General features: G+C 52.1%; 7 protein-coding genes across 17 annotated transcripts in view; 4 read left to right on the forward strand and 3 right to left on the reverse strand.

Annotated features, from left to right (window-relative positions):
* The first annotated feature begins 4,443 nt into the window (after positions 1-4,443).
* On the forward strand, positions 4,444-21,849 carry TMEM219 (transmembrane protein 219). Of its 5 annotated transcripts, none has more exons than XM_057695923.1 (6): positions 4,444-4,576; positions 5,614-5,812; positions 5,906-6,095; positions 14,195-14,424; positions 15,865-16,034; positions 17,078-17,179. In XM_057695923.1, exons 2-5 carry the CDS (start codon positions 5,648-5,650, stop codon positions 16,000-16,002), a joined length of 723 nt encoding a protein of 240 aa, XP_057551906.1. In that variant the 5' UTR covers positions 4,444-4,576; positions 5,614-5,647; the 3' UTR covers positions 16,003-16,034; positions 17,078-17,179. The 5 variants fall into 5 exon arrangements, with proteins under 5 accessions (XP_057551906.1, XP_057551908.1, XP_057551907.1 ...); XM_057695925.1 differs by having other exon boundaries at positions 4,449-4,576; positions 5,611-5,812; XM_057695924.1 differs by having other exon boundaries at positions 4,471-4,576; positions 5,593-5,812.
* TAOK2 (TAO kinase 2) lies at positions 21,751-36,113 on the forward strand. Of its 3 annotated transcripts, none has more exons than XM_057695916.1 (18): positions 21,751-21,882; positions 22,029-22,100; positions 22,191-22,292; positions 22,788-22,833; positions 22,966-23,062; positions 23,214-23,327; positions 23,434-23,525; positions 25,602-25,695; positions 25,792-25,873; positions 26,687-26,854; positions 27,012-27,290; positions 27,506-27,667; positions 29,104-29,469; positions 29,556-29,759; positions 30,084-30,323; positions 33,440-33,652; positions 34,603-34,785; positions 34,868-36,113. In XM_057695916.1, exons 1-18 carry the CDS (start codon positions 21,751-21,753, stop codon positions 35,387-35,389), a joined length of 3,168 nt encoding a protein of 1,055 aa, XP_057551899.1. In that variant the 3' UTR covers positions 35,390-36,113. The 3 variants fall into 3 exon arrangements, with proteins under 3 accessions (XP_057551899.1, XP_057551900.1, XP_057551898.1); XM_057695917.1 differs by having other exon boundaries at positions 27,030-27,290; XM_057695915.1 differs by lacking the exons at positions 33,440-33,652; positions 34,603-34,785; positions 34,868-36,113 and having other exon boundaries at positions 27,030-27,290; positions 30,084-32,183.
* Positions 36,114-37,014: 901 nt separating this feature from the next.
* On the reverse strand, positions 37,015-39,718 carry HIRIP3 (HIRA interacting protein 3). The gene is made up of 7 exons (XM_057695918.1): positions 39,591-39,718; positions 39,393-39,513; positions 39,160-39,274; positions 37,927-38,939; positions 37,657-37,825; positions 37,475-37,573; positions 37,015-37,388 (listed from the first exon to the last, which is right to left on the reverse strand). Exons 1-7 carry the CDS (start codon positions 39,653-39,655, stop codon positions 37,225-37,227), a joined length of 1,746 nt encoding a protein of 581 aa, XP_057551901.1. The 5' UTR covers positions 39,656-39,718; the 3' UTR covers positions 37,015-37,224.
* Positions 39,719-40,125: 407 nt separating this feature from the next.
* Positions 40,126-48,646, forward strand: INO80E (INO80 complex subunit E). Of its 5 annotated transcripts, none has more exons than XM_057695930.1 (8): positions 40,126-40,445; positions 40,592-40,662; positions 40,876-40,928; positions 43,609-43,687; positions 43,789-43,900; positions 44,274-44,390; positions 47,371-47,463; positions 48,196-48,646. In XM_057695930.1, exons 1-7 carry the CDS (start codon positions 40,365-40,367, stop codon positions 47,440-47,442), a joined length of 585 nt encoding a protein of 194 aa, XP_057551913.1. In that variant the 5' UTR covers positions 40,126-40,364; the 3' UTR covers positions 47,443-47,463; positions 48,196-48,646. The 5 variants fall into 5 exon arrangements, with proteins under 5 accessions (XP_057551913.1, XP_057551912.1, XP_057551909.1 ...); XM_057695929.1 differs by lacking the exon at positions 48,196-48,646 and adding an exon at positions 48,049-48,187; XM_057695926.1 differs by lacking the exon at positions 47,371-47,463 and having other exon boundaries at positions 48,049-48,646.
* A 413-nt stretch (positions 48,647-49,059) lies between these two features.
* On the reverse strand, positions 49,060-53,415 carry DOC2A (double C2 domain alpha). Its single transcript, XM_057695919.1, has 11 exons — positions 53,327-53,415; positions 52,348-52,621; positions 51,910-51,989; positions 51,619-51,693; positions 51,378-51,487; positions 50,060-50,186; positions 49,919-49,978; positions 49,682-49,845; positions 49,473-49,554; positions 49,294-49,390; positions 49,060-49,205 (listed from the first exon to the last, which is right to left on the reverse strand). The coding sequence occupies exons 2-11, from the start codon at positions 52,610-52,612 to the stop codon at positions 49,060-49,062; spliced, it is 1,206 nt and encodes a 401-aa protein (XP_057551902.1). The 5' UTR covers positions 52,613-52,621; positions 53,327-53,415.
* Positions 53,416-59,906: 6,491 nt separating this feature from the next.
* C9H16orf92 (chromosome 9 C16orf92 homolog) lies at positions 59,907-60,785 on the forward strand. Its single transcript, XM_057750197.1, has 4 exons — positions 59,907-59,970; positions 60,282-60,440; positions 60,558-60,645; positions 60,764-60,785. The coding sequence occupies exons 1-4, from the start codon at positions 59,907-59,909 to the stop codon at positions 60,783-60,785; spliced, it is 333 nt and encodes a 110-aa protein (XP_057606180.1).
* A 216-nt stretch (positions 60,786-61,001) lies between these two features.
* Positions 61,002-65,496, reverse strand: part of TLCD3B (TLC domain containing 3B) — a 6,151-nt gene continuing 1,656 nt past the window's right edge. The window contains exons 3-5 of the mRNA XM_057750195.1: positions 62,856-63,090; positions 62,335-62,430; positions 61,002-62,103 (exon numbers count right to left, since the gene is read on the reverse strand). Coding sequence (XP_057606178.1) covers positions 61,816-62,103; positions 62,335-62,430; positions 62,856-63,090 — 619 coding nt within the window. The 3' untranslated portion in view covers positions 61,002-61,815. The remainder of the gene's footprint in view (positions 62,104-62,334; positions 62,431-62,855; positions 63,091-65,496) is intronic.

The raw sequence follows: 65,496 nt of genomic DNA on the forward strand, positions 1-65,496 counted from the left end.
AAAAAGACAAATATTATGATTCTACTTATATGAAATATCTTAGAATGGGCAAATTCATAAAGATAGAAAGTAGATAAGAGGTTATTAGGGTCTGAGTCTAGGGGGTTATTATTGCTTAATGGTTACCGAATTTCTGTTTGGGGTGATAACAAAAAGTTTTGGAAATAAATTGTGGTGATGGTTGGACAACATTGTGACTGTAACTAATTCCACTGAATTGTATACTTCAAAATGGTTAAAATGGCAAATTTTATGTTATATATATTTTCACACACACACACACACACACACACACACACACACACACACACGCACCCTTAAGGGAGAAAAAGAATCAGGCAGGTCCTCCTTTAAGGAAACTTACAATCTAGCTCACAGGACAGAGCCTGGCAGCTCATAGATGTTTATTGAATGAATATCTGGCTAACTGATTAAATGAAAAGCTTTTATCAGATTCTCAAAAGGGTCTTTAGTCCCCCTAAATTTTAAGACAATAATTTGGAAGGAAAAAAAATCAAGCAGATCCCTGAGAGAGCTCTGAGAGGAATTTATCACCGTGGAGTGACTGAGGAATCCCTCCTGAGATTCCTTTCAAGGGACTGGTTGATTCCCTTTTCCAACGGCTTTCTGATTCTCACATGATAGGCTGTAGTCAAGTTTGAATCATAAGCCAACTTCCGCCACCTACTATCTGTGTGACCGTGGTTAAGTTAAACATGTCTAGGACCAGCTTTCCACAGTAACATCCTTTGAGGGCCTGATGAGTGGATTAAGTCAGAATGTTGGTGTAATGCTGGAGCATTATAGTGCACAACCAATTCTGTGTCTTCACGTGCTCTCCAACTTTTTTTTTTAAATATATAAGACATTTGTTCATATCCATTTACCCTGATTCTCAGACCTCGAGGCAGTTTCTTGCTCTAACCAGTTTGCCTCTACTGGTCCGTAGGATTTGCTTGGTTTGGCAAGTAAATATCAATTATTGTCACTTATAGAAACTGCTGTTCAAATATGCCTAATTACTCTGTAGCACAAGAATAATGGGGGAAAATCGTTTGTTGACTTCCTATTATATACCAGCACTACTGGGCACTTTCATGTCTTATCTTACCCTACAAATTAGACTTATCATTAAGTAGAAGCATTAACAAAATTTTTGCTATTTGGATATTTTGTACCTGGACCAGAGCAGGCACTAAAAAAATAATTGTTGACCAAATAAATTTTCTTTTACATTTCATCCTAAACTTCATGAACATTCAAGCATGAGCAGACATGCTCCCGACCATAAAATGAGACTGAAAGTGGGTGAGTTCTCAGGGAAACTGGCTTGTATGAAGCTGTTTTTAGTAAATTAATCGACAAATATTTACTGAGTGAATACTGTGTGCTCAAACTATGAAAAGACCTCGGGCTTGTGAGAACATAGTACTCCAGGAGCTGAGGTGCAGGTGGGGAGACTAGATCAAGACTAGGGAAAGTTTCTCTAGTTGGCCCAGAGTGGGCTGGACATGACTGAGAGTGAATAGGCAGAGGCCTTTGTAGTTTTTCAGGAGAGATCTCTTGGCAGGACTGAGGAAGGAGAATTTAGTGGGAAAGGACTGGATTCAGTGTTGGGACACTTGGCCTCTAGTTCTGGCTGAGGCTTAACTGGCTGGGAGACTTGGGGCAAGTCTCTTAACTTCTCCAGACATCAGTTTAGCATCTGGAAAATAAAGGAGGGTGGCAGTATTGTTAAACTTGTTCAGTTATTAAGTGCCTTCCAATTCCTAGATTCTAAACTTCTGACAGCCACACTTATTTTTCCTTTGAGAAGAAAATACTTCCTACACTTGGAATTGCAACAATCAACCTACTATACTCTAGGAGATTGTGCCATAAATCCCGCCCCCCCCCCCCCAGGCTTTTTAATCATTATTTTTAATTGTGGCAACATACACATAAAGTTTACCGTCTTAATCATTTTTAAGTGTATAGTTCAGTAGTGTTAAGTACATTCACCTTGTTGTGCAACCATCCATCTCCAGAATGCTTTTCATCTTGCAAAACTCGAACTCTGGACACATCAAACAATAATTCCTCATTCCCCTCTCCCCCCACCACTCTATTTTCTGTCTCTATGAATTTAGCTACTTTTTGTATCTCATGTAAGTGGAATCATACAATATTCGTCTTTTTATGACTTGCTTATTTCACTTAGCATAATGTCCTCAAGGTTCATCCATGTTGTAGCATGTGTCAGAATGCCCTTCCTTTTTTAACGCTGAATAATATTCCATTGTATGTATATATCATATATTTTTAGTCATTCATATGTCGAGGGACACATGGGTTGCTTCCATCTTTTATCTCTTTTGAATAATGCTGCTATGAACATGGTGTATAAATATCTCTTGGAAACCTTACTTTCAGTTTTGGGGGGGTATATGCCCCAAAGTGAAATTGGTTGATAATATGGTAATTCTGTGTAAAAATTTTCAAAGATACACTGGTCTGTTTTCCATAGTAGCTGTACCATTTTACATTCCCACCCACAGTGCATAAGGGTTCCACTTTCTCCACAGCCTTGTCAATATGTTTCTTTTTTTTCTTCCTTCCTTTCTCTTTTTCTTTCTTTTTCTTTCTTTCTTTCTCTTTTTCTTTCTTCCTCCCTTCCTTTTTCTTTCTTTCTTTCTTTCTTTCTTTCTTTCTTTCTTTCTTTCTTTCTTTCTTTCTTTCTTTCTTTCTTTCTTTCCTTCCTTCCTTCCTTCTTTTTCTTTCTTTCTTTCTCTCTCTCTCTCTCTCTCTTTCTATAGTAGCCATCCTAATAGCTATGAAGTGGTATCTAATTGTGGTTTTGATTTGCATTTTCCTAATGATTAGTGATGTTGAGCATCTTCTCATGTGTTGTTGTCATTTGTATATCTTCTTTGGAGAAATGTCTATTCAATTCCTTTGCCCATTTTTTAATCAGATTGGTTTTGCTATTGTTGTTGTGTTATAGGAGTTCTTTATATATTCTAAATATTAACTCCTTAGTATATTCATGATTTGCAAATATTTCCTCCCATTCCATGGAGTGCTTTTTCACACTGTTGATTGTGTCTTTTCATGCACAGAAGTTTTAAACTTTGATGTAGTCCAATTTATCTATTTTTTTCTTTTGGTGTCTGTGCTTTTGGTCTCATATTCAAGAAATCAGTGCCAAATCCAGTATCATGACGCTTACCCATGTTTCTTTCTAACAGTTGTATAGTTTCAGCTCTTACATTTAGTTCTTCCACGCAATTGGGGTTTTTGTTTTTTGTTTTTTGGCTGTGTGGCATGCAGGATCTTGATCAGGGATCTCTAACCAGGGATGGACTGCCACCCCCTGCAGTGGAAGTGTGGAGTCTTACCCATTGGACTACCAGGGAAGTCCTCTTCCACGCATTTTGAATTAACTTTTGCATAGGGTGTAAAGTAAGAGTTTAATTTCATTCTTTTGCACATGGATATCCAGTTTTCCTAACACCATTTGTTGGAAAGACAAGCTTTTCTTCACTGAATGGTCTTGGCACCCTTGTTGAATATCATTTGACTATATATGAGAGGATTTTGAGCTATAAACTTTTGGGGGTGGTGGTACAGAAAGGACATGGTATCTGCTTCAAGGAAGCCTCGGAAGTGTTGAATACTCAGATTCTGTTTCAAACAGCATTTGTCCAGTGCTGGTTGTGTGCTCACTGGCTTCATGTTTTCTCACACTTTACCTCTTAATCTTCCCATCCAACCAGTCAGAGAGATAAGATGATTCCCTTTAACAGAGGAGTGAACTCAGTCCCCAAAAGAGCACGGTTATGTCTTATGTAGGGACAGGGACACCTCAGGATCTGAACCCAAAGTTCTTGGCTCCATGTGTCCTGCTATTTCAGGTTAAGATGGATCTCGTGTTCTCACCTCTAAAATGGGGGCAGAAGTGAAAAGAGAGGTCTCTGTTGAGCAGCCTTGCAGCTGTAGGATCTGTGCAGCTCTATGCAGATGTATGTAGGATCCTTGCAGCTATGCATTGAGTCGCTAAAAGCTAGGGACCAAGCGTGAAGTGTAGACGTTAAACACTGTCAGGCTGCAGAGAAGAATCGAGCCCCAACTCCAGGGACCGCCCGGAAGGCCAGAGTCCTAGCACCGGAGCCCCGCCCCCGGGCGGACCCCAAGTCTTTACCCGGAACCAGGGCGCGGCTGGGCTGTGCTATTGGTGCGGGTGGGAATCGAGCAAAAGAAAATGGCCTGCATCGAGATTCTCGTTGAAATGCCCCCATGGCCTCTCCAGGTGGAGAGTTTCCAGTTTCACAACGTTTCTAGGATTAGCTCCCCTGCCTCTCTCCCTCTTACTCACCTCCCGCGGTGTTATTTCTTCCCCTTTGCCCCTGCATTGGATGTCCTCTTGGTACGCCCCCACCCTGACTAGGAGAGGCGAGGCGGCCGCCCGCGTGGGCACTGCGCATGCGAATCCCGCCGGGGGTGGGGTGGGGTGGGTGAGTGGGAGCACGGACCCCGCCCCTTCGCGACTCCACGCGTGACGTCGCGGGGGGCGCTGGCCTCCGCCCGACTGCGAGCGGTGAGAGCGAGCGGCGGGCGGACCCGACGCTGCTAGAGCGGGAAGGGATGCGGGTGTTGAGTTTCTGCAGGAGGGGCTTTGCGGGGGAGGGGAGGCCTAGGAGCACCACCAGCCGCCGACCTTCAGGCTCTGCCCTCCCCCTTCCTGCCTTTTCCCCCTTTCCAGATGTTCAGGGACGGGAGTCAGGGCCGAGACTGAGCATTTGTGACACCTGCCTTTCCCTGGAGCCCTCCTTCTCCCCCTATGCCATATGTTTATCTCGCCTTCCAGATGTTGCTTTTCATCAGGCTGTTGCTTCTCGCCAGGGAGAGAGCACTCCACTTGGAGCAGGAGACGGGTTTCAGACCTTGGCCCTACCACTCCTTTGTTAAAGTGCCCGAGCCTCAGTTTTCTCCACAGTATTTTTGCCTTGCCTCACCTGTTTTGAAGATCAGTATGACCCAGAGAAATAGAAAGGAAATGGACATTTGTTCAGTTCCTGCAAGGCCAAGTACTATGCAGAGTGTTTTATCTGCCCCATTTAGTCCTCACTACTTGATGTTCTTAGAACTCCCATTTCACAGATTCTTAAGCTCACAGAGGTTCGCTGATTATTCTCACATAGCCAGTGAGTGGCAGAGGAGGACTCAAATTGAGTTTAGCTCCAAAGTGAAGTTCTTTTCATCAGACACTTCCCTTGTCTGGGCTATCAGCTGGAACTGTTCTTCAGCCAAACCCTAGCCCCAGAACAGCTGCTTCCTGAATTTCTCCCGCTGAGTATTCTCCTTTTCGAGTTCCTTTTTCCAGTACAGCGTGCTCTGCTCTGTTTCTGCCTTGATTACTTCAGAAATGAAATGCAGCAAACATTTATTGAGTGGTGCATGGAGATGAACATTTGAAGTCAAGAGCCTTGGGCTCTTGTCCTGGATCTGCCACTAAGTGGCTGTGTGGCCTTGGGCAAGTCCCTTGTCTTGGTGCTTTAGCTTCCCTTTACATAAAATGGGTAAGTGCCTTCTTACTGGCAGGCTCTTGTCCAGGTCTCCCTTCCTGTCCAGCAGGCTCTCCCTGGAGGCCCAGACCCCTCTGCTCCCCATGGGCAGCTGCCAGGCAGGGCACAACCTGCATCTCTGCCTGGCCCACCACCCGCCTCTGGTCTGTGCCACTTTGATCCTGCTGCTTCTTGGCCTTTCTGGCCTGGGCCTTGGTGGCTTCTTCCTCACCCATGAGACTGGCCTGCGCAGCCCTGACATCCCTCAGGTGAGTACTCACCCTCCTGCTCATCCTTCCCCTGCGGGCCAGCTCTTGCTGCTGATCTCCTCTCACCTCTCCCCACCTTCCTTTTGCACACAGGACTGGGTCTCCTTCTTGAGATCTTTTGGCCAGCTGACCCTGTGCCCTGTGAATGAGACAGTCACAGGGAAGTGGCATGGGTCTCACGTCGTGGGCTTACTGACCACCTTGAACTTCGGAGATGGTCCAGACAGGAACAAGACCCAGACATTCCAAGCCCAGGTCCAGGGTAGTCGATTGGGATTGAAAGGTGAGACCAAGGAGGACTGTGGGGTTGGATATCAGAACACTCAGGGGTGGGCCCTGCCTCTGACCTCACCATCCTGGTGACCTTGGGCACATCTCTGGGCCTTAGTCACTTCTGCTGTAATAGGACTAGATACTTTCACTGAACACAGTGCCCACTGTGTATGTTCTCTATAAATGTTTTCTCTTTCCCCTTTCAGCTTTTTTGTTGTTGTTGTTGTTTGTTTGACCATGTTGGTGTGCATGGGCTTTCTCTAGTTGCACTGAACGGGGGCTGCTCTTCATTGTGGTGCACAGGCTTCTTATTGCGGTGGCTTCTCTTGTTGCAGAGCATGGGCTCTCAGTGTGCGGGCTTCAGTAGTCGCAGCACACAGGCTCAGTAGTTGCGGCACACAGGTTCTAGAGCGCACAGGCTTCAGTAGTTGTGATGTGCAAGCCTCAGTAGTTGTGGCACTCGGTCTCAGTAGTTGTGGCTCATGGGCTCTAGAGCCCAGGCTCAGTAGTTGTGGCACACAGGCTTAGTTGTTCTGCGGCGTGTGGGATCTTCTCCTGCATTGGCACGCAGATTCTTAACCATTGCACTGCCAGGGACGTCCTGAGGTTCTTTGAATCTATCCTTGACGGTATGATGAGATGGGCAAGATTTGACCTATAGTTCTTTCTCAACTGTCTTCATCCCTTGGGCCTTCTGTTAAAGGCACCTTCCTTTTCCTCAGCAATATCAGAGAAACGTGTTCTGTTTATTTAAACTGGTGTCTTTAGTGCCTGTTATGTGCTTAGCATAGCTCTCTGTGCTATGAACGGTAGAGAAAAATCAGACATCATCCATTCCCAAACTACTTAGAGTCCCCTGGGAAGATGATGAGTGAGAGTGAGTCAGGGGGTGCCATTAATTCCTGTATGAGATTTGGCCTCAAGTTCCTTACCTAAAAAATGTGGAAATGAAGAAGGAGGAGAGAAAGGTGGAATTCTTAGACTTTGGAGGTCCTTTCCAACACTGTCGTTCTAAGATTCTCCTATGAATTAATATGTGTATGTGTGTGGAGGCACACATATTGCCAGGTGAGAGTAGGGCTCTGTATTGCCAAGTGTACATGCGTGTGATCAGAGGGCAAGAGTAATGGAATATGTCTGATATATATAGACTCAGGACAGTTTCTCCTGTTCTTTTTTTTTTTTTTAATTATTCCTTTTATTTTTATTGGCTGCATTGGGTCTTTGTGCTGCAGGCTTTCTCTAGTTGTGGCGAACAGGGGCTACTCTTCATTGTGGTGCACGGGCTTCTCATTGCAGTGGCTTCTCTTGTTGCGGAGCACGGGCTCTCGGCACGCGGGCTTCAGTAGTTGTGGTACACGGACTTGGTTGCTCCTCGGCATGTGGGATCCTCCTGGAGCAGGAGTCGAACCCGTGTCCCTTTGCATTGGCAGGTGGATTGATAACCACTGTGCCACTAGGGAAGTCCCTCTCCTTTTCTTTTCATGTAAAAAACATTATATATATATATGTGTATATATATATATATATATATATATATATATATAGTAGCTTTATTGAGATAAGAGTCACATGCCATAAAATACAGCTATTTAAAATGAACAAGTGAATGGCTTTTTTATATTCACAAAAGTGTGCAACCGTCACTACTATCAATTCTAGAACATTTTCATTACCTGCTAAAGAAATCCTGTTCCCATTAGCATGCACTTGCCTTTTTCTCCTAACCTCCCAGCCCTAGGCAACCAGTAACTACTTTCTGTCTCTGCAGATTTGCCTCTTCTGGACATTTCATATAATATGTTGGTCTTTTGTGACCGGCTTCTTTCACTTAGCATAATGTTTTCAGGTTCATCCATGTTGTATAATATGTTAGTACTTCATTTCTGTTTATTGCTGAAGAGCATTCACTATATGCATACTCCACATTTTATTTCTCCATTCATCAGTTGATTGACATTTGGATTGTTTCTGCTTCTTGTCTCTTATGAATGGTGCTGCTGTGAACACGCATGCACAGGTTATTGCATTATCATATGCTTTCATTTCTTTTGGGTCTATACCTAGGAGTGGAATTTCTGGGTCATATGGTAACTCTATATTTAATCTTTTGATGAACTGCCAGACTGTTTTCTAAAGTGGCTGTACCACTTTATATTTCTGCCAGCAATGTATGAGAGTTCTAATTTCTTCACATCCTTACCAACACTGGTTATTACCTGGTTTTTTGACTATAGCTGTCCTAGTCAGTGTGAAGTGATATCTAACTATGGTTCTGATTTGCATTTTCTTTTTTTAAATTTTATTCAAGTGTAGTTGATTTACGAAGTTGTGTTAATTTCTGCTGTACAGCAAAGTGATTCCGTTATACACATACATTCTTTTTCTTTTCCATTATGGTTTATCACAGAATATTAAATATAGTGCCCTGTGCTATACAGCAGGATCTCATTGTTTAGCCATCCTGTATATAATATTGTAGTTTGCATCTGCTGATCCCAAACTCCCAATCTTTCCCTCTCCCACCCCATTCCCCTTGTCAACCACAGGTCTGTTCTCTATATTTGTGAGTCTGTTTCTGTTTCATAGATATGTTTGTGTCGTATTTTAGATTCCACATATAAGTGATATCATATGATATTTGTCTTCCTCTTTCTGACTTATTGCACTTGCTGTGATCATCTCTAGGTCCATCCACATTGCTGCAAATGGCATTATTTCATTCTTTTTTATGGCTGAGTAGTATTTAGGTTGTTTCCATGTCTTCGCTATTGTGAATAGTGCTGCTATGAACATAGGGGTGAATATATCTTTTTGAGTTATGGTTTTGGCTGGATATATGCCCAGGAGTGGGATTGCTGGATCATTTGGCAACTCTATTTTAATTTTTTTAAGGACCTTACATACTGTTTTCCATAGTGGCTGCACCAATTTACATTCCCACCAACAGTGTAGGAGGGTTCCCTTTTCTCCACATCTCCTCCAGCATTTGTTATTTGTAGACTTTTCAATGATGGGCACTCTGATCGGTGTGAGGTGCTATCTCATTGTAGTTTCTTTTTTCCTTTTACAAAGAATTTTATTGAGATATAATTGACATACAATAAAATGCATATATTTAAAGTGTACAATTTGATTTTTTTCTTATTAGTCATCTATTTTTTTTTAATTTTTTTTTAAATTTATTTTTTTGGGGGGTACACCAAGTTCAATCATCTGTTTTTTTTTTTTTTATACAATCATCTGTTTTTAAACACATATCTCCATATTCCCTCCCTCCCTCAACTCCCCCCCACCCTCCCCCGAGTCCCCCCCACCCTCCCCGTCCCAGTCCTCTAAAGCATCTTCCATCCTCGAGTTGGACTCCCTTTGTTATACAACAACTTCCCACTGGCTATCTATTTAACAGTTGGTACTATATATATGTCTGTGCTACTCTCGCTTCGTCTCAGCTTCCCCTTCACCCCCCGCCCCCAGTCATCTATTTTATACATATTAATATATATATGGCAATCCCAATCTCAATTCATCCCCCCCCCACTGCTTTCCCTCCTTGGTGTCTATATGTTTGTTCTCCACATCTGTGTCTCTATTTCTGCCTTGCAAAGTGGTTGATCTGTACCATTTTTCTAGATTCCACATATATGCATTAATGAACGATATTTGTTTTTCTCTTTCTGACTTACTTCACTTTGTATGACAATCTCTAGGTCCGTCCATGTCTCCACAAATGATCCAATTTCTTTCCTTTTTATGGCTGAGTAATATTCCATTGTATATATGTACCATGTCTTCTTTATCCATTCATCTGTTGATGGACACTTAGGTTGCTTCCATGACCTGGCTATTGTAAATAGTGCTGCAGTGAACATTGGGGTGCATGTGTCTCTTCGAATTATGGTTTCCTCTGGGTATATGCCCAGTAGTGGGATTGCTGGGTCATATGGTATTTCTATTTTTAGTTTTTAAGGAACCTCCATATCGTTCTCCATAGTGGCTGTATCAATTTACATTCCCACAAACAGTGCAAGAGGGTTCCCTTTTCTCCACACCCTCTGCAACATTTACTGTTTGTAGATTTTCTGATTGTGCCTGTTCTGACCGGTGTGAGGTGATGCCTCATTGTAGTTTTGATTTGCATTTCTCTAATATTTAGTGATGATGAGCAGCTTTTCATGTGCATATTGGCCATCTCTAAGTCTTCTTTGGAGAAATGCCTATTTAGGTCTTCTGCCCATTTTTCGATTATGTTGTTTTTTTGTTTGAGTTGTATGAGCTGTTTGTATATTTTGGGAATTAAGCCTTATTGGTTGCATCATTTGATTTATACTTTCTTGATGACTAATGATATTGAACATTTTTTCATGTGATTATTGGCTATTTGTATAGCTTCTTCAGAGAAATATATATTCAGAGTCTTTGCCCATTTTAAAAATTGAATAATTTTTCTTTTAATTACTGAGTTGTAGGTGTTTTTTTATGTTTTCTAGATATAAGCCTCTAATCAGATATATGATTTACAAATTTTCTGTCTCATTCTCTGAGTTGTCTTTTCACTTTGTTGATGGTGTGCTTTGAAGCACAAAAGTTTTTAATTTAGATGAAGTCCAGTTTATTTTTTTGTTATTGTGATTTTAGTATTATACCTAAGAATACTGCCTAACCCAAGGTATAGGTTACTTCTGTATTTTCTTCTAAGAATTTGTAGTTTTAGCTCTCACATTTAGGTCTGTGACCCATTCTGAGTTAATTTTTTTGTGTATGGTGTGAGCATGGGGTCCAACTTTATCCATTTGCAGGTACTGTTCAGTTGTCCCAGCACATTTTGTTGAGAAGACTATTCTTTCCTCATTGAATAGCCTTGGCACGCTTACTGAAAAGCAATTGATCATAGACATATGGGTTTGTTTCTGGACTCTCAGTTCTATTCCACTGATCTATGTCTATGCTTATGCTAGTACCACACCGTTTTGATCACTGTAGCTTTGTAGTAAGTTTTAAAATCAGAAAGTGAATTCTCCAGCTTTGTTCTTTTTTTTTTTTTAAGATTGTTTTGGCTGTTCCAGATCCCTTGCATTTCCATATTAATTTTAGGATCGGCTTGTCTATTTCTGCTTCTGCATGGTTAGAAACAAAGTTATAGCATCATAGATTATTTCGGACCAAGTAAAAAAGTAATTACATATGATTGTATCATCTAAGCAATGATTGAGCACCTACTATGTACCAAGCATGGGGAATACAGAGATTTGTAAGATATGGATCCTCACCTCATATCACTCACAGTCTAGCAAGGATACAGATGTGAACAGAAGTAAATACCTTTCAGTGTGTGCAATAGAACACAAGGTACAGTGAGAGTACTCATAAGTTCATCAAGCAGGGATGTGAAGACAGGCTTTTCCAAGGATACAAGGCTTGAGCTGAGGCTTGAGGGAGGTTTAGGAATGTGCCTTTCCAGCCAGAGGGAAGAGCATATGCAAAGGCATGCAGAGGGAGATTATGGTGGCACATCTAAGAACTTCCAGGAGTTCAGTTTGACTGGTGGGGGGGGGAAGGAGTGTTGAATGAGTGGCAGAAGATGGGTCTCAAGAAGCAGGCAGAATCCCATGGAGAGTTCTTTGTGCCAAGCCAAGTTAGTTGGACTTTATCCAGTATATTCGGCTAGCTCAAGAGTTTAATCAGGAAAATAGTAGAATTTTGTTATTATTGTTCTTTTTTAAAAGGTCATACTCTGTTGGCTGACTGCCTGGAAGGAATATGTCCAGATGCACAAAGACCAGTTAGGAGGTGGTTGTGATAAAAAGATGATAAGAAAAACTGAGCTAAGACAGTGGTGTGAGGAAGGGGACCGATTTGAGAGAGTCGATAGAAGTGTGGGATGGATAGGATTTGGTGACAGCTAGGGAATGTAGAAGAAAGGGGGATTCTTTTACAGAATTTCACATGTGTGTTTCTCACTTGCAATTATGATGTATATACTGGTTTGTATTTCTTTTTTCACTTTATGACATCATGTTTTTTGTATTACTGAATGGCCATAGCTATTATTTTAATGGATGTAAATTGATCTGTTAATTGGTTAGGCCGTCATTTGCTAATCCTTTCTCTACTGATAAACATTTATTTATTTATTTATTTATTTAGGCCTTCGTTGCTGCACCTGGGCTTTCTCTAGTTGTGGCAAGTGAGGGCTACTCTTCATTGCGGTTCATGGGCTTCTCATTGCGATGGCTTCTCTTGTATACTCTAGGCACGTGGCCTCAGTAGTTGTGGCTCTCAGGCTCTTCAGTGTAGGCTCAGTAGTTGTGGCGCATAGGCTTAGTTGCTCCGTGGCATGTGGGATCTTCCCAGACCAGGGATCGAACCCGTGTCCCTTGCATTGGCAGGCAGATCTTAACCACTGTACCACCAGGGAAGTCCCTATTGATAAACATTTTTATTGTTTTCTATTTTGGGGTATTTTTTATGAAATCAGAATGAACATTTGGTATACTTTGCATTTTTCTTTTGAATCCTTTTCTTTGGATTAGTTTCTACAAGAGGTATTATTGAGTCAGAGTATGGGCACTTTTTTTAATATACAAATTCATTTTACTGTGGATTTAGACTACACAGAAGTATAGAAAACAAATGTAAAAGTCCTCCCTACCTCCCCTGCAGAGTCCACAGTTTGATGGGCATCCTCTCAGTCCCTCCCTTTCTCCATTTAAAATTGCAACAGAAACAGCCAAATTGTCTTCTTCTAAATGTGTTACCAGTGGAGAGTGTGCATTTCTCCACATTCAGCAACTCTTATTATCACTCTTTAATTTTTATCAATTTAATGGTCTAAGGAATTACCTGATTTTTTTAAAAATTAATTTATTTTTGGCTGAGTTGGGTCTTCATTGCTGCTCTCGGGCTTTCTCTAATCGTGGCAAGTGGGGCTACTCTTCATTGTGGTGCATGGGCATATCAGTGTGGTGGCTTCTCTTGTTGGGGAGCACAGACTCTAGGCACGTGGGCTTCAGTAGTTGTGGCTCATGGGCTTCAGTAGTTGTGGCTTGTGGGCTCTAGAGCACAGGCTTAGTAGTTGTGGCTCAGGGGCTTAGTTGCTCCATGGCATGCGGGATCTTCCCAGACCAGGGATTGAACCTGTGTCCCCTGCATTGGCAGGCGGATTCTTAACCACTGCACCACTAGGGAAGTCCTGCCTGATTGTTTTAATTTGCTTTCCTCTGATTGCTAGTGAAGTTGAGCATCTATTTATAGGGTTATTGGCCATTTTCATGTATTCTCTGAATTTCCTGTTCATATCCTTTACTTACTTTCCTTTTAAGTTATTTTTCTTTATCTTCTGAATTCTTTTTAGAAGATCTTCATACATTCTGGATAGTAAACCCTTTTGCCAAGTAAATATGTTATAGGTATTTTCAACCATTCTGCCATTCTGTTACTTGTTTTTTTTTTGTTTTGTTTGTTTTTTTTTAACTTATCTTTCATTGTATACAAACCTTTAATTTTTATGGAATTTATTGCTCTTGTCCTCTGCTCAGACTTTTAAGTGTTGTGTCTTTTTTTGGAAGGCCTTTCTTCCCCACTTTAAAATTAAAAAATATTCTTCTGTATTTTCTTTTAATACTTGCTTTGGTTTTTGTTTTGTTTTCGTTTATTTGAATGTCAGGTGACAGTCTAACTTTTTTTCCCAAATGGAAATTTTCCCAAGGCCATTGACTGAGTAAGCCATCCTTTTCCCACTAATTTGAAATGAGATGTGACCCTTTTAATGGATTTGGGTACCTAGTGGAAAACTGCTTTCTTCAGAAGAACAAACTAGTTTATACACATTGACATCAGCAACGTGTATCAGTTTTGCTGCAGCTTTCTGAGAATTGGTATGATTGTTTTATTGATTGTGAGCTAATTTAAATTAATTTTTGTATATATTAGTACACAGTTATTTTCATTTCTCAATGATGTAAATGACGGTATTAAAGGATTTTATAGAATAGAATCAATGCCAAAATAGGAAGTAGGTACAGTAGGAAGCCTACAGAAATGAATAGATGTCTAAAGATGAATGGCTCCCTGCATTTTCTTACATCTCCTCCCCTGTGCCTCTCATAGGATCTTCTGCATCAGATCTGGTCCTCATTACAGCCAGGGTGACCACAGAAAGGACCCCAGGAACCTGCCTGTATTTTAGTGCTGCTCCAGGAATCCTGCCCTCCAGCCAGCCACCCATGTCCTGCTCGGAGGAGGGAGCAGGAAATGCCACCCTGAGCCCTAGGATGGCTGAGGAGTGTGTCAGTGTCTGGAGCCACGAAGGTCTTGTGCTCACCAAGTTGCTCACCTCGGTAAGAGCCTCAGATTGTTGGGCTTTCATAAACTGCCATGCTGAATGCTGTGTCTTGAAGGCTTCTGGAGGCAGTTCTACCTAGTAGAAAAATCACAGGCTTTATTATCCTGCCTCAGAGGCTGTGTGACCTTGAGCAAGCGTGTGGGTCTCTCTGAGTGTCAGCTTCCTCATCTGTAAAATAGAAAACACGATACCATCTCTAATACCAACAAATAAGGATAAGTGAGAATGAATGTGAAGTGCCTAGTACAATGCTTGGTACACAATAGAGAGTGGCTAAATGACAGCTATTACTATTAACAATTGTCTTTAGATACAATAAAACATGATCTTCACGTCAAAGGAATTCAGAAACTGTAATAAGAGGCAGAATGGGCTAATTGCTATCATAAGGATGTGAGCAAAGTGTTATTCAAACAGAGTAAGGACCAATTAACTCTAACTTGAACATTTATGGAGAGTGCTTCACCAAGAAGGTGGCATTTAAGAAAGGGAATTATTTATGGTAGTTTATAATGTACAAAGTGCTTTCAGGTTCATTATCTCATTTGATCTTAAAATAACCTTTTGAGGTAGCTGTTATTATCCCATTTTACAGATGAGGAAACAGACTTAGAGGTAGTGAATTGCCCCAGGCCACACAACTGGTTAAGTGGCAGAGCCACGATCGCATCCTACAGTCTTCTGACTTCTACGTCCCAGGCTTATTCTGCCCTGTCAGGATGATCCTTGAAGAATGAGGAAGACTTGGGCAGGAATGCAGTAGAGGGGGTTCAGGAGAGGGGAGATACATTCCAGGCAAAGGGACCAGCATGAGCACACAGGCCTAGGGATTGAAAAGTGTTCAGTCTTCAGGGGCATGCCACAACGAGGGCTTAGGAATGACTTAGGGGAAGAGGCAAAAGAGTTGCAGGGGCCAGGTCGTGAGGCACCGCGATGTCTAGCTGAGATGCTATGACTTGATACTGCAGGCCATGGAAGTCACTGGTGCTGGGTGACAAGACTGGCTAAGTGCAGGAACAAGACCAGTTAGCAGGCTGCTGCATACTCTTCTTTCACATTTGCCAAGACCCTGGTGAGGAACATGACCTGGGAGCTTGGAATCAGAGATCTTGGTTTCCAGTCCTGGCACCGCTTGCACGTTCCAAAATGTAGACAATAGTGAACTTTCCTATCTCCTGGAGTCATTATGGGGGTTCAGTTTAATGTTTGGGTAAGAAAGCAGTTCACAGACCATTGAGACAAGTGCTAGCTTGTATGAAAATAAAGATAGAATTTTCCCTTTAGTTGCTCCCTGGCTGTGGAGAGCCCTCCCGCCATGGAGGTTTCTCTCCATAGCCCTTGGGCCGGGGGTATCTAAGATGCCTTCCCAAGGGAAGAGTCTCCACAGTCCCTCTCTCTCCATCATTCCTCCTCCCCTTCCTGTCCCCACCCCTAGGAGGAGCTGGCTCTGTGTGGCTCTAGGCTGCTGGTTTTGGGCTCCTTCCTGCTTCTCTTCTGTGGCCTTCTCTGCTGTCTCACTGCTGTGTGCTTCCACCCGCGCCGGGAGTCCCACTGGTCTAGAACACGGTTCTGAGGGCACTGGCCTAGTTCCTGTCTCGTTCTCAGGTAAGGTTCTCTGACTCAGTCCTCTGGGAATAGTGGATGGGGTGGGGGTGGCAATTGTAACTGAGAGCTATTCCTAAACAATATGGTTTGGCTTTACTTATTTTTGTACTTTATATATGTAGAATCATATTCTTTTGCAACTGACTTCTTTTGGTTAACATTCTGATTTTAAGATTCATCCATAGCTGTAGTTCACCTCCAAGTTCTTTGGCAGCAGTGGTGAATTAAGGGGGTTCACATTTGATGATGTGTCCTGGATATGAATCATGTTTGTCTTGCTTTTTGTCCTGAAATTCTACCCAGTTTTATGATGCAAATTTTGTAAAGTTCATCTTGTTCTGCTCAAAAGGATTGATGATGCCCTTTTACTGGACAAATACTCTGTGCCCAAGCACTTCACACGCACCCTCTCTTTTACATTAGCCATCATTGCATTTAGAAAAAGTTGATTCTGCTAACATTTCATTTAGAAAAAGTTGATTCTGATCTTTGGAGGGACACAGCCTCCAAGTGTAGGTGGGACATATTGGCTAACTAGTCTGTCAGCCCATTAAGGTAAAAAAAAAATTCTATAAAAAAGTCTCACCCTTTCAGGTGAGTCTCATATAACTTGAGAGTCATATATTGTGTACCCAGCTCTTAAACTGGGCTCAGCTTCAGCTGGCTGCTGTGCCCTAGCAAATAACTGTGGGATAAGAGGAAACAGTTCAGGCCCAGGGAAGGGCACTAACCAGAGAACTGGACCCTCAAGATCAACTTTGCTTATTTTGCTTAGGGCTAGGCCTGACTGCTCCAACCACCTATTTGGGATGGGAAAAGGTAGAACCCTCTCAGCCTTTCTTAGATCTGAGCAAACTGGGAAAGGAAGGTTTTCTGACTCCTGGCAGATCCTGGGGTCCTGAGGCCATCTCAGTTGGATTAAGTGCCTGTACCTATCTCTAGTTGTCACTTCCTCTGCTCCTTCCTCAATTTCTGCAGCCATCCCAGAGCTTCCTCCAAGGGCCCTCTGACCAGCCCTGTTTTTTTATTTTGTTTCTCTCCAGGTATGAATCAACTTCTTGGGCCTTGATTCTGAGTTGGAAGAGATGTTACAAAAAGTGGAGAGCTGGAATGTGGGGGGAAATAAAAGGTTTTTTTGCCCAGTGTTTCCCAGGGTATTTATTGGGGATTGGATTGAGGTGGGAATTTGAAGGTAGAGAGGCTTGGGAGGTTTGGGGGATTTTTCCTTGCTGACTCTTTAGTTTGGCTACAGGTTGGTATAGGGCATAAGGTTACTGCAGCTCTTGGGTATGGTCATGGAAATGCTTTGACATAAATGCAGTGTGACCTTGTGCAGGTCATGCTGCTGTGAAGGGCCTCAGTCTCCTGAAGGGATATGACATATTGAGTTTTCTCAGCAAAGATTCCTTGCACTTGGGAGCCCACCTTCAGGCCGGACAGTTACTAACCAGGACGGTCCGTTTTCCCGCCTTTTCCGCGCCCAGCAGCATTCTTCCCTTAACGCCTCCCAGCTTCTACCCTGCACGCAGGCGCGTATCACGGCTTCTTTTTTCTTCCACCCGCGCCCCCTCAAAGCTTCCCCTAGCAACAAGCTCGAGCTCCGCGCTAAGGCGGGGCGAGCGCATGCGCCGCAGCCCTTTCCACCACCAGTTGTCGGACAGTGCGTTGGGCTCCTCCCCCTCCAAGACTAGCCCTTCTCCCCGCCTCCTCCCATCCAGGGTCCGCGTGGCGGGGCGCGCGCGCACTCTGGCTGGGTTGCTGCCCAGCCCTCTGGCCGTAGCAGCAAGGAGAGAGGGGCGGTGCTATTTCCTTTGGGGCCCCGCCCCCCTGGCCCGGCGTCCCTACCGCGCCTGCGCGCTCCCGCCCGGTCTCCATCTTGGAATTGGGAGGAAGAGGGAGAGGGAGACCGGGACGAGACCGGGGCTGTGGTGCGGAGAGAGGCTAAGACTGAGAAGAGGAGGGGGAGAGAGGGCACGGGGACCGCCCTTAGCTACAATCTTTCAGCTGTCCTCGGGAGAGAGAAGGGGAGAGGGAGGGGGCCGGGGCGGGAGTGGGGGCTGTCACCCTCGGACCCCGGCGTGAGAGGGGCCGTGCGGTCGGACGTCCTCGGGGTAGGCCCCCTGTCGGTGGCCGAAGACCTGGGGCTCAGTCCTCTCGGTCCCGAATTTCCGGGCTTGACCCCACGCTTCTCAAATATCCGGGTATCAGCCCCCGAGGTTCCAGATATCCGGGACTCGGGTCCCAACGTCTCTAAACCTGGGGCTCTGTTTCATAGGATTTCAAGTATCTGGGGTTCAGGACCCTGCGTGCACCAGTATCCGGGGTTCATTCCCCACGAGTTCAAATATCAGATTTGGCCTCACCCCGTTCAAATATCTGGGGTTCAGACCCCACAATCAGAAATCCGGGATTCAGCAACTGTCACCCTCGAGGAGGAGGAGGACTGGACCGCGAGGTCAGATCAGGTTGTCACCCCCTCCCCTCCAGGGGAGGCTTCCCGGGCCCGCCCCTCAGGAAGGGCGAAAGCCGAGGAAGAGGTGGCAAGGGGAAAGGTCTCCTTGCCCCTCTCCCTGCTTGGCAGAGCCGCTGGAGGACCCCAGGAGGAGGCGGAGGCGCTGGGGCATCATAGTGACCCCTACCAGGTGAGACACTGGATGCAGGGGCGCGGGTCCCTGTGTCTGGCTTGAGAAGAAAGGGTGCTTCTTTCTGGGAAGCCTGGGCCTGGGTAGGCTCTCACCTCAGGATGGGGAAGCCCAGCTGGGCCAGTGGTCAGCTTCTGTCTAGCCTTGCCTTCTGCTGCCACCCTCTTCCCCTTCCTCGTCCCTTCATTATGTCTGGTTGATGGGGGACCTCAGGTGACAGGGTCTCTGATGTCTCAGAGGTCACGCCCTGCGGTGCTTGAGCTAATCAGATGGGTTTGCACCCTTCTGGTCTAATCCCTGTTCACTTTGCCCCTCACAGCTATCCCTTTCTTATTGTAACTCTCTCTCCGCTGGGGTGTTAATTCCTATGCCTCTGGTCCCCATGGTGGGTTTGCTTATCTGTTTTTTAGGCATGGTCTGGTTGGGTTTCTTGTCCTTTCAAGGAAGTGTATGTGTACATTTGTGTTTCGGGGTGCTTGGCAATATTTCCCCTCACCTATGTTACCTTCAGCCTCTAGCTGTGATGGTATAAGTAATCTTATTTGCCAAGTGATTTATCATTTACAAAGTGCTTTACATCTATTCTCTCCTGTGACCTCTCCCCCTCCCATTCATCTGATGGGGGGGTGGTCTTTTATTGCATTCTTCCCATTTTACAGTTGAAAACATTGAGGCCCAGAGAGGTTGCCCAAGGTCACACAGTGGCCGAATCAGGATTTGAACCCAGGTCCTTGATCAAGTCCCGCCCATGCTCCATTCCTGTCTGTTGTCATCTATTCTGTGCTTAGGTTTAGCCAGGGGTCCAGAGTAGAATGCGTTGGGGTGAGATTTAAGAATGGGAGGGAAAAGAGCTTCCTTTTTAAGAGGGCTATACTCAGAAGCTTTTGCTGTTGGGAGGTTGTGGCTCCTGCTTCTACCTCGTGGGTTTTTCTCTCTACTGTGACCTTCATCTTTGCTCTGATCCCAGTCTTTGGCCTGGGTTCCTGAGAGGACTGTCTCTTCTGACAAATGATAGTGGTGTCTCTTAACAGTTAAAGCCAAGCTGCCCGGAGGGGTAGGATGATCCCCAAAGTATTAAAGCCTTGGTGTGGCGACTCTGGAGGCAGGAAAGGAAAAATCCATATGCTGAGTGTCTGCTTAGTGTTCCTAAGTATGAGATCTCATTAAAAATTTCACAACAGTTCCACACTGTAATCCATTTTACTGAGGAGAAGACCAAGTGTAAGGAACTTACTCAAAGCCCTGTTGCTGTACATTGCAGATGAAATGCACTGGTGGTGTAGCTTAGGGCAGACAGGCTTGGGTTTCCTCGTCTGTAAAATGGAGATAACGTTGTCCGTTTTAAAAGGTGGTTATGATTTAGCACAGACCTTGGCAATCACTCAAATGTTTGTTATTTGAGGAGGAGGCCCCTTGTGATGTTTTTCTGGCATCTCTTATATGTGACCTGGGGTCCTCGGTTGGCATTCTTGGTTGAGTGCTGGTAAGGAGGTCAAGAAGATTCCTTTGGCAAGTTGTGAGCACCTGCTTCTGTGTGTGGGTGTGTGGTGGGGGTGAGGGGTGCTTGGCAGGGTTGCTGGCAGGAGACTGGAGAAAGGGGCCTGCTTGGAGCAGCCTGGGAGCTGCTTGGGGCTGGGCTGAGGGCAATCAATCAATCTCCCAGGCTATTCTGAGCCCTCTGCACCCTGGGGGCCCACCAGAGAGCCTGGCTTACTCCTTGCCCTCCAGCTTCCAGTTGGGCTGAGGAGACAAAATTAACAACACAACAGGAAACAATGCAGGACAGAATATAATTACATGCTAAATTGTTAGGTGCTTTTAAGGAGCTAGAACTCTGCCCTGGGAGTCCAGCTCTGCTGAAAACTCCTTTGTGCCTAAATTCCAACAAGTCCTTATCCAGGAGCTTGGCCTGGAATCCCCTCAGGGGGTCTTGGCTCTGAAGTACTGCTAGAGTTTTCAGTACATTTCTGGCTGGGTGCTCTAGTTCTCCCCAAGGGCTTGGGGTAGTCAAGGGAGGCTTCCTGGAGGAGGGGAAGTGGTTGAGAGAGTCATGAGTACGCAGGTCTGACTGGAGAGAAGATCCTGTTCTCTTACCCTTGGAGAAGTCCTTCCTTTCTGTGCCTCAGCGATCTCATCCGGGAAATGGTGCTCACGATCCAGCCCAGCTTGCTTCATAGGACTGTTCTGAAAACAGTGGCAGAGGACCAGCTTGGGGCAAGTCACTTAACCCCTCTGAGTCCCTTTCCTTGTCTGTAAAATAGGGGTAATAGTAACACCTCATTCGGTTGTGGTGAGGATTGAATGAGAGATAATACATATAAGGTGCTTATATATATGCTCAGTAAATGTTTTTTGTACCGCAAATGCCCTGTATCTGTGTGATGCATATGCCATTGGACCAGACAAGTAAGGCAGCCCAAATCGCAGGCCCCCAGAGCCAGGCGCCATTTCTGTCCCTGTCCTTCCCATTCTAGATCTCCTGCCTGCCACGGTGTCCTTAGCCCTTTTTGAGAGCGAGTCTCCTGGCCCCTGTGGGCCAGTACCCACTTGTAACAATGGCCGGATTTCCACTGCCTCCGGCCTTGGCTGTTTCCTGCTCTCTTCCAGAGTGTGAGAGGTTGAGGGAGGAGGGGGCCTTAACGCCAAGGGGAACAAGAAATATTTGGGGCATGGGACTTGTAGGACAGGACACTTAGGGACCTTGGGTTCTGGCTGGGAGGCAGAATCTTTTATTTTTTAGGGGAGATTTAGGGGTTGTAGGGAAATGGAACTTGTTGAGGGCTGAAGGGGTTGGTGAGGATGCTGAGTTCCCAGTCTTCCTGCAGTTTTAGGGACTCCAGGGACCCAGCCCCCGTGCTCTGGTTGCTAGGGCAACTTCTTTTTTTTTTGAGCTTTGATGTAGTTCCTAATCTCCCCCTGCCCTTCCTTAGTAGTGCCTCCCCCTCATCGAACTAAGGGAGGAGAAGGCAGAAACTTGAGGGGCCCCTTTCTCTCTCTGAGGGCCTCATCTTTGTTCTAAGAGTCCCATCTTTTTGCCAGGTCAAGCCCCACTCTCAGGGCCCCCAGGGGCCACCATGCCAGCTGGGGGCCGGGCCGGGAGCCTGAAGGACCCCGATGTGGCTGAGCTCTTCTTCAAGGATGACCCGGAAAAGCTCTTCTCTGACCTCCGGGAAATTGGCCATGGCAGCTTTGGAGCCGTGTACTTTGTGAGTTGAGGCTTGGGATGGTGGGGCAGGGACTGTCTCCCCACTGTCACACCAGGCTTCCCTGCCCTCTCTTACTGGGCCAGCAAGTCTTCCTGCTACCCAGAGCTCACTGGGGGACTTCACTACCTTCTGGTCTGGTCCTCTAGGCCCGGGATGTCCGGAATAGTGAGGTGGTGGCCATCAAGAAGATGTCCTACAGTGGGAAGCAGTCAAATGAGGTAGGTCAGGCTTGACAGACTGGGTAGGAGGCAAGGGACCCCAGTCTCAAGATGCAGGCTAAGTAAACCTCTCCTCCCCTGACCTCTCAGAAATGGCAGGACATCATCAAGGAGGTGCGGTTCCTACAGAAGCTCCGGCATCCCAATACCATTCAGTACCGGGGCTGTTACCTGAGGGAGCACACGGCTTGGGTGAGCTGGCCCCCTGACTCTGCCCTGATCTTTGTTCTCAGTACTTAGGCCCATCCATATCCTGGTCTAGTCTGTTAAGTGGGCCCTGTTCAGGTGTCGTTGTGCAGATCTTGGGAAGGAGGAAATCTCTCCCAATCTCTTTAGTCCTCAGAGAAACTCGTAAGTAGCATTGTACGTCCAGAAGGAGAGGCTGCAAAGTGACATAGACTATTAGCAGTTGAAAGGGGGCATGTGGACTGGAGGAGCTGGAGATTGAATGATGGGATTCAGATGGAGGTGGTAGTGATGTCTTGGCTCTTTCTAAGGGAGGTCCTGACTCCAGGGACTTCCCCCACCCTCTCATTTTCTCAGTTGTTGTTTCTCCCTATTATCATCCTGGGGGCATTGCTTGAGTAGAGGCCAGGCAAGGAAGCCCTCTGTTTTGGATTTCTCCCTGAGGGAGATAGGCCAGGGGTGGCCAGATCTGCTGATCTCTGACCCTTGATCCTTCCATAGCTGGTGATGGAGTATTGCCTGGGCTCAGCTTCTGACCTTCTAGAAGGTAAGTGATTCTTTGGGCAACAAGTGGGAGAATGGAGAAGAACAGAGAAGCTGTAGGGGAAGGGTTAAGGGGGGGTGGATCCAGTCCCACCCTTGGGCTCCCTCAGTTTGATGTTTTTCCCTTACTCCCCAGTGCACAAGAAGCCCCTTCAGGAGGTGGAGATTGCAGCTGTGACCCACGGGGCCCTTCAGGGCCTGGCTTATCTGCACTCTCACAACATGATCCATAGGTACAAGCAGCACTGTCGATGGCTGGGAGGCGGTGCTCTCTGTATCACTTCTCATTCTGCTGGGCTATAGTCTTCTTGGATACTTGGTGCAAAAGGCCCTCCCCAGCCTTCCTGAGATGCACATCTTATCCCTGGGCTTTGCCTTTGGCAGGGATGTGAAGGCTGGCAACATCCTGTTGTCAGAGCCAGGCTTGGTGAAACTGGGGGACTTCGGCTCTGCATCCATCATGGCACCTGCCAACTCCTTCGTGGGCACCCCGTACTGGTGAGTGGGAGTGGTGGTGCATGGAGAGAGCTCCCAGGATGTTGGGAGCAGGAGTGGGCAGGGTCTGGGCGGATGATGAGCCTCTCTCTCCTGACCATTCTCCCAGGATGGCTCCAGAAGTAATCCTGGCAATGGATGAGGGGCAGTACGATGGCAAGGTGGATGTCTGGTCCTTGGGCATAACCTGCATCGAGCTGGGTAAGGACATTCTCCTCTTGGCTCCCTTATCCTCTTTTCTCACCACTCCTTTCTCTTTTTCTTGCTATCCCCACACCATCCCATCCTTTGAGACCTCCAGGCATCTGTCCATTTTGAGTCTACCCTTGATCCCCAGTACAGGCAGCTGTCAAATCCGCCATTTCTTAGACCTGAAGATTTGAAAGCATTCATCTTTTCCTGTCTACTACTCTAGTTCTAAATCTTTTTTGAGTGCCCACTGTGTGCCACACACTGTGCTAGGAGGTCCTGGGGGTATAGCAGTGAATGAGGTTCCTGCCCTCCTGGAACTTACATTTAAGTTGGAGAAATAGGCATGTTTTCTCTCAATGTAGTAAAAGCTGAATGGAGCAGATACAGGAGCAGTACAACCAAAAAACAAGGGACTTGACCTAGTTAGGGGCTGAGGAAGGTCTCCTTGTAGCAAAGATGTCTAAACAGAACCACGAGACAAATAATACGTAGTTGTTGAAAGACTGTAGGGAAAAGCATTCCAGATAAGAGAGAGAAGAGCATAGCTGGGGAACTGAGGCTAGCTTCAGTTGTTTGGAATATAGCATGTATTGATTGTAAAGAGCAGTGAGTGATAAGGCCAGAAAGTTAGGCTCATTGAGTTCACGAGGTCTTGCGTTGAGGTTCTCATCTCTGCCAGCCAGTGGTACTGAAACAGCTGTTTTAGTGAGATGTTTGCAAGGCCCCCAACATAGTACCAGGCACAAAATAGTTGCCCAGGAAAGAAATGCTATTAATTACTCTTACCAGCAACTTCTGCAGTCACCTTTTCCACTGCCAGTCTCTTCTTCCTTCCAGTCTCTTTTATGTCAGAGACGTGCTGTTGTTTTCTCTCCTCCTCAGAGCCATCAGTGGCTCCCTGTTGCGTTCAAGACCAAGGCCATCCCCTTCTTTAATTATACCAAGCTAAAGGCTCTGCTTCCTAAAGGCTGGCTTTCCGCTTCACAGGTTCTGAATTTTTCCTCTTAATTATTTTTGTTTGTATTGTGTCCTCTGTCCGAGGTTGGAGATTTGGACTTGCCTTTCACTCCATCTGCACGTGCCCACATTTACCATTTAAGGGCATGACCAGACAGGCAATAGAAATATGTGAAGCAGGCCAGATGTAAGAAAAACCTAGAGCTGTCCATTTTATTCCTAGTTTTTGGTAGAGACATGGGTACAGGAAACTATTTCTCTAACTATTGAAAAAACCCGTCCGTCTGTATTATAAATGGGAACTGATGCTCAGTATCAGAGAAGCAGTATGGAGGCGACTGTGGCACACTGGAGGTTGCTGTGCCCACATGAAGAGGGCAGCTGTTGCTTAGCTCCAGCCCACTGTTACGCAGGAACGTGGGCTCCATTTCAGCAGATCTAATTTTTTAAGAGAACCTGGAAATTTGGGTTATTATTATTGTCAGAATTTAAAAATCACTGTTTAGGGCAAAACCAAAAACAACACAGAGCATTTGTCTGGGCCACAAGGGGCTTCTGGCTTGCAACTTTTGATCTAGGGCCTGCCTCCAGTATCCCTTTTTCCCAAAGCCCTTCCCTGTATCCCCTGAGAATATACCAGGTTGAAGGCCCACCACATACCCAGCTTCCCAGCCGTTTACCTCTTTCCCTCTTGTGCCAGTTAGCACTTTGAACTTGATGTTATTTGTTCAATCCCATTTAATTTTCCCTGTTAGACTGGAAGTTCCTTGAGGTTAGGGCCTGTCTATTGTTTTTCTTTTTCTCATAATACCTAAGCGAGTTTTTTGCTCTCGTTTGGCACCTAATAAATATTAGTTGGGCCGGCAACTGAATGTGCTGCCTTCTGCCTTCATTTGTGCTTTTACATATGTTGTTTTCTTTGATCTCGGTTCCACCTGTTTTCCGTGGAGAAGATGGGTGTTGCATCTTATAGGGGAAGGAGTTAATTGAGATTATGGGAATTGCTCGGGGTCATGGAGCGAGGAAGTCAGGGAGCTGGGGTGTGAACCCAAGTCTTCTGATTTCCATTTCAGTCTTCTCTGCCCACCTGCCACTGCTCACCTTCTCCCCCTTGACCTTTCTCTATAGCGGAACGGAAACCACCGCTGTTTAACATGAATGCGATGAGTGCCTTATACCACATTGCACAGAACGAGTCCCCCGTGCTCCAGTCAGGACACTGGTGAGGACTGGGATTCCTGGGCCCAGGGGTTAGGCCATAGGGGGTAAGGCTGCCTGACTAATGCCCTCCCCACCCTTACCCTCCTGTGACTTCTAGGTCTGAGTACTTCCGGAATTTTGTCGACTCCTGCCTTCAGAAAATTCCTCAAGACAGACCAACCTCAGAGGTTCTTCTGAAGGTGAGGGCTCACTGGCCTAGCATTCTCCTAGAACTGTTGCTTGTTGGAGCCACAGAAACTCCTTAATGAAATTAGCGGTTCCTGATTCTTCCTCCACCGAGAACTTCATTCGTGAATTCCCATCCACAGTGCCCAGTGGACTCTTGTGTTTTGCAAGATTTTGGATATCAGACTGCCTTTATTTATTAAGTAATAATTTGTTTTCCCATCTTTTGTTAATCAAAGATATATATAATTGCCAGCCAGAATTTCTGGTCAGCGTGCGATAACCAGGGTTACCACACTGATCTGATGTAATTCAAGCCAAAAGCCTGTGTAGCCTTGTCGTGGGTAAATGTATGACTTCTCTTAGGTGTTTTGTGAGTTATCAAAAGTAGAGAGGCCCCCATTCCCTTCAGAGAGCCATAGGAGCCTAAGGACCCCTAATAGGGAACTGACTTAGATGGTCTACTCTGACCTGCTTGTTTTGTAATTGTGGGATGCCTTATGAGGCCCAGAGAGGCCTCGTGACATGCCCAGGGGCACAGAGCACTTTGATGGAAGACCTGGACTAGAATCCAGATCTGGCTGTTCTTGCCTGTCAGCCATGCCTGGAGGAACAAGAGACTGCCTGGAGGAACAAGAGACTGTCTGGAGAGCAGAAACGGGGTGGTAAAAATTAATGTGGGAGGAGGGGTTGGGACAAGGCCAGCATCAACCTGTGGTGGGCATGGGCCCAAAGGAGTGCCTCAGGCCAGAGGGGATGCCAAGCTCCATGGGATATTGGCATGCGGAGGGTGCTCGGCGGCAGGCCTCAGTGTTCTCTTTCCCCAGCACCGCTTTGTGCTCCGGGAGCGGCCACCCACAGTCATCATGGACTTAATCCAGAGGACCAAGGATGCTGTTCGGGAGCTGGACAACCTACAGTACCGCAAGATGAAGAAGATACTGTTCCAAGAGGCACCCAATGGCCCTGGCGCTGAGGCCCCAGAGGAGGAGGAGGTGACCCAGCCTGCCCTGCCACCCTTCTTCACCACCATGTTGTGCTTGCCTCCTAGCAGCTGTTCGGCCCCTCTTCCCCACCCCTCCTCATAACCCCTGTCTCCTTGTGCTACCTCCATATGCACATCCCTTGTCCTTCCCTTTTCCTGCCCAACAGCTTGTGTCCTGTCCACAGGAGGCAGAGCCTTACATGCACCGGGCGGGGACACTGACCAGTCTAGAGAGTAGCCATTCAGTGCCCAGCATGTCCATCAGCGCCTCCAGCCAGAGCAGCTCAGTCAACAGCCTAGCAGATGCCTCTGACAATGAAGAGGAGGAGGAGGAGGAGGAAGAGGAGGAGGAGGAGGAGGAAGGCCCTGAAGCCCGGGAGATGGCCATGATGCAGGAGGGCGAGCACACAGTCACCTCCCACAGCTCCATCATCCACCGGCTGCCGGTATGCAGCTCATCCTGAGTAGATGTGACAGCCTCAGGGCTGAGCCCCAGCTCTCCTGCTCAGGAATCACCCTGGTTCCCTGCTCTCCCTCCCAAGTGTGACTGTTCCTTCTCTAAGTCTGACTGGGTCTCCAGGGAACCCCCTCTGGGCCCATCGACCTCTGGGCCCATTGACCTCTGAGCCTTGGGCATTCCTTCCACCTTCCCTGCCTCTAGGGCTCTGACAACCTCTATGATGACCCTTACCAGCCAGAGATGACCCCAGGCCCTCTCCAGCCACCTGCAGCCCCGGCTCCCACCTCTACCACCTCTTCTGCCCGCCGACGGGCCTACTGCCGCAACCGGGACCACTTTGCCACCATCCGTACTGCCTCCCTGGTAAGTGCAGCCATCCTGCATGCCCCAAACTAAGTCCAGAACCTTCTCCCTGTGGCACATGATCAAGTCCAGATTCTACCCTCACTCTCTGTTGCTGTCGGTTGCCTTCTCACCTCAACCGTCTCACCTAAGCCCTCCCCTCTCCCCTTCCTTCTCCCAGTAGACTGTTTTGGTCACATTGTCCAACTGTTACTCCATTTTTGGGGCTGGACTTAAATAGCATCTCCTGGCATGCCTTCCCAGGCTCCTGGCCAGCCAAGTGCTTCATATCCTGTGCTGTGGTACTCCTGAACAGCATTACGACAGGTTTGCTGGATTCTGTGCCCCTAGAGGGCAGACATGGTGTACAGGTATATGCCTGTACCAGTAATTGGCCTTTAGGCCCACACACATGCCTGTATTTAATCCTTCCAGCTCTTCTGGGAAGTTGAGGGTATGACCCCATTTGTGAGATGAAACAGCTGTGTGGTTCTCAAATTCTGTAACCAGGACCTTGGTCCTCACCTAAAATAAAGTGATGATGATGTTTTTCTCAGTTCATAGAAAAAGGGATATACTTTTCCTAAAACATAGTGTTTGGTCCATACTTTTAGTAAACTTTTAGGTTACATTCCTGTTTAGCTGTCAGCTTCAGTGGTTCCCTTGGAGGCCACTGGTTGGTCTCGTATGCTCTCGTAACCTCTGCTTGGGGCTGGTGGTTCTTCTGGGACGCCTCTTCAGACCCTGTGGTGCTTGGTGCTTCGTGCTGCTGTGCAGAGATGGTCTGTGACTTCCAGGGGTTTGGACTCCTGGACTTGTTGCTGGTCCATTGACGTAGCCCCTTGACAATGGGATCTGAGCTCAAACTTCAGATGAGGACATCCAAGCCCAGTGTTCTTGTTATTCCAGTGTCCCATGGTCCATATTCTGGCTCCGTATCTGGGCTGGAAAAGCTCTTCAGTGTTTGCTGAAGGGGAAGGAACCATCACATACTGTTTCAGAGTGTTCTAGACACTATCACATAGGCATCAGACTTCATCTCCCCAGCCCCCTACGAGGAGGTGTTCTTATCCCATTGAACAGAACTGAGGCTTAGCAACATTAACTTGCTCGAGGTCACATGGTTAGTAAGTGGCAGAGCTGGGAGCTGGGCCCAGGTCTGTCTGCTTCTTTTACTCTTGAATTAATCTGAATTGTTCCTGCGTTCATGCAAGACCCTGTGTTCAGTACCTTTTCTTGTCTCATTCAGTCACACCAGCCTGGGAAGGAGATGATACCTCCATGATCTAGTTGAGGTGGCAGGCTCAGAGAGGTTAAGTGTGAGGAAGGGACCAAATGAGAATTAAGCCCAAGAGTCTGAAACTCATGTTCTTTCCCAATAGAGCATGAAGACTGTGTGTGTTAATAAAATGGGGGCCAGCGCTGCGCCCCACTTCTCGCCCCTTCTCCCCGCCCAGGTCAGCCGTCAGATCCAGGAGCATGAGCAGGACTCAGCCCTGCGGGAGCAGCTGAGCGGCTATAAGCGGATGCGACGGCAGCACCAGAAGCAGCTGCTGGCGCTGGAGTCGCGGCTGAGGGGTGAGCGCGAGGAGCACAGTGCGCGGCTACAGCGGGAGCTCGAGGCACAGCGGGCTGGCTTTGGGGCTGAGGCCGAAAAGCTGTCACGGCGGCACCAGGCTATTGGTGAGAAGGAGGCGCGAGCTGCCCAGGCTGAGGAGCGTAAGTTCCAGCAGCACATCCTTGGGCAGCAGAAGAAGGAGCTGGCCGCCCTGCTGGAGGCGCAGAAGCGAACCTACAAACTTCGGAAGGAGCAGCTGAAGGAGGTGGGATGGGGCTGTGGCAGTGGGTGGGGCTGATGGTGGGTGAAGCAGGCCCTGACCCCCTTGCTCTCCCAACTGCCCTTTCCTAGGAGCTCCAGGAGAACCCCAGCACACCCAAGCGGGAGAAGGCTGAGTGGCTTTTGCGGCAAAAGGAGCAACTACAGCAGTGCCAGGCGGAGGAGGAGGCTGGGCTGCTGCGGCGGCAGCGCCAGTACTTTGAGCTGCAGTGTCGCCAGTACAAGCGCAAGATGCTGCTGGCTCGTCACAGCCTGGACCAGGACCTGCTGCGAGAGGTAGGCCACCCCCTTCCCTGTTCCCCTCCCAGATCCCAGGCACCTACCCTTTTCCATTTGCCTCACTTGGGGTTGTCTTTCCCCTCTGCCCTCATTCGCGGTGTGGCTCGGCTTCTCTTCAATACCTCCTTCACTTCTCCTGCCCACCAGACCCTGCTAGAGTTCCCAGGCCAGCCAGGAGCTTGGTTCCCTTACACCTCTCATCTACACCCCTCAGCTCTCCACCCTCAGCTCCCTCTGCCAAGGAGTCCTAGGGCTCTCACTTCCTTGACACCAACAACGCTTTCTGACCAGTTTCTGGGCCCTGCCTCCCTTTTGCCTCAGGACTTGAACAAGAAACAGACACAGAAGGACTTGGAGTGTGCACTGCTGCTCCGGCAGCATGAGGCCACACGGGAGCTGGAGCTACGGCAGCTCCAGGCCGTACAGCGCACACGGGCTGAGCTCACCCGCCTGCAGCACCAGACGGAGCTGGGCAACCAGCTGGAGTACAATAAGCGGCGTGAGCAAGAGTTGCGGCAGAAGCACGCGGCCCAGGTTCGCCAGCAGCCCAAGAGCCTCAAAGTACGTGCAGGCCAGCGTCCCCCGGGCCTCCCGCTCCCCATTCCTGGGGCTCTGGGACCACCTAACACAGGCACCCCTAGAGAAGAGCAGCCCTGCTCATCTGGCCAGGAGGCAGACCAAAGAATTCTGGGAGAGGAGGAAGCCGTTCCAGAGAGAAGGATTCTGGGGAAGGAAGGGGCTGACTTGGAGCCAGAGGAGCAGAGGATATTGGAGGAAGAGTCAGGAACCCCTAGTCCCAATTCACAAAAACATAGGAGCTTGGTTGATGAGGAGGTTTGGGGGCTTCTTGAGGAGGAGATAGAGGAGCTTAGAGTTCCATCCCTGGCACCCCAGGAGAGGAGCATTGTGGGCCAGGAGGCATCCGGGGAATGGAGGTTGTGGGGAAAGGAGGATGGTAGCCTCTTGGATGAGGAGTTTGAGCTTGGCTGGGCCCAGGGTCCAGCACTGACCCCAGTCCCTGAGGAGGAGGAGGAAGAGGAGGAGGGGGCTCCATTTAGGACCCCGAGGGATCCTGGCGATGGCTGTCCCTCACCAGACATCCCCCCTGAACCCCCTCCAACACATCTGAGGCCCAGCCCTACTAGCCAGCTCCCTGGACTCCTGTCCCATGGCCTCTTGGCTGGACTCTCCTTTGCAGTGGGGTCCTCCTCTGGCCTCTTGCCCCTGCTACTTCTGCTGCTGCTCCCACTGCTGGCGGCCCAGGGTGGGGGTGGCCTGCAGGCAGCCCTGCTGGCCCTTGAGGTGGGGCTGGTGGGCCTCGGGGCCTCCTACCTACTTCTTTGTACAGCTCTGCACCTGCCCCCCAGTCTCTTCCTACTCCTGGCTCAGGGCACTGCACTAGGGGCTGTCCTCAGTCTGAGCTGGCGCCGTGGCCTTGTGGGTGTCCCTCTGGGCCTTGGGGCTGCCTGGCTTCTAGCCTGGCCGGGCCTGGCTCTACCTCTGGCAGCTGTGGCAGCTGGGGGCAAATGGGTGCAGCAGCAGGGCCCCCGGATGCGCCGGGGCATCTCTCGACTCTGGTTGCGCGCTCTGCTGCGTCTGTCGCCCATGGCCTTCCGGGCCCTACAGGGCTGTGGGGCCGTCGGGGACCGGGGCCTATTTGCACTCTACCCCAAGACCAACAAGGATGGCTTCCGCAGCCGTCTGCCTGTCCCTGGACCCCGGCGGGGTAATCCTCGCACTGCCCGACACCCATTAGCCCTGTTGGCATGGTTTTGGGCCCTGTGCAAGGGCTGGAACTGGCGCCTGGCACGGGCCAGCCAGGGTTTAGCCACCCGCTTGCCCCCCTGGGCCATCCACACACTGGCCAGTTGGGGCCTGCTTCGGGGTGAGCGGCCCAGCCGTATCCCCCGGCTGCTACCACGCAGCCGGCGCCGGCTAGGCCCCCCTGCCTCCCACCAGCCACCACCAGGGGCCCTAGCTGGGCGGAGATCCCGAAGCCGCCAGGCCCGGGCCCTGCCTCCCTGGAGGTGACGAACTCTAGCTCCTCCGCGACCCAGATCTAGAGCATTGAGCACTTTATCTCCCACTACTCAGTGAAGTTTTTCCAGTCCCAGTCCTCTCCTCCCTTTCACCCCTGGCTCCTCGGTATGCTTCCCCCTTCACCTCCTAGCCCTGTGGGCCGCTGGTCAGGCAGCCTCCTCCACCGTGGAGTGTGGAGATTATATTTTGTGCTCTCCTGAGGCTCCCCGCCCCCCCCCCCCTAAGTTATTGCTGTTCTCCCGCTGTGTGTGCTCATCCTCACCCTCATCAGCTCAGGCCAGGGGCCAGGGGTGGCAGTGGGTGGGAAGAGTCATGTTTTTTTTTTCTCTCTTTGATTTTGTTTTTCTGTCTCCCTTCCAACCTGTCCCCTCCCCCCACCAAAAAAAGACAAAGACAAACACAAATAAAATATCTGAGCGGAACTGCGCCTCTGGCCCAGGCTGCCTCTGTCTGCTTTGTCCTGCCGCCTAGCCTCCCCGGTGTGCCCCCAATCTGGACCCTTGGCCCCCAGTTCCATGACCTTTTCACCCCACCTACGTTATCTCGACCCCTTTCACTCCTCAGCCTCATCCTCTCTACCTTCATAGCTTCGTTGCACCATGACCACTACCAGCTCAGGGCTCTGGGCCCCTGTGGAGCTTCCACAGAACTTCTTGGTCCCACGGTTCCCCTATTTGTGGATTCCTTCCAGAGAGTCCTCAGGTTCCGGGTCCTTTGGTCCTCATGCACTGCCTTTTCTCCCAGCCCACTCCCTGTGTGGTTCCCTTCTGTCTGGGAGCTGAGTTTCTCTCCTGGCATCAGGCATTACCCTAGAGGGCTGGGGGATGGGACTGCAAACCCTCCACAGTAGGGGGTGGTGAGTTTGGGGGCCCAGACAGAGTGGGGGGGCCGTGGAAATGGGGTTGGTTGTGGGCTTGGAGTGGGCGCTGAGTGCACAAGGGGCCGGGCTGGATTGTGGAGATCTGGTCAGGGTGGCAGCTGCTGGCCTGTTGAACTTGTCAGGCCTTTCCGGCCACCTCCTTTGCCCCTTTCCCTTGTGGGGCCCGAGATGGGGCCCCCCCTTCTTATCCATTTCTTAGCTTGGTGCTTATCCTTCTTCCCTCCCTCCCACCCTGAGGTGATGAACCTGGGACTTCCTCCTTCTTTCCTCAGCTGTGTTGCTGTCTTCCACGGGTGTGTTGAGTGACTTGGTTTTCTCACTTGTACATATTCTGTATCTGCTCACAGGCGTCTATCTCTAGGTTAAGTTTTCTCCCTCTTTGCATGGTCAAAGCTTCTTGTGTGCACTCAGTACTCTAAAGATTCTCAGTTCCCTGTCCATGAACTCTCCTGCTGTTTCTTGTGAGTTTTCCACCCAACTCTGTGAACATGTTCTTGGAAGCTATCTTATTTTCTTTGCATCTCTTGCACATTGAGAATCTTTCTGATCTCTCTCAACACAACCCCATCTCTCCATGTCTGTCTGTATACAGCTCCCCCCGCCCCCTCTGTCTAACATGTTTTCTGTTTCTCTCCCTCTCCCTGTCTCTGCTTCTGTCTCCTCTCCTCCTCTCTTTCTTCTCCCCCTCTCCCCTGGTTTTTCCTCCTCCTCCTCCTTTCCCCTGCCCCCATCTCCCCTTGGTCCATCCACTGCATAGTCTAAGGAGCTGCAGATCAAGAAGCAGTTCCAGGAGACGTGTAAGATCCAGACTCGGCAGTACAAGGCTCTGCGGGCGCACTTGCTGGAGACCACGCCCAAAGCTCAGCACAAGAGCCTCCTTAAGCGGCTCAAGGAAGAACAGACCCGCAAGCTGGCGATCCTAGCCGAGCAGTATGACCAGTCCATCTCAGAGATGCTCAGCTCACAGGCGGTGAGGCCTGGGGTCTAGGGAGGGAGCATGGTGGAGGTTGGCCTTTGTGTTTCCAGCTTAGCTGTGGGCACTGGAAGTGGGGGATGTAGACAGAGATAGGGCTTTTTGTTCTTGGGAAACTCAGATATTCTTCCACTGTTGGTATTTTCTGCGATGGTTTTATGATTTCTCTTAAGTATTTTCTTAAGGTCTTTACAAAGCCAGCCTGCCTACTCCACCAAGAACCACCAAGGAAAGAGTGGCTATAATTTTTTCCTGGGCCTAAGTTAGTTTAATCTGTGAACAGGGAGCACATCAAAATGATTGTGGCCCTCAGGCCAATTTGGAGGATTTTGAAGGTTGCTGTTCTAAAGTGATCACACATCACACTGGAATGGGCCACTTACAATAACAGTGTAAAAAGTAAAAGTGTCCTTATTCATTGCCATTCCCTCACCTAATTCCACCTCTCAGAGGTAACCGTTGTTAATAATTAATTGTATTTTAGATTCTTTTTTCCTATGCATATTTGTAAAATTATATAAAGATTTTAAACAAAAATGGAATCCTGCTTTACATATTGGCCTCTAACTTCTTTTTCCACCTAATATTTCTTGGACATCTTTCCATGTCAGTACTGTATCTTATTTTTTTAAGAGCATAGAATTTTCCATGGTATGGATGTACCATAATTTATTTAACCCATCCCTTATTGGTGGACATTTAGGTTGTTTCCAGTATTTTGCTATTACAACGCTTCAGTGAACACCTTCGAGCACATGTGCAAGTATACCTGGGGGATAAATTCCTGGAAGTGTAATTGCTGTGTCGCAGGGTATGATGACCTTTCATTTTGATAGATGTTGAGACTGGCTGCTTCTTGAAACCTTAGGGCCAAGGCCTACTGGGGTAGGGGAGGATTGTGGGGGTAGGGGAGGAGGCCCCTAAAACTTGTTCTTCCTAATCTCTAGCTGCGGCTTGATGAGACCCAGGAGGCAGAGTTCCAGGCCCTTCGGCAGCAGCTTCAACAGGAGCTGGAGCTGCTCAATGCTTACCAGAGCAAGATCAAGATCCGCACAGAGAGTCAGCACGAGAGGGAGTTACGGGAGCTGGAGCAGAGAGTAGCTCTGAGGCGGGCACTGCTGGAGCAGCGGGTAGGAGGGCTGGCTTCCAGGATGGGGTGGGGAGGGAAGCCCCCCCCCTCAGGCCCTCTAACCTCTATTCTGGGTACCCCAGGTGGAAGAGGAGCTGCTGGCCCTGCAGACAGGGCGCTCCGAGCGAATCCGGAGTTTGCTCGAGCGGCAGGCCCGTGAGATCGAGGCTTTCGATGCTGAGAGCATGAGGCTGGGCTTCTCCAGTATGGCTCTGGGGGGCATCCCAGCTGAGGCTGCTGCCCAGGGCTATCCCGCTCCACCCCCCGCCCCCGCCTGGCCCTCCCGTCCTGTTCCCCGTTCAGGGGCACACTGGAGCCATGGTCCTCCTCCGCCAGGCATGCCCCCCCCAGCCTGGCGTCAGCCCTCTCTCCTGGCTCCCCCGGGGCCCCCAAACTGGCTGGGGCCCCCAACACAGAGTGGGACACCCCGTGGTGGAGCCCTGCTGCTGCTAAGAAACAGCCCCCAGCCCCTGCGACGAGCAGCCTCGGGGGGCAGTGGCAGTGACAGTGTGGGCCCACCTGCTGCTGCAGTGCCCGGGCCTCTGAGCCGCAGCACCAGTGTCGCTTCCCACATCCTCAATGGTTCCTCCCACTTCTATTCCTGAAGTACAAGGTGGATGAGCCGATGAATGAGGCAGGGGTGGGTGGAGCCTATTCCTGGAGGGCTGTAAGCCTGAGGTCCACCCAAGGGTGGGGGACAGGATGTGGCTTCAGCTCCCCTCAGACCTCATCTCATGAGCTTCTTGGGCTGGCCAGTGGCCCAAGGCCAGCTTAGGCATAGGTGCCTCAAGGCTGACCAGGAGCCCCTGCCTCCCACCATGGTGCCAGGGTTTCTCTCCATCGCGGCCTCGGGAAAGGAGGGAGATATGCGTGTCAAATATTCATCTAGTCCCCTGGGGGAGGGGAAGGGTGGGTCTAGATATATTATATAAAGAGAACTATACTACCCCTGGAATGGGGCCATGGACTGGGGACGCCAGGCCCCCCCAGACCTGGGATGTGACAGAGCAGGTCTGGGACCTGGGGTGGGGAGAACGGGAGGAGGAAAAGGCCTTCGTGAAAGAAGGATCAGGATGGGGTCTTGGGGTCAGGATGCCTGGGTCTCTCCATTCCCCCATTGCTGTCTGACGTCCTGTGCCGTCTTGTCCTTTATTTTTTTATTTTTATTTTATTTTTTCTGAGATCAGAGCTGGGGCAGGGGAACAAGATAAGAACCTTGGAAGGGGCTGCTCCCAGGCCTGGGGGCAGTCATGAGCGCCCCTCCCAGCTGCGGGGCTGGCACAGAGCCCCACGGCAAGCTTTTAATAAACTGTTGGTTATTCTAACAGATCCCAGGACTCACCTTTTCTGTCTAAGGTGTGTATTAAGGAATGTTCAGTGGCAGGTGATAGTGTTACTTGTATTTAAAAGGAGAACTCACTGGACTGTGTAACTAAAAATTTCAGTGACTTTACTGACTTTGGACATGATTAAATCCAGAGCTTCAAAGGAAGTCATCAGTCTCTGGACCAAATCTGCTTCCCTTTGCTTTGGCTTCAGGTTTTCAGAAGGTTCACCTCACCCACAGGCCCCTGGCAGCTCCAAGCTTACAACTTACCAATAACCTCAACAGCAAGAATTCCAGCAGTCCTGAAGTGACTTCATTGGTTTGATCTGTAGCCAGAGGCCTGGGATGCTCTGATTGGTCGGGTTTAGATCCTGTACCCACCCCTTTAAGGCTGAAAGAGTCTGCCTGTGGACTAAGTGGCTGTTTGCAGAAGGGGGAAGAAACATAAACAACAGCTGTTCCCAAGACCTTTCATTTTGTGCTTCTCATTCTTCTTAAGGCCAGTTGTTCAGATCCTCCCAACTAGGCGTTAGGTTATCAGACAGCTAAAAGCAGGGTGGTCAGGGACTTCCCTGGTGGTCCAGTGGTTAAGACTCTGCACTTCCACTGCAGGGGGCACAGGTTCCATCCCTGGTTGGGGAGCTAAGATCCTGCATGCCATGCAGTATGGCCTAAATAAATAAATAAAAGCAGGGTGGTCAGAGGGGCCCGCTGGTTGGACTGGAGGAAGGAGCCACACTCTTCTTGAGTCAAGCCTGGTGGCAGACTGGTTGGAAGGGTCTGGAGGCTGGGACTTCTTTGGAGAATCGGGGAAATTAAAGGCAACCAGGCCGGGGGACAGTGGCTACTCCTTAGCTTCCTGGATCAAAGTACAGGGGTTGAGAGTGGGGGACCAGTTTTGATGAGGTGATTCAGACACTCCTTTATTAAGTCTTTAAAAATAAACCCCTGTAAACATCTTAAACTGAGAATGTGAAGGTGAGAAATAGAATCCCAACAACTTGTGTCCCTGGGCGCTGCGAGTCTTCTCTGAAGAAAGCTGCTTCTGCTCTGCGGGCAGAGTTGGGGGTGGGTTTTCTACAAGGGGGAAGTCCCTCCTGGGGACGGGGGAGCTCAGTTGCTCTCGCCGTCGCTGCTGATGATGCCGCGCATATGTGACCAGTCTGGGGGTGGGGGGCGGGGTCGCTCTTCCTCTGAGTCCAGGGTCCTACGGTATAGCTCTCCTGGTGGGGCTGCTTCTCCTGAAGGGTTCCAGGCTGTGCGTCTGCGTGGCCGGCCTAGAAGGGAGGAGAAAGTGGGAGATGAGTTGTCTGGGAAAGTCCATACCGCATCTGCTCCTGGGGAGTGGAAGGAAGCCCCTCACCTGAACTGCTGATGATATTGGTAATGTCCAGGGAGGCTACCTCAGCTGCCTCTTCCCGCTGCTCCTTCAGGGCCCGACACTTCTCTAAGGAAGGGTTACCTGGGACAGAAGAAGCTCGTGATCCTCTCCTCCCCAGCAGCCAAGGCCCTCTCCTGTAGCCCCCAAGGCACGACCAGCCTCACCCTTCATGCCCAGGGCTTCCAACTCTGCCCGGAGAACACTCAGGCGTTCCTTGTGTGAGCGGCAGGAGCCCAGCAGCTTCTTGTAGTTTCGATGGGCACCACAGGCCCGAATGTAGCGCTTTAGTCTCATCACAGCCGGGTGGTCCTCACCAGGGCGACCAGAGCCACCCTGGCAAGGGAAGACAGCAGCTGAAGGCCAAACCTTCGGGGCTTGAGTCGGGGTCTCCCCCTTCCCTGATGGTGGCCTCCCACCCCATCTTCAGCCCTCACCTTCCTGTCTTTATGTTCTGGACTGCCATCTGTGGAAGAGGAGGAGGAGCTTCGTGTCCTGCTTTTCTTGGAGCTCTTCTTGGAAGAGCGGTTCTTCCTCTCCTTGGGGATCTCCTCTGCCTCGCTGTCACTCACCTCCTTCTCCGAGTCACTTGCCTCACCATTGATATTGCCCTCTTTGGCTGTCTTTCCAGTAGTTGGTGTCACCTTCCTCCAGCTGTCTTCCCCATCCTCCTCACTGCTTCCACTCTGCCTTTTCCCACCCTTCCACTGGGTCCTGTCTGTGCTCTTCCTCTGCACTAGGGGCTCTTCATCTTCCCCACTGCTATCCCCACTGCCTGCTGCTGCTCTTTCCTTCTGTTCCTCTGTGTCCGCCTGGTCTCCCAACAGTCTTGCTGCCCTGCTTTTCTGCTTACAGCTCCTCTCCTCCCTCTTCTCTCCATTGCTCTGGGCTGTGGGTTTCCAATCCTCTTCTTCCTCTCTGTTCTCCTTGGGCAAGGTCTCCTCCTCCTCCTCACTCTCCTTTTCACTTTCCTGTTGGCTTTTAGCTCCTTTCTTTCTCTCTGCCTTCCTTCCTGGCCCCTGGGCAGGTTCCTCCTCACTGTCTTCACTCTCCTCCCTGGCCTGCTTCCTACTGGCTGAGGCCTTGTCTGGTGCTTGCTTGTCCTTTGTCCCAGGCTTCTTCCTAGTCCTGCCTTTGGACTCCTTCTCCTCTTTGTCCTCCTTCTCCTCCTTTTCCTCATCTTCCTCTTCCTCACTGCTTCCTTCTTTCTGGACCTTACTCTTTCTGGGACTGCCTGCTTCCTCCTCACTGCTCTCCTTTGCCAGCTCCTTCTCTAATGCCATCTTTGCAGTCAGGTCCCTCTGCTGTTCTTCCTCATCACTGCTCTTCTCAATTGCTTTCTTTGAGGCTCGCTGTGGACTCTCATCCTCGGCCGGACTGACTTCTGCTGCCATCCCATTCTTTGCTGGGGGGCTGAAGCAGTCTGGACTGGAGGCTGCAGAGCTGGGCTCTGGAAGGTGGAGAGAAGAGAAGGTTGGGACAGATTCCTCCTGTCCTTTGTCCTTCCACTTGGGATAGATTGCCTCGAATCCTGCTCTGATGGAGGGAAGGGCAGTAGGAACAGTTCTCAGTCCACCCTGTTCCTGATGCACCGTCATCTAAGGCCTTGGAACATAACACATGCACAATAAGTACCTTTAGAATGAACCAACTATGCAGAATGCACTAACCTGACTCTGAGTTGAAACGGAACCTTTTTCTCGCTGGGTCACGGCAGGGGGTGGGAGACCTCTTCGCCTTCTTGGCAATGTCGAGCCTCTTTTCCCTGGCACCCGCTTCATCCCCCTGTGTGTGCATGGAGAGAGCTACACGTGTGCCAAGGTTGCGTTCTGCCCCACCCCTCTCAGGCTCCTCCTCCTTGGCCACAACCCCCGCCTGCGGTGGCCCAGGCTCCCGCCCACACCTGCATCTTCAGCAGCTCCTCCTCCACTAGCCGCTTCAGCGCCTGCTTCTCCTCAGGTTCCAGGTGGTCGCGGCCCGCATGAGCCAAGAACCTCCGCCGCACGATGGAGTGCGTAAGCGTGCTGCGGAAACACGTGTCACGACGGAGTCCCCGCCCCGCCCCTGCCCTTTCCAACCCCAACTCCAACCTCCGGGGCACCTGAGGTCCGGGCGGCCTTGGAAGAAGCTACGGGTGAACTCCTGCATCTCATTCTCCCGCGCCATTTTGCTCCACCTGATAGTGGCGGCTCCCGCCTTTTTTCTTCTCGGCCTCCGTCCACGCGTTTGACAGGAGCTTGCGCACGCGCAGCAGCGTGGCGCCGTGAGGCGAGGGACCGTTGAGTGTCCGTCACGGGCCGCTGGGACGGAGAACCTTGCCAGACAAAACGTGCTTTCCCCAGGCAGTTGGAGAGTCTCGCGGTTCCTTCCTTTTCTTAGAATGAATCTCTTTTGAAGTTCTCGTTGGAAACCGATTGGGAGCCGGCTACAACGTTGGATGTAACGTAATCAATCCGCGACACTACCTCCGTTCGTGGTCACGGGGAACAACTAGGCAAATGTGATTTTGAAAGACAGAAGGAAAAAGGCGTCCTCGCCTGGACACTAGGAATCCCAGGAGGAATGTCTTCTCGTGGCTTCAAATCGCTAAGCACATTTCTAATCAGTAAGGGCGCCCTCCAGCGTCCGCCATCTTTGTGACATCATCGCGTCTCCTTCAGCCTTTCCCCCGGAAGCAACGTTCCTTTCCCGGTATTCCTCAGAAGGGTAGTCGGTGTGGTTACGATCCCTGGGCGCGGGGCACGCCGGGAGTTGTAGTCCCAGCGGACACAGCCCCTCCGAGTCTCCGGAAGTGGAGGCGGGAGAGGCCGGGCTGAGCAGGCTCGGGGTAGCGAGACTCGCGGCTGGTGCTGGGGCGCTTCTCCCGGGGCGGGTCATGAACGGGCCGGCGGACGGCGAAGTGGACTACAAGAAGAAATACCGGAACCTGAAGCGGAAGCTCAAATTCCTCATCTACGTGAGTGCTGGGGTGGGGGATAAGGCCTGGCGCGGTAGGACATCAATTTACCTGTTGTGTAAAGGGAGTAGGGTAAGCCGTGGCCGGCTTCCGGGCCCCATTTACCGACGGCCGTTGGCTCAGCGCCCACCTTGCCCGTGATACAGGAACACGAGTGCTTCCAGGAGGAACTGAGGAAGGCGCAGAGGAAATTGCTGAAGGTGTCCCGGGACAAGAGGTGAGACACGTTGAAGGGAGGAGGAAGGACAGAGGGTGATGTGTCTCCTGTGGATCTGCATTCGGACCCCATCCTGGAATAGGCCACAAATGCAAGATGCCTGCTTCGGGGCTGTTGTGAGGATCCAGTAGGCTAGCTAGAAGGGATGAGGGCCCAGGAGAACATCGCAGAGATGGGAATAAACACTCTTATTCTCCCCGCCTTTTCCCTCAGTTTCCTCCTAGACCGACTTCTGCAGTACGAGAACGTGGATGAAGACTCTTCTGGTGAGCAAGGTCATGAAAAATTGGTGGAGGACATGCTCCTGGCAATCCCACAAGCTTCCTGGGCCCTCCCTTTAGGCCACAGAGGCCGGTACGGCCTCCAGTGGTTCTTAAGCCTAGTTGCTTGTCCTCCTCTACTATTCCTTCTGAGGACCTGCTGTGTTTCAGGCACTAAGCTTTGCACAGGGGATGCAGTGCTAACCAAGATGGACAGAGCCTCTTGGAGTTTGTATTCCAGTTGGGGGTAATAAGTAAGCAAAGAAATAGAGTTTTAGATTTGAAAGGAATCAGGGTTGTGTGGTAATGACTGGAGAAAAGCGGGGATTGATAATCTTTTCCTGTAAAAGGCTAAGTAATAAGTATTTTAGGCTTTGCAGAACATACAATTTTTGTTCCACCTATTCAGCTCTGCCTTTGTAGTGCAGAAACAGCAATAGGTGATGTGTAAATAAGTTAGCATGGCTGTGTTTCAATAAAACTTTATTTATGAACACTGAAATTTGAATTTCATAAAACTTTCACAGCATTAAATTTTCTTTTTGGATATTTTTCCCCCAACCATTTAAAAATATAAAAGCCGTTCTTAGTTTACAGACCATACAAAAGCAGATGGCAGGCAACATCTCCATAAGGGGTTCAAAAAAGGCTTTTTTCAGGAAGTAATGTTTGAGCTGGGACCTAGATAAGAAGAAGAAACCTATTTTGTGAAGATGAGTGAGGGATTTCCCAGCAGAGGGAGTCACAAATGCAGATTCCCTGAGGTAAAAACGTACCAGGTTTTTTGAGGAACAGAAGGGCTGAAGCATATAAAGCAGTGTTTACAAACTGTTTTTTGAGCACTGTTTACAATCAATAATATATTTTACATCATGACCAACCCCCACATACTTACTTGTAAAACAAAATTTAGGGACTTCCCTGGTGGCACAGTGGTTAAGACTCTCTGCTCCCAATGCAGGGGGCCCGGGTTCGATCACTGGTCAGGGAGCTAAGATCCCACATGCATGCCACAACTAATGAGCCTACATGCCGCAACTGAGGAGCCTGCCTGCCAGAACTTAGACCCAGTTCAACCAGATAAATACTAAAAAAAAAAAAGTTTAGTAAAGCAATGTTAAGATCATTATATGCAGTTCGTTCTGATACTTTTTAGACTGCTTTTATTCCCCCTATTTAATGCTGGTTGCAAACCAATAAGTTGAATTTGTGACCCACTATTGGGTTGATACCCACAATTTGAAAAAGCCCTATGGTGGGCCTTTGTGGCCCTGTTTTTCTCATAAGCCATGTCACATGCAATCACCTCTCTCCGTGGTGTCTAGAGCAAGGGTCGGCAGCCAGCCAGATGGCTTGTTTTTGCAAATAGTGTTTTATTAGAACATGCAACACCCACTCGTTTATATATTATAGGAGGACAGTAGATGAGCGTCAGAAAAGTAGGTAGGGTCAACTCATGTAGGTCATGGCAGAACATTTGGCTTTAAAAACAAAGTTTGGGGCTTTTATTCTAGCTTCTCATTGCCTTCCTGTTCCTTCCTGGAGGTCTTTCAGTTAACTTCGTGTTTGAGGGGGACTTCAGGATAGGAGGCGTGAGGGAACCCAGCCTGTTCACGATCAGAGTGGGATATATCTGAGAAACGAGTCAGAGACGTAAGCCACCGCTTCTATCCCGGAGAAGCCCGCAGTGTGGTTAGGGAGACATCCACAAATGACACGTGCTAGCACAGTGAGGTGAGCCGTGACCAGTGAGAAGAGAGTGTTCTGGAAGAGTCAGCCATCAGCCAGGCCTGAGGGATTGTGGGACACTTCTCAGGTGGCATTTAATCGGCTTCTTAAATGATCTATTCGAGCAGAGAATTGGGACTAGCATGTTTCAGGTGTAAGTGGTTATTTGTTAAGTGAATAATGGGACTTCTAGGTAGAGGCACAAATCTGGGGAATGAATTTTGGTTTAGAGAAAGTAGTTTGGTGTGATGTGAAGAATACAGTTCGGTTGGGAGACCAGAAAGGTAGCTTGAGGCCATATGAAGAAGCACTTCAAATGCTTGCAGGTATTGGAAAGGATGTGATCAGTTTTACATTTTAGGTCGTTCTGGGGTTGGGGGGCACTGGGTAGCAGGAGAGGTGAGATTGCTTAGCAGGTGCTTTTGACATGGTGGTGACCTGACCTCGGGGCAGTTGAAATGGGGAGCAGTAGGTGAAGGTGGGAGAGATTTGAGGGGCAAATTACCAGGACCCTGCATATGGGGAGTGGAGCAGAGGTAAGCACTGGACAGCTTAGAGGCGAATGAGGAGAGAATAGCATAAAATGATCAAGAGCTGGAGGCCTGGGTTCAAGTCCCAGTCCCACACGTTCCTTTCTGAGCCTCAGGGACTGCGTCTGGAAAGCAGAGGTGACATCCTCCCCTTCCTCGTTGGGTAGTTCTGAAGACAAGGAGAGGCAGTGAATGTCAAGCACCTGACAAGCAGAACATGCTTGACGAATGTGTCATGGTGGAGGAGCCCAGGCAGGAATTAGGTTGGAAAGGACATTTTAAGAAGCTGGGGAATCTGTGGGCCTCCCCAGGATAGCACCTGTCTGCCCTTCAGATTCCCCAGAGCCCTTCCGTAGACCTGAGATTACGCCCCTCTGGGGTAGACAAGGACCCCCTCCCCCCTCCTGACCAGCCCTCCCCCCTCACAGACTCAGATGCCACTGCATCTTCAGATAACAGTGAGACAGAGGGGACACCCAAGTTGTCGGACACACCAGCCCCTAAGAGGTAAGCAGAAGCCATCCTTCTTCTCTGGAGGGGGTGGGGGGTTGGAGAGGGTACCTGGGTCATCGCTCTGCCTCTGACCCCCTCCCCTGTCCTTTCTCCAGGAAGAGAAGCCCTCCACTTGGGGGTGCCCCCTCCCCCACCAGCCTCTCCCTGCCTCCTTCAACAGGGTTTCCCCTTCAGGCCTCAGGGGCCCCCTCCCCATACCTGAGCTCGGTGAGTTGGGGTCAAGGGTGGGAAATGGTCAGATGCCGGGGGATACGGCGGGCATCATTTGGGCAGAGGGTCCAGGCCTCAGGGTGAAGCCAGCCCAGCACCAAGGACATCTGTCTGGGTGTGGCCAGCAAGCGTCCCTCGGAGGGGTGTGAGTCGGGGCTGCCCACTTCTCTCTGGCATAGGAATGGGGGACAGACGTGACTGAGCAGACCCCAGGACACAGCCCTGCTGCTGTCCCCTCCCGTCTGTTCTCAGGAACCGCACTCATCACCATCTCTTGTTTTTCCATTCTTCCTCCTGTTTGCATTTCTTCCCTCCACCCCCACCCCATCCACTCCGTTTCCCATCTCCATCCCCTCACTCCCGCCTGCAGCTGGCTTCCCCCCCCTACCCCCCATTCCCTTCTGAGTACCTGGCCCTGCAGCTGCCCGAGCCCAGCCCCCTGAGGCCCAAGCGGGAGAAACGGCCCCGCCTGCCCCGGAAACTCAAGGTACCCTGTTTTGGGGGATGTTAGGGAGGGGCCAGAACGGCAGGAAGGCCATCCGAGGGAGGCTCAGGACAGCTGGGGGCCTGTTGGAGAACTTTGAAGGAGCGATTTGGGGCTGCTGCTGACGGCCCGGCCCAGCGCTAGGCACTGAGGGCTGGGTCCCAGACGTCCTGGCTCCCAGGCTCCATGTGAGACCAGTCAGGGCAGGCTCATCTTCACAGGTGTTCTGTGAGGCCAGGCAGCCCCCACGGAGGGGCGGAGCTGTGGGGTCTGGAATCAAGTCAAGGTTGCACCACTTAAAACCTCGTGACCTTGACCCTCTAGGGCTAAGACTGTGTGTTTGTAAAGTGAGTGATCAAACTGCTATGTACCAGGCACTGTTCTAGGTGCTGCAGATAAAATAGCGATCAGAACAAAACTCCCTGCCTTCATGGAGCCCACGTTCTTGAAGGTGAGGCAGAAAATAAGCAAGATAAGTAGGTCAGTGCAGAAAGATGGATTCAGGTAGACAGCATGGGAAACACCATGGTACATGGGGCTGATATTTACAGTCAGGTGGTCAGAGACTTAAAGGAAATGAGCAGAAGCCTCTGGCTCTCTGGCAAGTGTTTTATTCAGGAAGAAGAACTAGCACAGGGGCCATGGGGGTGGGTACATGTTCACTTATTCAAGGACCAGGAACGAGGCCAGTGTGGTCAGAGGAAAGTGGGAGGGAGAGTGACCCAGGAGCAGGTCAGAGCAGCAGGGGTTGTGGAGGACCTCAGAGGTGTCGTAAAGACTTTGGCTTGTACTGTGAGTGAAATGGGAGCCATGGGAGAAGGTGGGCCATAGCGGGGGTCTGATCTGATTGATGTGTTAAAATTGCTTGACACTGCTGTGAATAGACTGGGGTGGGGGTGGGGGTCAGGATGGAAGTGGGGAGACCTGCGAGGAGGTGACTGCAGTCAACCCAGCAGGAGGGGAAAGGGTGAAAAGTGGATGATGGGTCTCTTTCAAAGAATGAACCTGAGGAAGACCCATGTGGGCTGCTAGAGAGAGGGGTGTTGAGGGTGGCTCCAGGGGTTTTGGCCTGAGCAGCTGAAGAAGTGGAGTGGCCCTTTTCTGAGTTGGGGAGAACTTCGGGAGGGAAGGTGAGTTTGGCTTTGGACGTGTTGAGGTGCTGTCTGGAAGTGCCAACAAGACAACTGGGTAACGTGAGCCTGGGCACAGGGGATGCGTATTTGGAAGTTATAGGCAGGATGGTGGATGGCGAGGAGAAGAGGTTTCTGCTCCCTGAGCCCCAGGAGAGATGAGGACACGGAAGGCACAGTGCCCTTCCAGCTCTGAGTCAGAGTGAAATAGGGGTTGGCTGGTAGCCCTCAAGTTGGGTGGACTGTAGACTCAAGGCTCTGGAGCTGGAAGCGCAACGGGACCCTGCTTGTACTGGTTAGGAGCGTGGGTTCTGGAGTTCAAACCGCAGCTCTGACCTTGGCCCTTGAGCCTGGAAAATGGGTAGATAATGGGTGACGATACTGCTTAGCTTCTTCTGCTTCCGGCCTGTGGGGCAGGCTGGTGAAGGCACAGGCCAGAGAAGCCTGGAGCAGAGGGTGGAGGTGTGGCGTGGTGTGGGCTTGGCAGGTCGCGGCTCTGAGGTGCTAGGTCCTGAAGCAGAGGCATGTCGGGGAGTTGCGCTCTGGACATGCAGGGGCGAGGGGCCCAAATCAGTTGCTTTGCGTGGAGGAGGGGATGACTCAGGGAAGGCCTCAAAGAACAGGTAGCAGGAGCCCAGGCTGAGGCAGTAGTGGAAGGAAGGCGGGGACGCGGCAGAAGTGTTGTCTGGGCTGGAGCAGGAGGGGTGAGAGCGAACAGCACAGCGTTGGAAGTAAAGAGCGGGTGGGTCGGGTCACAGCAGGCTGGGTGTTCCGTAAGGAGCGGGGGGTGTGGTGGTGTGAGGAGATGGGAGGGGACGCTGTGAAGACTGAAGCATGTCAGTCAGGAGCCCGGGCCTCACCCGTTTTAGCTGGGTTCGCATCCCAGCGCCTCCACACACTTGCTGTGCAACTGGGGCGCATCATTAACTCTCGGGGCCTCCCCTTGCCCCTCTGTTGGGTGGGATCACTGTGAAGATCGAGTGCGTTGAGAGAGAGAACGCTTTGCCAGCGCCTGGTGCCTGGTCAGCCGCAGGTAAACGTTCGCTGCTGTGGGTCATGCTGAAGAGGCCATGGAGGCAGTCGAAGCAGGGGTCGGACCCGGGGCCTTCGATGGGGAATCGAGAGCTGGTGGCCAGAGGAAGGGGATGGTCAGGCCGCTGGCCTGTTCAGTCGTGCGTGTGGGTCTGCTCCTGTGTGTCCCCAGGGGTGCCTAGTACTGGGTGCACGGGTGCTGTTCAGAGTCAGGCCTCCTGTCTGTCATCAGTCCTGGCAGGCTCCTGTCCCCTGAGGTGCAAACCCCACTCTGGCTCTCCATGCCACCCCAGGAACAGCGGAGGGGTGGGGGGGGCGCCTTGAGAAGCAGAGAGGAGGCCACAGGGGCCCAAGTGTGTTAGAACGATCCGAAGGGCCACTGTGAAGACTGCTGCCACCCCCACCCTGGAGCCAGACTGGACATTGCCTGGTGGGGGCCTGGCAGGCCTGTGCCTTCAAACCTCTGTTTCCTTCTCTGGCCGATGACCTCTCCTCCTTTCCAGGGAGGTCAGAGTGGTCTGAGTTCATTAACGGAAGTCACCCGGCACATAGTAGGTGCTCAGTTAGTGCCCATAGGCAAAGCAGGAGGCCCGCAGAGATCTGGGGAGGATCCAGAAGGACCTGGCAGGGGTGGGGCTGGAGGGTTGGGCAGGACAGAGGCCACTTCCCAGCCTCAGAGCACGAAGCAGGACTTTTGCTAAATAGAAAAGGACAGTGCAGGTGGAGGGACTCCACACAGGAGTGTGGCACAGCCCGTCCCAGGGGCAGCTAGGAGCCAGAGGCCCTCGTGGAGCAGTGACACGCCCAGGTTTGTGTTTTAGAGAGCTCACTCTGGCTGCAGTGCGGAGGAGGAGCTGGATCTGGGAGAGGCTGAAGGCAGGGAGTCCAGTTAGGAGGCTGTTCTCGTAGCCCAGGTGAGCTGAGAGGAAGGCCTGGCCTAGGCCAGTGGCTGCGCGGATCCCAAAGAGGGGCCCGTCCCAGATACGCGAGGTAGAAGCCTCACACGGCGGGGGGTGAAGGCCTCTGACACCCTCCACTGAACCAGTGAGTCCCTCAGGAGGAGGAGGGAGAGGAGGCCAGTGGTGGCAAGTGGTATTGGCGGTGCCCAGAGGCGGGCAGGCAGGCACTCCAGGCTGGCTCTGGCTCCGGCTCTGACTGCTGTTACAGGGGCAGCCATGGTGCCTTATTGGCGAGGGCAGGGCCCGGCCTTTCCCTCCTGGTTTCCTGTGAGACCCCCTCCACCACCACCCTCATCACCACCTCCATCACCACCCCTGACCCCCAGGCACTTGCTGGTTTGAGACTGCAGGGGCTGAGGTGGGGCAGGCTCCCTGATTCCAGCCTTGGCTGGCCTGGCTGTGTCCACCACCCCTTGAATGAGCCTTTGCCGCATTCCCCATCCCCTAGAACTGTCTTAGGGGCAGTGCCGGCCTCCTGGAGGTCCCAGTGCCTCCCTGGTAAGCCCTCCCTGTGTTTCCCCCCCCCCCCTTCTGCTGCAGATGGCGGTGGGACCCCCTGACTGCCCTGTGGGAGGGCCGCTGACCTTCCCAGGCCGGGGTTCTGGGGCTGGGGTGGGGGCAGCCCTGGCCCCACTGCCCCCACCCAAGATGCCCCCCCCTACGATCCTGAGTGCCGTCCCTCGGCAGATGTTCAGCGACGCGGGCAGCGGGGACGACGCCCTGGACGGGGATGATGACCTGGTGATCGACATCCCGGAGTGAACCCCTCTGCCCGACCCCCTGCCCAGTGCCCTCTGTGTCAGCACACACGAGCCCCCGCCTTCCGCAGAGACGTTTATTGACGCCCAGGTGCCATGCTACGGCCACTGACACAATCAGAAAAGGCGTAAACATGCACGAATGTCCCCCGGAAGGTGGGCCCTCTCCAGGGAGGGCAGGGGCCCTGCCTTCACACCCCAGCCTGATCCAGGGGACAGTTATTTAAATGAGTGGCCAGGAGCATCTGCCACCTCTCAGAGAGGCAGAGACCCTGCGGTGGCCCCCCGCTTAAAAGGGCAGCTGTACAGGGCTAGGTGTTGTGTTTTGTTTTGTTTTGTTTTAATGAAGATTCTGTATTAAAGGAGTGGCTCTTTTTTTTTTTTTTTTTGTCCTTTTCTGTTTTGGAAACATTCTCCTCCAAACCCCCCCTAATCCGACCTCCTCCCTGTACGGGAGAGGGACGGGCAGCCTGGAGAGGCAGGAGTGAGGAGCAGCAGCTGGGGCCTTGGGGCAGGGGCGCTGCGGGGACCCCCTCTGCAGGTGTGCTCAGGATGGGTGGTTTGCATATTTGCATGTTGTAGCAGAGTCAGGCAGGAGGAAGTTTGCATATGTGAATATAGATCTCCACAGCCCCTCACAAGAAGACAGATCCACAGTCACAGAGACGCTCACGAAATAAGACAAGTAGTGTGGGGTGGGGCATCCACCCCATGTAAACGTGCAACACACTCGTGCGAAGGTTGGGTACTGGCCCCGGCCCCGAAGGGCCTGTACTGGCGGCCGCCGTCCCACTTAGGCGGAGGGCAAGGCTGTGGCCGCCGGGGGCAGCTGGCTGGTCAAGGCGTGCCAGCGCTCCAGGGCCGCGTCCGGCTGCTGCAGACAGTCGCTCCAGTGCTTCCGGGCCTCCCCCCGGGCGCCTGGCCCCAGGGATACGCCACCTGGGGAGCAGCAGAGGCAGGAAGGTCAGGGCCAGGCTGGCCGCCAGACTGCCCTCCGTCAGCACCACCCAGCAGGCTCCTCCCTCACCGATGAAGTCGTTGGATTTGCCAATGTCATAGTCCCAGACTGTGACTTCCAGAGTCTTGGTGGCCAGAGTGGAGAGCTCCATCTCGTAGAAGAACTCCTGGGACAGGGCAAGCCACACCTTCCATGAGAGCCACCCCCACTCCCAGCCCCCCTCGATCTCTGGTCTCTGCCCCAATTACCTCATTAAATTCCGGGTTGAGAGTCTTCTTCTTCACACATGTTTTATGCTTGGATTTCTTATCCACATCCGGCCTCAGGTATCTGCCAAGGAGCGGGGGCGGGGCCGGGAGCAGGTCAGTCACAGGCAGGCCAGGCCCAGAGGAGGACGGGGCTGGTGGCAAGTCCCCAGGGAGGGGAGGGTGGGCCTCAGGGCAGCACGGGGGCTCACGTCTTGACGTAGGGGTCGGAGTAGCCGTTGACGTCCATGGCAGCCAGGTGGGCGCAGCGCACGATGCCCACCAGCAGCCCGCGGCGCCGAGAGCTGTAGCTCAGGCTCAGCAGGATGCGCCCGCGCTCTTCCAGCAGCCCAGGCCCCTGCCCCGCCTGCTCCAGCTGCGGGCAGACGGGGGGTCAGCCGGCACCCTCGCCCCCTCCCACCCAGGCGCGGTCCTTGTGGGCGGCTCACCTCCTTCAGGTAACAGGAGATGCCCCTCAGTGCTGCAGACATGGAAGAGGGTGAAGCCAGCTGAGGGGGCAAAGAGAAATTTCTGGAAACCTGATCTCCCCAGGGCCGCCTTCCCATGGTACCCCGCAGCCCCACACAGACCGGGACCTGGCGCTCAAGGCAGATGTTAAAATGCTTTTTCTGTGAAGGCTTGAGGCGGCGGAGGGGTACACGGATCTCCCCGATGAACTCGTTGTGGCTCAGCTTGTCTTCATCACAGACAGAGATCCTGGAGGAGAACTGCAGGGTCAAGGCCCCTTGGGGTACCTGAGCCCCAGTCCAGTGTGGGAGAAAGGCCCTCCAACTGGACTCTGAGCACCTGGGGCTGGTCCCAGCTCTGCCCTAAATGCTCTGCCCATCACTTGTAAGATGGTCTGTCTCAGGGCTGTGTGGGAGCACCAGGCCTGGAGCTTGAGGAGGATGCTTTGATGCTTTGATTTGCCCACTTCCTCTGCCCCTCCCTTTCCAGCTGCCCAGGCTGTCCCTGGCCCATCAGGACCTGCTGGTCTCCTTGAGGAACACTACCCACCCGCACCCCCCCCCACCCCAACACACATACACACACACATACTGCCTCTATTCAGGGCCTGGGGACAGGATCCAGCTGCCGTGCACAGGATGTGCACTGGTGGGTGGGGGTCACGGGTCCAGTATGTAAGAGCTGGAAGGACCTGGAGAAGCCTAGAGCAGTTGCACCAGGATCCCACACCTCCCCAAGAGCCCCTGTGTCCTTTTCGGTGTGGAGCAGGGAGCCAGCCCGGGAGACTCATAAACCCAGCAATTAAGAGATTATTGCTTTTACTTCCATCCGTCCCCGTCTGCAGCCCTTGCCCTGCCTTCTGCTGCGACACTCCTGAGCAGCTGTGTCATGTAGGGGTGTTCAGTTCCCAGCTCCGACACCTAGCAACTGCATGACCTTGAGCAAGTCACTTAATGTCCCTAAGCCTCATTCCCATTCCTGTCGCTTGAGACTTCACTCAGAGATGTTAGGGAGACACAGGCTACAGAGCGGGCAGACCTGCGCTGCATAGATCTGACTTAAGTCAGGAGCTCTGAGAAGGGGTCTCAGTGACCAGGGAAAGACTGCAGGAGGAGGCAGAGCCTCAGGTGATGAGTGGGATTTAGGCAGAGAGAGGAAGCAGGAAGAGACACAACAGGCAAAGATGCGGAGTTAGGAACCCGACCAGTCACAAGAGGGCAGTCCTCTGTTGGAGGAACACTAGGAGATATTTGAGGGGCAAGAATGCCAGGGAAACTTTTTGGTCTGCTCCCAAAGGGGACAGAGAGCCACTGATGGTTCTCGACATCTGAGGGCTTAATGGGAGGTGGGTCAACCAACCAAAGACGGTTGCAATGATAGTTGTCCCCCAGGAGGTGCTGAGCTGGTCTCCTTGGTAACCGGGATGATGGACCCCCTCACCTGAGCACCTTGTGGGTGATGTCATCATCCGTGATCCCGCTGTACGTCAGGTCCTCGTTCCACACGGGATTCAGCGTGTTCCTCTGAGTCTTAGTTTTTAGCTTATTGGCCTTAGGTGTGGGGACGAAGGGTTTACAGTACATGTCCCCCAGACCCACAGAGGCTGGAGGCAGAGGGAAGTTTGGGGCAGACCCACAAGCTGGGTCAGGCTAGGGGGCGAGGGAAGAGGGGAGGCCGTTACCTTGCAGGCTCCAGGCAGCAGGTGCAGCTTGACGTAGGGGTCAGCCAGGCCATTGAAATCCATGGGCTTGAGGCCCTGGGGAGGGGGGGAGGGAAGAGGGCTGTGAGCTCCCAGCCTGCCCGCCCTCCCTCCCTCTCTCTGCAAAGTGGACCCGTGGGGGCTGGAGAGCCACGAAGGGTGCTGGGAGAGGAGCAGGAGTCAGGCCTGGGGAAGGGAAGGGAGGATAGAGACCCACCCCTCTCAGGGTAGAAGGCAAAAAGGACTGGGGCTCGGGAGGCAGGGAGTACCCACCTTGGCCCTGAGGATACTACAGTGCAAAGTGCAGGAAGTCTGGTCGTAGAGAAGGTCAAACTCCAGCGTGCCCAAGGCGGCTGGAGAAGAGGGAAGAGGTAACCTGGTCAGTGCGTAAAGACAGATGTGTGTGAGAGACGGGTGGCCAGGCCCGCTACGTGTGCCAGCTGTGAAGGTGTGTGCGTGTCTGTGTCTGTCCGCCTGCGAGTGTGAGCGCGTCTGGGTCCCTGGCTGGGCTGCAACTGGGGCTGTGTGGGTGGTTGAGTGTCTCAGCAGAAATATTGAATATTGAGCCTTGCTGAAGATGTAATCTCCACTCTGACTGCAGCTGTGGCAGCAGTGCCTGCCGCCTCCCCACCCCCAGCAGGGCCCCATCCTCTTCCTACAAGCCTGGGGGCCCCCATTAGCACCCTGGGCCCTTCAAGCCCCCAGACTCACTGGTATCATCCGAGTCATAGCTGTCCACCTCCGCTCCATCCTCAGGTGTGGTGGCCCCAAGGAGGGCTGCAGGGGGTGCCAGGGCCAGGGGGGCCAGACGAGCAGGGGCCTCTCCGAAGCCCCCACCACCCCCTTCGGGTCCTGTTCCCCGGCGGGGGAAGTAGTCAGAGATCTGGCGGATGGGCCGGATGGGCCCCGGGCACACGTTGATGGCCATGTGCTCCTGAATGTTGATGGTCATGCGGTCGCCCCTGCGGCCCCTCATGCAGCACCCCTGATTGGGGGAGGGAGGTTCGAGAGGGAGGTTCGAGAGAGAGCTTGAGGCCCAGGGCTGACTCCTCAAACCTACCATCTGCTGGCTGAGGGCCAGGCGGCACCCGCCAGGGTCTATGGGCCCTCACTGGCCTCCCTTCCTAGGTGCTGAGGGAGAGGGCAGCCTGTGCCCAGTGACGGGCAGGCAGAAGGCCTGGGCCCTTTAGCCCCCGGCTGTGCTCCATGGGGTTGGGCTGGCAGCCCACCCCCCACCCCCATAGGTCCTGGCTCCATCTCAGCCTTGCCCATTTACCTCTAGATTGTCCCTCTGTCCTCTTCCCAGCTCTAGCTTCTCATTCTGGGCTTCTGTCTGCCCTGGGCCCTGCCTACCCTGAAGTTGCCCCCTAGGTCCCCTCCGCTGTCTCTCTGAGGCTCTGTCTATCCTTCTGCACCAGGCACTTGTCTGGTCTGGGTGTCACCCACCCCTTAGGTTTTCACTTCCCACTGTCCCTTCATTCAGCCCCAGGATCTGCCTGCCTGCCTGCCTGGTCCCCCACCCCCTGCCACCCAAGGTGGGGACCCCTGCCTCAGATGCCTCCTCCTGAGATTGGCTCTCCAAAGGAGCCAGAAATTGCAGCCTCCGGAGAGCTAAACACCCCCAGAGGCACACAGGCACACACACACTCACCCTCACCTTCTCGCCCCCCGGCAGCCCAGCCCCCTGCACCTGTCTCTGCGCTTCCAACAGGTGCCCAAGCACTGGGGGGCCAGCGGGTGCGGGCTGGGCGGTGGCGGCCGACGATTCCCAGGGCGGCCGGCGAGAAGAGCGCCGAGTCCGGCAGTCTGAGCCGAGAGGGAGGGAGAGCCGGAGAAAGTGCGGGGAGGAGGGGGTGAGCGAGGTGCAGGCGAGGATGCAGCCGGCGCAGGCGGCGGGGGGCGGGGAGGGGAGGCCGGAGGCTGGGGAGGGGGCGGGACTCTCCCGCCGGCGCTCGCCCGGGCACTCTTAGGAGCGCACGCGGGTGCACACACACTCACGGGCAGGTTGGCACAGGCATCTTGCACGAGCACTCCCGCGCACACGCCTGTGCCCACGTGCGCACGCTCACAGTCATGCACAAACCCAGACACGCGCTGGCACACTCACCCCGGAGAACTTCACATACACACGCTCGCAAACACACGGGCTCCCTGCGCCACCAGGAACCCACAGTGAGAACTGCCGGGTGTTCCCCAACTCCTCCCCGGAGACCCGGGCCCCCGCCCCGCCCCCGCGCCGAGCTGGCGGAGCCTCCCTCCGCCGCTCTCTCCAAGCTTTCCTCCCGGGTCTCCAGGGCAGACCACCGGCCTAGTTGCCATGGCGACGCCGGCTCATCCTTTTCGCCACTCCGGCCCCCACCTAGCGATTCCTTACGCCCCTCCCCCGCAGAGAGCGATCGGGGGAGGGGGGAGGGTGTCTGGCCCTCCCCTACCAAATATCCGTAGGGGCGGGGCCTGAGGGGCGGGGCTTAGAGATCCGCAGTGACCCAGGGGCGGCCCAGGGAAGAGGGTCTGATCCGCCTGCGGCCCCTGGTTGGGATCTGGGGGTCTCGGACCCCGGCTGGGAAACCTTACAGTCTGAGGTCCGAGGCTGTGGCTTCCCCCATCTCTTTCCTTTGGGTGATCAGGCTTCTCTCCTTGTGACCCAACCCGGCTCCCGAGGACCCAAGGCCCCTTCTCAGGGATGGCATCTCCTTTGGGACTCCACCTTCCCTCACCCTCCCATCTCCAGTCTGTCCCTCAGGTGGAGCGGGGCGTGGGGCTTCGCTCTGAATGCCCCAGAGCCCTGCAGGCCTTCCTCCCCCCCCTCCCCCGTGTCGCACCTGAGCCCTGCCACCTGCCTGTCAGTCTAACTCCAGCCTTTGATCTTGACTCTCCTTTGTCCCAAACTTGCCAGCCCCAATGACAAAGTCCTCACAGTGACCTTCAAGGCCCAAGACCCTGACTTCTGCAATTTCGTCCCCCTTGCTCCTCTTGCTGGCTCTCGGGAACATAACTTGCGGTTCCTAGAACACACCTGGATCTCTCAGACCTGTGGGCCTTTGCTCACACAAGTTCCTCAGCCTGGAACATCTTTCCTTTCTTCAGGGGTCATCCTGGAGCCCCTCTTCCTAAGAGACTTACTGGAACATCTTCCCACCCCCAGCCCAGCCGCCAGCTTCCAGTGCCGTCTCAGCCTCAGCGCTGATAACCTGGTTTGTCAAGCCTGTTTACATTTCTGTCCCCCCCACTACCAGGGAGCAGAGGCTGCCCCAAGCTGGGCCTGGTACTAGGCTGGCATCGCTAAATATTGTGATTTTAGGTTGCATAGCAATGTGAATATACTTAACATTTCTGAACCGTGTGCTTGGAAATGGCTAAGATATGACTATTCATATGTGGATTTTTCCCCGTTTTCTTAAAGTAAGAGAAATGTGAAATCAAACTATACCTGTCACCTATCAAAAGGTGAAATTCAAAGGAAATGTTAACACACAGTGTTGGTGAGGATGTGGGTAAGTGGGCACCATCTCTGTAGCTGAAACGGAGCAGGACCCTGTCTTTGCACCCATCCCACCCCACCCCTGCCATGTCTTCAGCCTGCCTTTTGTCAGTGGAAAAACTTTAGCCAAAGAATAAGTTTAATCAGAGAAGTGAGAAAATGCAGAAATAAAGGAAAACAGTCCAACAAGAATAAATAACAGTTTAGTCATTAAGTGTAGTTAAGGACCTTTAGTTCTTCCTCAAGGGCCATAGATAATATTCTGAGCCATATCCTTTGAGCTGTTTTGTAGATACTGAAACCCCCACCAGGGGGAGGAAGTTAACTACATGTGACCAGACTGTAGCCATGACATAAGCTGCCACAGTTTGGAGAACCGGCCTCAAAGAAAGGGGAACAAATCTAACCTGGAACTAAAGACTAACTGTACTTAAAACAATCAAGGTGACACTGATCAGATCACCACATGACCAATTTCAAGATGACTGTCAGAGCTGCCTGTGCTGTTTCTACACATAGCCCCTTCCCTCCGTCTCTAAAAGCTCTTGCCCACTGATTGTCAGTGGCGGGGAGTCAGCCTTTGGACAGGAGTTCACCCTTCCCCCTGGTTGCCGGCATCCAAAATAAAGCAAACTTTCCTTTTCACCAACCTTGACCCTTTATTGGCTTTTGAGCGGCAAGTAGCCGGACTCCCACTTTCAGTTGCATAGCCACTGTCAGACTCTTTGATCCAGAAATTCCACTTCTAGGATTTGGCCCATGAGCAAAATAATAGAAGTTCAAGGTTATGAACGCAGTGGCAAAGATTGCAAACAACCTAAATGTCCACGGGTGGTTCAAGCAGTTATGACATAATTTGACGCAATGAAATAGCATGCAGCCATGACAAAGAAAGAGGCCCTTTATATACGTGTGCAGAATCATCTTCACAATCTCATGGTAACTGAAAAAAAGTAAGGTACAGAAGCATGAATGGAATGCTGACAGTAGCGTAAAAAACAAAAAAGAGTTTCTGTATGTTTGTTTATTTGTGTATAAATTATTTCTGGAAGGCTGCTCAAGTAAGTGGTAACTATGGTGACCTCTGAGGAGGCTGCTGGGAGGCAGAGGAGGGCAGGAATAGGAAAGGTTTATTTTGTGCCATGTGCATATGTATATTACCTACTCAAAAGAATACACTAAAATAATATCTTTTTTTTTAAATTAAGGCAACCATTAGGCTTCCTTTGAGGTTCTCCAGGATAAGAAAGGAGGCAGGACTAAGGAGACACCATCCAGGACTAGAGCGGGTGGGTTTGGGCAGGGGCAGACCTGGGCCTTCAGTGACAGGAGGGACAAGCTGGGCAAGAAGCCCACGCCCTGCTTCCTCCACGGCTTTCTTCTGCTGAGGCTTAGCTCGGGCCCAGCAGCTCGCCTCCAGAAAGCCTTGTTGCAGGAAGGCAAGGATGAGACTGGAGTACCAGCCAGTTGCAGAGGAAAATATAGACAGTTCTGAGCCCTGGTTTGTCCAGAGGTGGAAAGGCTTTTCATCCATCCACTGAGCCAATAAATATTTATTGAATACCTACTCTACACTGTGGTGTTTTGGCCATGACCGAGATCAATGATCTCTGGCTTCACAGGCTTGTAGGGGAGATAGATAAACACACAGACAGCTCCAATGCAGTGAGACTGATGTGATGACACAGGATGGTCAGAAAACTCAGGTTCACTTCCCAGGGGAAGTGTTATCTCAGCTGAGACCCAGAAGATGAGGAGGAATTACTGCATCAAGTAGGAAGAGTGTCCCAGGCAGAGGTGTGTGCAAAGGCTGGGGTGTGCCGTGGAAGGGAAGCTAGGGAAGAGCCGAGATGGGTAGGTAGACAAAAATCTCGAAGATCAGGGTAGGAAGTTCAGAATAATACAGGAGCCAAGGGAAGCCACTGGAGGGTTTTAAGTAGTAGATCCACGTGTTCCGGTTTGTTCTTGTTGGGGGAAGAATGAATAGAGATCAAGTAGTCCACAGGCCATCTCAATAAGCTAGGTGAGACATAGGGTTGGTTTGAATGTGGGGGTGGGGAGTGGGGGTGGGGGTGGCAGCACTGGAAGGGAAGAGAAGTGGAAGGATTTGAGATTTAGGTTGGAGATTGAGCCAACAGTGTGGTTTTTTTTTTTTTTTTTGGCCGTGTGGCATGTGGGATCTTAGTTCCCTGACCAGGGACTGAACCCGTTCCCCCTGCAATGGAAGCACAGAGTCTTAACCACTGGACTGCCAGGGAAGTCCCAGCAAACCCTTGATTATGGGTCTGTCAGGAGAGAAATAGGGAGAGGTTTGAGATAATTCCTAGGTTTTTGTGTTGAGCAGAGCATCTAGAGGAACAGGGAGCCCATTTGCTGCGATGGAAAGAAGGCGCAGGTTTGGGATAGGAGAATCAAGAGCTCCATTTGGGATCTAATGACTGAGATGTTTTTGGACACGCAGAGCCATGAAGCAGGAAGTTGGGTAGGGGAGTGGAGCTCAGAGGAGAGGGCTGGGCTGGAAATATACATTTGTGAGTCACCAGCATATAGATGGTATTTAAAGCCATGAGACTGGATGAGATCACCTAGGGAGAGAGGGTATAGATAGAAAAGAGAAGGTCCAAGCCTGAGCAGCTCAGAGGAGGAGTCGAGAAAATCGGTGATTGAGGCCTCTGTGCCTGGAAGCAGGGATGTGTGCGCTGCTCTCTGTTGGTTCCTGGAGACGGAACCAACAGAGAAGTAATCGTTGGATTTGGCAAGGTACAGGGTCATTGGCAGACCTGGAAAAGTGGCTTCAGTGGGGTGATGGGGACGAAGCCAGGTCTGAAGGATTTGAAGAGTACACTGAAGGTGAGGGAGTGATGACAGCAAGTGTAGACAGCCCCTTAGGGATTGTCTGTCTACACTCTAACGATGTGCATCCCTGAGTTCTCTCCCCTGTGGTTCCCGAGGGCAGAGACCATGCCCCAGTGATTTCTATCTAAACCGTAAATGGAGCCCAGCACATGACAGGAGCTCAACACATTTATTTAATGGTTGGGTGAATAAATGAATGGATAATTCACTGCTTATGTCCAAAGGGCCTTTTCTGGTAGAGAGGACAGCTGTGTTCTTTTGAGGGAACAGAGGAAACTGCCAAATCCACTCCAAAAGCTAAAGCTTCTGGACCCCTTCTCCCAGGACCCCATCTCTCAGCTAAGCCCCCAAGGGCTGCTGCATACAGGGCTGGGGAGGGAGCCCTGGGCCAGAGCCAGGAACCAGGCTGAGTCCCTGCTGCCTCTCACATGCCTGTGACATTGGGTAAGTCACTTCCTCTTTCTTAGAAGAGATACGTGTAGGGGAAAGAGGCCCACAAGAGCCAGTCCGGGAGGCCCCATAGATGCTAGTCTGTCTCCTCGTTCCCTGCCTTTTTTCTCTCTGTGCCTTTTCCTTGTTGAGGAAGTAGAAGCTGACCCTGACAAGTACCTCCCAGGGTTGCTGTGAGGAGAATGGGTGGGTAGTCCCTGAGGGACGGAAAGATGAGGGGTTCGGATCCAGTGGAGGAAGGAGCCTCCTTCCATAGGGCAAAGGACCTCACACACACCACAGACACATGCCTGGTGTGGTGCATGTTATGGAACTGGGACCATCAGAGGCTGTTGAACAGGCAACTGTGTAGTAAAACCAAGGAGACGCTGAAGTGTCCTTGGGCTTGGGTGGGGTGGGACACATGTGTGACAGACAGGCCTACCTGCCAGTCAGAAGGGAGCTAATTCTTAGCTGCTGAGGGGGACCAAGAGGAGTGAAAGTGGCTGTTGGGAAGTGACAAATAAGGGAAAAACTGAAACTAGAAAGGGGAAATGGAATGGCCCTTGGGGGAGTCCACCTGGAGAAGGGAAGCCTGTGAAGGTTCCGTGCGTGACAAGGAGACCTGCCCTGAGGCGGGCCGGGGGGCTTCATCTGACAACCCCCATGCCTGCCATTCCCCCAGCAATACCTTTTCCTGCAGCACCTGATGCAACCTGATGGGATGAGGCAGGAGGGCCTGGAGTCTGGGAGCTGTGCTTTCCTTGGGCAAGAACAGGGAAACAGGCAGGCAGGCATGGACACTGCTGCCACCTGGTGGAAATACCTGTTATTTCTCTAGGTTGCTCACCACAAAGTTGTCCTCAGCTGAGCACTAAGAGACAGAGTTTGGGGCACGGGGGAGACTCCTGTGCCCCTGCATTTGAGGACACAAGGAAAGGGGGAGGCTCAGGATGGAAAATACACACCCTTGGGAAGTGTGTGTTGGCCACATCACTTTGTCCATCTATGCCTTGGCTCTCTCTTCTGTAAGATGCGGGCAGTAGTACCTACCTCATAGGATGTTATGATGGTTAAATGAGTCAGTCCATGTAAAGTACTTGGCATAGTAGCAGGTGCTCAATGAATGCTATCTGTGGTAGATCCAAGGGACAACTGGAGATGTTTAGCTCTGTCCCCACCGCCCCTCCCCCCCCCTCCCCCGCAACCCCAGAATCCACTGTGCCTGCTATACAAATGCAGCTTTCCTCAGTCCCAGCTTTCAGCAACATTGCCTGAACAAGTCCCCCATTTGTAAATCCTGGGGCTTTCAATCCTATTGTTCTATTATCAGCATCAACCCAAAGGCTCTGTGGGTCCCAATCTCTTCCCTTTGGATTCAGAGGCTTGGGGGAAGGGTCCCAGATCCTAGCATTCTCTCTCCCCTCCCCCCAGAGTGTGTGATCAGAATGGCTCTGGGCTGTGACATCACAGAGCCCTCACCCGTCACAGGAGTGGAGGGGTGATGAGGCCATGGCAGTGGGCCCAGGTGTGGATGTGGCTAGTTGGGCTGGGGACCATAAAATCAGGTGGGAAGCTGTCCTGGGAGCAGTGGGAAGGAGGAAGCCTGCAGTGCGGGGTTCGTGCCCCTGAGAGGCTGGGAGGCCAAGCCTGGGCTTTTCTCTTTGCTCTCCACGCTTCTCTCCCATCCTCCCTGCCTGGCGTGGGTTTTCTCATGGAGAGCTCAGATGACCCTCAAGAAGTTCCTGGAACAAAATTAAGGCCCTCCACAGCTGTACTAAGGCTGTGTGGCCTGGCCAGGTCCTGGGTCTGCCTCAGCCTCTTGGGTGGGGGTAGGGGTCTGCTTGGCTCTTTCATAGACTTTGCTCTGGGTCCCCAGCACCCAGCCCGGAGAGTGCCAAGGCCTTGGCCCAGGGAGCAGAGTCTGCACTCTTCCTAGACAGAGCTGACTTCTTTGATTACCCAGACTCGGACCAAGCCAGGCTCCTGGCCCTGGCCCAGTTCATTGGAGAGAGACCTGTCATCTTTGTTAACTCAGGTACGACCCAGCTTGAGAAGGGGCTGCCCTCCTAGCCAGGGCCTGGAGGACAGCTGCCTTTGGCCCTTTGGTTGGAGGCGAGTCCAGGGCCACTATCTTCACCTCACTGTCTAATAGGTTCTGACTCCAGGCTCTTCCATCACATCCTGGTGGGTGCTCTGGTGGTGGCCTTCTTCTTCGTGCTTTTCCAGTTCTGCACACACATGTAAGGCCTGTCGCCCTCCCCCAGCCCTGCCTACCTCAACCTTCCTTGGGAGAGGCTGAAGGACCCAAAACCCGGGGAGGTGGTGTGACCTCCCACCTCTGATCTCCACACCCCATAGGAGCTGCAAGAAAGGGGCCTAAAAAGCTGGACGAGGGCCCTGGACTCTGCCCCGAAGGCCCATCCCCGCCCTCCGCTCCTGCTGATGAAGAAAAGTGCCGGCTGCTTTCTCCTGGACTGCTCGGCGACCAGCCCCGGGGGGTCCTGCCCTGTCCTGCGGGCAACCAGTCACCGTGCTTTCTATCCTCGGGCGCCTGCTCCCTTCCCAGCCCCAAAGAACTGGGTGAGGAGGGCCTCGGTGGCGTTCACGCAGTTCGTCTTTATTAGCCGTCGGTAAAGCACCTCCCAGGGTCCCCCGACCCCAGCCTGGAGGAAGTCTTGAGAGGTCTGTAGCACCAGGGACATGCCAGGGCCCGAGGGCAAGATGTGCAGCCTAATGGGGAAGGGACCGGGCGCCCCCCCCCCACCTGCCCCCGGGGTTGCTCAGCACTGGGAAGGCTGAGGGGTTCGCAGCCACCTCCCTCCCCCACCCCAACAAACGAGTTTGAATTTGGATGAATTAATAAAATAAATAAGATTCCTCAGGCTGGCCTCCCCGGAGAGCATCGATGGGGACAGCCGGCCCAGAGCGAGCCCATGGGCATCAGACAGGGTGTCCCCCCTCCCTCCCGGGTGACGGGGAGCTGAGAGGAGTTTGCAGCAGGGGGGCTGGGATGGCCTTGGCAGCAGGGCCTCCCCCACAATTCTTTGAGTCCTGGTCCCCTCAGTCTCCCCACAGCCTCAAGCCCTAAGCGGATGGGAAGGGGTGCACCTTCTTCCTCTTCCTTCGCTTCTCCAGGGCCCGGGGGAGGTGAGGGAGAAAGGGGGTATGCAGGAGGGGGTCGACGCTCAGCTCAGGCACTGTGAGGCGGGGTCCCCTCTCCCTGCCTTCCATCTCACCTGGTCCCTGCCCTCAGCCCCTGAGGGGACGTGTCCCCACCCCTTCGGAGTCCATCTCTCAGTTCCCGGGGGTCTGTCAGGGTAGGAGGCCCCTGGCTGCTACGCACCCAGCAGCCCCAGAGCCCTGTCCCCGCGGTGTAGGGGTGGGATGGGGAGGGTCCCCCGGCCCCACCCTCAGTCCTGGGTCTGGCAGGGAGAGGGCGGCCGGGAGCCTCGGGGCCGGAAGAGGCGGCAGGCCCCGCGGCAGATGAGGAAGAACCAGTAGAGCTGCGGGGCGAGGAGCAGCGCGGCGCCCAGGTTGACGTGGGCCGGGATGGCGAGCGGCACGGCGAGCAGGGGCAGGCCCGCGTGCCGCCCGTAGGCCCAGTACAGGTAGGGGAAGAGCAGCACCCGGCAGCACAGGAAGCTGAGCAGCATCAGGGCCCCGTTCACCTTGTGCAGCAGCGTGTGCTGCTGCTTGTACTGCGGGCGGGGCGGGCAGACAGAGGGGCGGCGTGAGGGGCGGGGCGCTCCGACCACGCCCCCGGCGCAGCCCCCCGGGCCGCCACTCCCTCCACCCGCCCCCCTCCGCCCTGACGCCTCCCCTATACCGACTTTTCATCTGTCCTTCAACGAATCCCCGATCGGTCCCCAAAGGGGCCGCCCTTCCCTTGTCCTCCTGTCACGCTCACACACCCTCAGCGCTCCGCTCACCTGGATGAGGATCTTGCCAAGGCAGACGAAGGGGGTGCTGACCTCTGCCATCAGCAAGCAGCCTAGAAAGAAATCTCCCTTGCCTTGACGCCACACCTGAGAGGAGAGGCAGAAAACAGCTTGGCCTGAGCCTGGATTCCTGGGCAGCACCTGTCCTGCCTCTCTCCTCTCTGTCTCTTTTGGAGATGCTTCACTCTGAAAGTCCGAGCACAGGTGAACAGTCGCAAATCTGGGAGCATTAACTCATTGTATCCCTCCAATCATCCTGCAGGTGAGATGATATCCCTGATACGACAGTTGAGGAAACTGAGTCTCAGAGGCAGTGGCATGTAACTGCGGCTCCAAAGCACCACAGCCGGGTGTGATCCACCCTCTTGCTGTTTGGGACTGGGCTGGAGCTCAGTAAACCCTCCATGGGGCCCTCCATCCTGGGCCCGCCAGGCTGCTGGGACCTGGACCTAAGGCTTCCTCGGCTCCTGCAGCGCTGGCCTGAGCACTGGCTCTCCGCAGCCCCCACTCACCACCGACAGCGGGAAGCACACAAGCACCATGACGGCGTGGTGGAGCACCATGAGGAACTCCTTGTGCAGGTAGCCGCGTGCCACGGCCCAGGTGCTGCCCGGGGCTCTGGTTCCCCCTTCATCCCCTCCGTGCCCCTTGACCTGGTGCTTGTGCCAGTGGCAGAGGAACATGGCGTAGATGTCGTAGATGAAGTAGGGCACTGCAAATTGTGTGTAGGCAGAGGAAAGCCAGTGTCTGTTGGGCAGAGAGAGAGAGGGGTCAAGGAGGAAAGGAGATGGACAGGGCAGCTGCCAGGTGCTGGGGTCCATGCTGGATGTGTCATGGGAGTCAGATCTCAAGTGACATTTGCAACAGCCCTGAGACGGAAGTGGACTCTCAAGTTACATGATGGAACCCGAGGGTAGAGGGTGAGAAACTTGCCCAAGGTCATGTGATCACAGAGCAGGTAAGTAGTAGGGCTGGGATCCAAACGCCGACTGACCTCAGAACCCACCCATGCTTCATATTCTTTCATTCATTCACATTCTCCCTCTCTCCCTCTCTCTCTCTCTGCAATATGGTGGCAGAAAAAGGAAGAGGGCCCCAAAGACAGTCACAGACCTGAGGGCCAAGATAGAGTGAGAAAACAAGCCAGACCAGATCTGAGAGACAGCTGAGATCAGGACGAATTACAGCAGAAGAGGTGGGGGTGGTGGAGAGCTTATTGACTGACAGTAATTGACTACTTATTACATGCGGGCACTATTCTAATATTCTAACCCTTTTACATGTACAAACTTATTTTCTCCCCACAAAAAGCCTATAAAGAGTACGTAGGGTTGTCACCCCATTTTACAGGTGAGAGGCTAGGTAACTTGACCAAGGGATAAACATGAGAAGTCTGGCTCCATAGCCCTCACTCTCAGCTCTGCTGTCCCCTAGAAGATTCGAGACAGGGGTCACAGACGGGCCCCACTGGGGAGTAGGTGGTGCTGTCAGCACTGCTCGTTCTGCTTGAATGTGGCCCCATCTCTTGCTTTTTCAGGTACAGCCAAGCACTAAGGAGAAAACGCTGAGCAAAAGGAGCCAGGAGCAGAGACAGTCCCATGGACCTTGAGAGTAAACAAAAATGAAAAGTACACGAATATGCAACATTGCATTTTTCTTCTCGAGTCAGCACATGAAGCACTTTCTCTTAAATCCATAGTCCTGTGACAGGTCTGAGATGGGGGTGAGAGGTCGAAGAGGCAGGCCCAGGGGAACTCACCCAGCTCGGTAGAGGGGTGACAGCAGTGTCAGCCAGAAAGGACACGAATGTGAGCACCGAGTAAGAGGAGCTGCTGAAGGAAGGAGTGGAGGGAGACCGGGGGGCAGGCCAGCTGAGGACCGGGGTGCGGGGGAGATGGAAGCAGAAGGTGAGCCCTGGGGTAGACTGGCCTGGAAGGGCACAGGCAGCCCACAGTAGCAGGGATGACTTCAGGAAAAGAGAAGCAGAGACCCATGCTGGAGCCTGTGACCAGGAGGGAGAGAGAGAGGACAGGAAACAGCAGCCCAGGTTAGAGACGAAGGGCAGGAAGGTGGAAAGGGGCCCAACTGGCTCGAGAGAAGTTAGAGCAGAGAGTGGCCCGGAGACACAGCCACAGCAGACACAGTGGCATTACTTGTTTGTGGGGGTCCAGGCCCTCCAGGCCCTGGGCTTCAGTGTGAAGGGTTAACCCCTCCCCACCCTCTTCGGCAATTAGGTGCTCAGAGGTAGGAACAGCTGTCGCCCTGTGATTAACCCTGATCCTTCCCACCCACCTGAGGATTAAGGGGGGAGGGACAAGAACAGACTGGGGTGGGGGGAGAAAATGTAAGAGCTGAGAGGTGACCTCTGTAAGAAGGCAAGAGAAGGGAATGTGAGGGGATCCAGGCTCATCTTGGACTCAGGGGTGGGAATGCGGGGAGAGGACCAGAGGAAGCCAAGTCCCCGCGTGGGGCTCTGAAGAAAGAGTTTAGCATCCACTCTGTGTGGCCAGAACTGCTCTAGGCATCTGACTCTGACACACACAAGTTAAGTCCTCCTTGCAGCAGCCCTTGCAGTTAGGGATGGACCTCACTCCACAGACGAAAGTACTCAAGGGAAGGAGGGGATGTCTCTAGGTCGGAGCATCCAGACAATGTCCCTGGGGCTCAGCAGCCACCAGAGGAGGGGAGCAGGACTAGAAGTTACGCGTGGGGTGCCATCAGCACCCTCCCAGGCAACTCTGCAGCAGCAGCGCATGGGTCAACCTAGAGCTGGCCCGTCAGCACCACGGACAGGGCCCCTCTCCTCCCTCCTCCTGCCCCACCTCTCAGGCCTGGGCTTTTTTGGCAAACACCAGGCACTGCAGCAGCTCCCAGTGCCAAATTTTGGCCTCTTCACCCTCCACTCTCCACCCCACTGCCTAACCACTGGTGGCCTTGTTTGTGTCATCTGTCCCTCTCATGCATTGAGCTGGGGCTGGACACCTGGATTCTGGGAGGAGGTGAGGGGTGAGCCCAGCATGAGTAGGGAAGCACCCCAGTTGGGTGCTCGTTGGAAATGGGGTCTGAGGGGTGAAAGGGTGGGAGGAGGTAGGGGAGGAAATGACATTCAGAACCTACTGTGGTCCAAGAGGCCAGGAAACCTAGGAGCTGCTT

The sequence above is a fragment of the Hippopotamus amphibius genome, chromosome 9 (genome assembly GCF_030028045.1).
Source record: "Hippopotamus amphibius kiboko isolate mHipAmp2 chromosome 9, mHipAmp2.hap2, whole genome shotgun sequence".
In the NCBI taxonomy this organism is placed as follows: domain Eukaryota; kingdom Metazoa; phylum Chordata; class Mammalia; order Artiodactyla; family Hippopotamidae; genus Hippopotamus; species Hippopotamus amphibius.

Excerpts from the sequence above, each read along its gene's own strand:
- TMEM219 (XM_057695922.1), top strand. The coding sequence starts at position 5,555 with ATGGGTAAGTGCCTTCTTACTGGCAGGCTCTTGTCCAGGTCTCCCTTC. Across the intron at positions 5,813-5,905 it reads GCAGCCCTGACATCCCTCAG|GACTGGGTCTCCTTCTTGAG; the intron begins GTGAGTACTCAC and ends TTTTGCACACAG. Across the intron at positions 14,425-15,864 it reads TCACCAAGTTGCTCACCTCG|GAGGAGCTGGCTCTGTGTGG; the intron begins GTAAGAGCCTCA and ends CCCCACCCCTAG.
- TAOK2 (XM_057695915.1), top strand. The coding sequence starts at position 21,751 with ATGCCAGCTGGGGGCCGGGCCGGGAGCCTGAAGGACCCCGATGTGGCT. Across the intron at positions 22,101-22,190 it reads GTGGGAAGCAGTCAAATGAG|AAATGGCAGGACATCATCAA; the intron begins GTAGGTCAGGCT and ends CTGACCTCTCAG. Across the intron at positions 27,291-27,505 it reads CCATCATCCACCGGCTGCCG|GGCTCTGACAACCTCTATGA; the intron begins GTATGCAGCTCA and ends CCCTGCCTCTAG.
- HIRIP3 (XM_057695918.1), bottom strand. The coding sequence starts at position 39,655 with ATGGCGCGGGAGAATGAGATGCAGGAGTTCACCCGTAGCTTCTTCCAA. Across the intron at positions 37,826-37,926 it reads CAGAACATAAAGACAGGAAG|GGTGGCTCTGGTCGCCCTGG; the intron begins GTGAGGGCTGAA and ends TTCCCTTGCCAG. Across the intron at positions 37,389-37,474 it reads CAATATCATCAGCAGTTCAG|GCCGGCCACGCAGACGCACA; the intron begins GTGAGGGGCTTC and ends CCTCCCTTCTAG.
- INO80E (XM_057695926.1), top strand. The coding sequence starts at position 40,365 with ATGAACGGGCCGGCGGACGGCGAAGTGGACTACAAGAAGAAATACCGG. Across the intron at positions 40,663-40,875 it reads AAGGTGTCCCGGGACAAGAG|TTTCCTCCTAGACCGACTTC; the intron begins GTGAGACACGTT and ends CTTTTCCCTCAG. Across the intron at positions 43,688-43,788 it reads GACACACCAGCCCCTAAGAG|GAAGAGAAGCCCTCCACTTG; the intron begins GTAAGCAGAAGC and ends TCCTTTCTCCAG.
- DOC2A (XM_057695919.1), bottom strand. The coding sequence starts at position 52,612 with ATGAGGGGCCGCAGGGGCGACCGCATGACCATCAACATTCAGGAGCAC. Across the intron at positions 50,187-51,377 it reads ATCACCCACAAGGTGCTCAG|GATCTCTGTCTGTGATGAAG; the intron begins GTGAGGGGGTCC and ends GTTCTCCTCCAG. Across the intron at positions 49,846-49,918 it reads TCTCCTGTTACCTGAAGGAG|CTGGAGCAGGCGGGGCAGGG; the intron begins GTGAGCCGCCCA and ends GTCTGCCCGCAG.
- C9H16orf92 (XM_057750197.1), top strand. The coding sequence starts at position 59,907 with ATGAGGCCATGGCAGTGGGCCCAGGTGTGGATGTGGCTAGTTGGGCTG. Across the intron at positions 59,971-60,281 it reads GCTGGGGACCATAAAATCAG|CACCCAGCCCGGAGAGTGCC; the intron begins GTGGGAAGCTGT and ends CTGGGTCCCCAG. Across the intron at positions 60,646-60,763 it reads TTCCAGTTCTGCACACACAT|GAGCTGCAAGAAAGGGGCCT; the intron begins GTAAGGCCTGTC and ends CACACCCCATAG.